General features: G+C 38.6%; 1 protein-coding gene across 4 annotated transcripts; it reads right to left on the bottom strand.

The window, feature by feature from the left end:
- Window positions 1-9808: 9808 nt before the first annotated feature.
- Window positions 9809-33479, bottom strand: Zfp62 (ZFP62 zinc finger protein). Of its 4 annotated transcripts, XM_071612136.1 has the most exons (4): window positions 33333-33479; window positions 20640-22985; window positions 11420-11489; window positions 9809-10450 (listed from the first exon to the last, which is right to left on the bottom strand). In XM_071612136.1, coding segments are annotated over exons 1-4 (2427 nt in total). In that variant the 5' UTR covers window positions 33334-33479; the 3' UTR covers window positions 9809-10440. The 4 variants fall into 4 exon arrangements, with proteins under 4 accessions (XP_071468237.1, XP_071468236.1, XP_027810830.1 ...); XM_071612135.1 differs by lacking the exons at window positions 9809-10450; window positions 11420-11489 and adding an exon at window positions 23607-23743 and having other exon boundaries at window positions 19123-22985; window positions 33333-33476; XM_027955029.3 differs by lacking the exons at window positions 9809-10450; window positions 11420-11489 and having other exon boundaries at window positions 19123-22985; window positions 33333-33476.
- Between the last annotated feature and the right edge of the window lie 30176 nt (window positions 33480-63655).

The following is a 63655-nucleotide window of genomic DNA, read 5'->3' as shown; positions in this document are numbered from 1 at the left end:
TGATATGTACAAACTTCAGGCCTTAACCCTGTTGGACTGGCCCTGCAAGGTCCCCCTGCCTACCAGCTTGGGAAATCATGAGACAGCAGCAGTCACCTGGCACAGCTGTCCTGCTGGTCCTACATCTGAACTGTTACACGTGGCCACACTTACACTATTGGTTTCTTGCTTCATGGTTATGGTACCTTAGAACCATAGCTGGTACACCATTCATTCATTCATTCATTCAACACATATTTACTAAGTGTCTTCTTTGTACCAGGCATTGTGCCAAGCCTTGGAGAAATGACAGTGAGCAAAACCAAACTTGGCTGTTCTGTATCTGAAATGTGGTAGTGGTTATGCAAAACTACATGCAATAAAATTGTGTAGAACTAAATACACAAACACACACAGAATGCAAGTAAAAAAGAAGTATGTACAAGATCTTCAGTTTGTATAAATATCAATATTCTAGTTGTGATGCTGTACTATGGTTTCTAAGATGTTACTGAGGGAAAGTAAGTAAAGGGTACAAAGGATCTTTGTATTCTTATAACTAACTGCCTGTGAACCTATATTATCTCAAAATAAGAAATTAAAAGAAAAAAAAAGTGGATCCTTGTTCTCTTTGTGCTTGGTCTAGAACCACAATCAGAAGAATAAAAAAATCAAAAAATCATTGATGATAAGTTTGCATGGCAGCAGCCCAGCTTAACTGTCTGAATGACAACAAGGCATTGAAATGCACCAATTACTAAAAAGAATTGAGAGGAGAGGTGCCAGGAAGGGATGCTTACCTTGGACTGTGAAACAAAAGAGAAAGAAAGTTCTTTTTTCTTTCAGTAAGCACACATGTAATTTATCATCTGAGACACTTGTGAAAATAATTACACTGGAACAACTTGTACAATAATCCATTGGGCACTCTATAAGCCATTGTATAGTTGACTTTCTTCATTATAGCAAACTAGCCTCTTCTAAACAATAGAGACTAATTGCATATTTTATCAAGATAGAATAGTCAAGAGTAGGTAACCAGTAAGTCTCCATTCTCAGTGACTCTCTGCACTCAAAAATTTCTTTCGTTCTCATGCAAAGTCTAATTTGGTGCTGCTAACTCTCTTTCATCTTTTATTCAACTCATTTTTAATGTGAACCTCCCAGGTCACTGGAACTGTGGGAGAGAGAACAAAAAGATTCAGGTGATTGTAAGGGCCAACCCAGGAAGTAGCTTTCATCATTTCTACCCACCCACTTTTGGGCCAGAATTCAGTGACATGATCACCCTTAACTGCAAAGGAGATTTGGAAAAGCAGTCCTCCTAGAAACTCAGGAACAGTAACCCTTCCACAAATGTATGATTACACACTGGGAGACATAGCTCTTACTTTGGCTCATTTAAGTATTTATATAGCTGTGCTGTTCATGAAGCAACTACTAAAGTTTCAGTAAAGCAGTTCAGAGCAGCATAGAACAGTGTATTAACTAATTTCACTTTCTCTCTGGCTGTTTTAGATTGCAAAGTATCAGTGTTCACCTCTAATAACATTTTTTTATCCTATTTTATAATGCCTTCTCCTCTGTATTAGTTTGGGTTTGCCAGAGAAACAGAACCAGTAGGACATGTGTATAGATACAAAGAGATTTTTAAAAATTGAACCACACTATTATGGAGGCTAGTAAGTCCCAAATAAGGTGGACCAGCAGGCTAAAGACCAAAGAAGACTCAATGTGGTAGTTCAAGTTCCAAGACATCTACTGGCAGAACTGCTCCTTCCTTGGACAAAGTCTGTCTTTTGGGTCTATTCAGGCCTTCAACTAATTGGATGAGGTCCATCACAACAGAGAGGGTAGTCTACTTTACTCAAATCCTACCAAATTGCCAGGCATAATGGTGCACGCCAAATACTTGGGAGGCTGAGTTAGGAGGATCTAAGTTGCAGGCCAGCCTGAGTAATTTAAAGAGACCCTGTCTCAAAATTAAAAAATGGCTGTGGGTGTAACTCAGTGGGTAGGGGGCTTGCTAGGTCCTGGGTTTGCTCCCCAATACCACAAACACAAAAAAATCCCACCAATTTAAATTTTAAATAACTTCCAGAAACCTCTAGATAATGTTTGGTCAAATACCTGGGCACCGGGCTGGGGATGTGGCTCAAGCAGTAGTGCGCTTGCCTGGCATGCATGTGGCCCAGGTTGGACCCTCAGCACCACATACAAACAAAGATGTTGTGTCCGCCAAAAATTAAAAAATAAATATTAAATATAATAATATTAAAATTCTCTCTCTCTCTCTCTCTCTATCTATCCATCTTAAAAAAAATAGGCAGTCTCCTAATGTGAGGGTTTCAGAAAGTTCTTTTTAAAAAAAATACCTGGGCACTGTGGCTCTACCAACATAAAATTAATGTGTGATTCTTGGCTAGACTTTGTTTCCCTTCATGAAAAGAATATGACAGAAAGGGATGTTCTGGAATTTTTAAGGCTATGTTATACAAAGACTGGTGACTCTTGTCTGGTTTTCCTAGAATGCTCACTCAGAAAAGCAGCCTCCATGGAAGTCCCTGTAGACCGTCATGCAAGAGTTATCACGCATTGGCTTGCTGTTCCTCAGCCCAGGCCAAGCACAGCCTTCCAGCTATCTCCACCATGGTGCAAAGAGAAGTCCACATGGCCACCCCACAGTTGCCCACCCACTACTTGAATACCCCTAAGAAACATCAAATGCCACCTAAGGAATCCCCAGTCATGCCCACTCAAAATTTCTAACCCACAAACTCATGATATATAATAAAATGCTGTTGTTTAAAACTACTAAGAAAATCAAACATTATATTACATCCTTCAAGAGCATATTTTTTTTTTTTTGTTTTTTGTTTTTGTTTGTTTGATTTTGGTACTGAAAATTGAACCCAGCGGTTCTCTACTGCTGGGCTATATCCCCAGTGTTTTGTTTTGTTTTGTTTTCTGGAGACAGAGTTTAACTAAATTGCCATGATTGTCCTTGAAGTTGTAATCTTCCTGCCTTCCTCAGCCTCCTGAATCGCTGGAGTTATAGGCATGGGCCACCATGCCCAGCTAAAGTCAGTTTTTAATACTTCATTTTTCTCATCTAAAGCAGGAGTGGGGCTATTTGGGAGGGGAAAAAAAAACAGTGCTAGTTTCAAATCCCCTGAGTGACCTTGGGAAAGCCTCTTACTCCTCTGAACTCCAGTTTCCTCATTTGTAAGATGGGAATATTAACCTTGAGCAATTCTGTAAAGTTTAGAAATCACATCTGCAAGACACCTATGCCTTGTCTGACTTGTAAATTATGGCAATTATTAAGCCTTCAATCTAAAAATAAGGCTTATTGAGCACTTTACTCTATTTTTTTTATAGTTGCTTTTTATTTTCAGGCAGCCTTCAATCTTTTTTATCTTTCCTCTGAGGGTTGGCAGCATTCAACAGGAAGAAAAATCCCCTGCCAGTTGCTCTTCTGCAGTCTCACCACCTCCTGGTGCTTGGAATGCTAGCAGTCTGCTGTACTTTTACGTGCTTTGTCACTTCTCTTTCTATAAGTCATCACTGATGATCCATGGAATGCCACATGTTGGAATAATTTATTTAGGCACACAAGAAAAAAAAATGTAGGGGGCACAGGAGTGAGGAATAGTAGTTAAGAATAAAGAAACAGTTGGCAGGAAGAAGTACAAGGAGAAAAGGGAACAGAATCTGATTTTCTACAAATTTGCTCTGTGTTCCTATATCAGTTTATAAATTACTATCTGCAGGAATCCATCCATGAGTTTTGTGTGACCTGAGGGACATTCAAGCCTTTAGGCAGGGAAGCCTGGTCTTAGGAACTCCCAGACCACTGAGGGTTCAAGAATGCCCAGTTCAAGTTGGTGCCCTGTTCTAGCTTACTGCTCATATTCAAGCACAGCCCCAGAGATAGGAGTGACTTGCTAAGAACCATACAACCTGCTGCACCAAGAAGCAAGCATTGAGATAAGGCTTTTCCCACAGTGAAACCATCCCCTTTGATCTGTATGGCTATAAATGAAGCAAGCCCAGAATTCTTCTTTGTTAGAGCCAGATACTTCCCGTCAGCTCAACCATCACACCCCTATTTAAAAATATTTTTGCCTTTTATCTTTATTTCTGATATATTACTTTCATAGTTTTTATTTCACAGCCAGCCCACCCCTCTGATGGTTACCCATTCCCTGGCCCATGCGGGTTGTGAGTGAGAACTATCTACATATATGATTGATTAGAAGAAGAAACTTTTTTAGATCCTCTCATCCAAAAAAAGATGCAGATTTCTCTTCTCTTAGAGCTGAAGAAGTTTTAAAAGTGGTCCTAAGACACATTAAGGACAGGTGACATAATGAGAGAAATTGTTTTCCAAAGTCAAATGTTGGCCTAGAGTAGGTAATGTAGAAATTCTTTTGTTCAGCCTTGGTTTTCCTGTTAGACAATTGGCTAAGCTATTATACAAAAAACCCTAAATTCACTGTCTTCAATAAGACAGGCCTCCAACTTTTTCTTTTTCAGGTAATTCTTCAGAGGTGGGCAAGTGCGAGAGGAGGGGGCGGGTGTTGAAAGCACAGTTGCACTGTTTCATGAGGTCATCTGGGCACCAAGGTTGGCTTTGCCATCATAGATACATGGTATCCACCGGTGGACCCAAGATGCTGCTCCACTTGTCTCCTTTCCCAGCCAGGAGGAAGGGGCAGAGCAAGCAGAAGGCTAAGCTTTCTTTTTAAGGAAGCCATCATAAAGTAGCTCCTTTCACTTCTGCTTATATCCCACTGGACAGAAGATCAAAGGGAAATTGAGCATGCCTCTTGCCATAACTCTGGTGGAAGAGATGCAATTAATTAATGGAAGGAGGAGAGACTGGGTGCCTTGGAGTAGTTAGTAGTCTTTGCAATACCTAATGCTTTGGAAGTCATTCAAGTCACTCGGGAGAGTCTGTGCGGACCAATGGTCAATACTTCAATCCCTCACTCCACTTTCATCTATATGAAAGCTCCACTTTCATCTATGTGGGGGGGTCTATGAAAAATTTTATCTGAAAAATAAGTTCCTCTGCTTAAAAAAAAAAAGTTTGAAGACCATTTCACAGAAATTTGCTTCCCAAGGTATAAAGAGAGAGTGAGGTGACTTAGTCAAAAGCATTTGTTATGTCTCTGAGCTGTAACTGAATCTGCTGGCTAAGATAGTTCTGACTCAACAAGAGCCAGGCCACAGCTTCTCACACAGATAGCTCACTGGCTTTCCCACCCCACCCCAAGTTCCTCTTCCACATGCATACCAAACAGTTCTTGGTCTTGGAGAAAAAAAATTAAGAATCCCAAAGTTGAAAAATTCCATCTTGTTTCAAGTGCAGACATTGTCCCCATGAAATATCTTCACAATGGATGTGTTAGACCTTTACTCTCCACCAGAACCACCAAAGTTCTCCTTTACACTGGCCAAAGCCTTCTAAAGTACTAATTAGGGGGTGTGGATGCTAGATGTTCTGGTATTCAGGTTCCCCTTTAACCCAAGAATAGTGTTTGACTCTCCTTACCTGTTTCCAGGGCTTCCCTGAAGTCAGGTTGGGGCTGCTGTTATGTGATTCAAGCAAAATATGCTACTTCAGGAATCTTTTGCTGACTGGAATACAGACCAGATGACAGGATCTGGACATCTTTCTTAGACTACTAGAAGGAAGGAGAATGGGTAACAAAATGATGGGAGCCTGTGTCTCTTATGGTCGCAGAAACATCAGGTCAGCCCTGAATCTCTGGTCCAGACTTTCACCTTGTTTAAGCCACCATCATTTAGGGTATCAAAGCAGACAATCTTCATTATAATTGATGTAGAGGGAGTGGGTGGTGATGGAATGCTACCTTCTGTCAAAGATAAAGTAGACCCACTGGTTAGAGTGGCATAAACAGATTTTATTCAGTAACAGTTGCAAAGGGAACTCAATGCTGATCTATATGGAGAGGTAACTGGGCATTTTAAGGGGAGTCTTATGAAGTGGGGAGGGAGAAATGGGGGAGGTGGTGTTTAGCAAAATTAGGAAAGTGGAAATGTACAAAAAGTGAATGGGGTTGGCCAATGTGATTAGGTCATCTGGGTTTGCTAACTGGCATTTATGAACCTTGAGAGCTTGTTTGGAGGTTCTAGCAAGGGAGCACAGCTACTTTTGACCAAAGAACAGTCCTCCTCTATGGGGGAAGGTCATCTTCTTTGTCTAAGCGCATAGCTTCAGGAGGGATGCACATGGAACAGTGAGGGAGGAAGGGGACAAAATCTAGCCAGATCAGCCGAATCAACCCTGGTGATCAATGGGTGACAGATGTCATAGCCAGATTGCCCTTACCTCCGTAACTGGCATTTATGGAAGCAAGGTTTCTATTCTCCTACACAGACTGGAACACAGGGCCCCTAACTTCACCTTCTTTGGGTGCTAGCTGAGTACCTTTTTTAGGTGCTAGAACAAACTGTTCTTTCATTTGGCAGCTTTGAGTTTTCCCAGGCAGGAACTTGGGGTACTGGAGTACTCATTCTAGGAACATAGCCTTGCCCTGTTTGAAACTATGCTACTGTGGAAGTGTCTTAACCCATGATGTTCTCCTGAAGTTCTTAGAGCTCACCCCGGAGACCTTAGGTCATCAGAGAGCAAATCCAAGACAGGGCTTCTCTGACTGTAAACGTGGCATGGGAAATGAGGTGAGGGAAAAAACTCAGGCCCATGCTGTCATCTACTGTTTCATAAAGTTTGACAATGGAGGACATAGAGAAATAGAGGGCCAGTGTGATTATGAAACAGAGTGAAGGGAAGATTGCTTTCAAACTGGGCTTAAGCCCAGCATGTTTGAAATCAGAACCTAAGAAGTTAGAGGAGACCAGAAAGAGAAAATGGTGGCATAGACACTCTAGGATATTTAAAAACTCATTTCCCCCTGCTCTCTGTATGTACCTGGGCTTTGATTTTCTTGGGAGTATATCAGTTATTCCTAGAGTGCCTTAATATTTACAGAGGCTTCATGGAGGACATTCATCCTAAACCCCATCAAACACAGCTGAGTCCTAAAACTATATCATCTTCAAACTGCATTTTTTGGTGGAGAGCAGGTAATGCCCTGTATTCTTGATGACAGATGATGCCAAATAAGAATTTCAGTTCTTTAGGCAGACTGCCCTGGGTTCAAGTCTGACCCTGACATTGATATGAGGGATGGTCTTAGGGAATACTCCTCTTCCATAAAATATGGATAAGAAAGTTTCTACCCAAAGTGAGGTATAAATGAGCTACCATATATAAAGTATGGCTCAAAAAAACCTAACATTTATCATTAGTAGTTCAAAAAATAATTATTTTCAAATGTGCATTTCAGGTACAAATTTTTATTAGTTTCAGATGAGCATACAATGATTTATCAGTAATAGTTTCATTATAAAATTGATGTTCTGATCCAAATTTCAAATGCAATATAAAACCACACTTGAAACACTGAATGAAGAAAATTTAAGGTTGTTCAGCTAGTGTAAATTGAACTAGTTTCCCTGCGGGCTTCTATAACAAAGTACCACTAACTGAGTAAACTAAACCATAGAAAGTTTATCCTCTCATAGATCTGGGGATATAAGTGTGAAATCATGGTGTCAGCAGGACCAATTCCCTCTGGTGGTTCTATGGAAGGATGCTTCCTTACCTTTCCTGGCTTGCCTGGTTCCCAGCAATCCTTATCATTCTTTGCCTGTGGCAGCACAACTTGTTTCTCTACTTCAGTCTTTACATGGAGTTTTTCCTTGCATGTCTCTAAATCTCTCTCCTGATGACACAGTAATTGGTTTTGAGGCCTACTCTAAGCCAGTGTGACCTCATCTTAACTTGAATACAACTGCAAAGATGCTATTTCCAAATTAGTTCACTTAAACATATCTTTTGGGCAGACACAATTGAACTATAAATAGAGAAATAGCTGCAAAGAAATAAGTAAAGTCAGACCCATTTTTCATCTCTAAACTTGAAATAATAATTGAACCCAGCAGCCTATGTGATAAACTTTTCCCTCCCTCCCTCCCTTCCTTCCTTCCTTCCTTCCTTCCTCCCTTCCTTCCTTCCTCCCTCCCTGCCTCCCTTCCTTCCTTCCTTTCTCCTCCCTCCCTTTCTTCCTCCCTCCTTCCTTCCTTCCTTTTTCTTTCTTTCCAGGGCTTGAACCCAGGTGAACTTATCCACTGAGCCACATTGCCAGCCATTTTAAATTTTTTTTTAAATTTGAGACAGGGTCTCTTAGTTGCTGAGTCTGGCTTTGAACTAGCTCTAGCAATCCTCTTGTTTTGGCCTCCCCAGTCACTGGGATTACAGGCATGGGCCACCATGTCTGGCTACCTGTTTCTTTTTATGAACATGTAAACTGAAGTAAGGGCCACACTGCCATGATAAGATTTCCATTTTGTCATTCCAGAACCACTGGGATGGATGATGACAACAGGGATGGGTTGTGGACATGCAGGGTGCTCTTTACAGAGGCTGTGAGTAGGGGCTATTACAGCAATTGACTTCCTATAACAATAAGCATTATTCAAGCCCCTAGTAAGAGGGCTGATTAAATAAATTATGGTATAACTATATAGTGAGTTATTAGGAAACTCTTAGAAAGAATGCAAAAAGATGTATATGTACTTTCACAAAAAGGTGAACCATTATATAAATGTAAAGGTACTCGTGTTACAAATGGCAAGATTCCTTTTGTTAAAACTCAAAAGTATATGTTTAGAAGCAAAAGTGCCTATTTAGAGGCATGGTATAGAGAGCTGTTAAGAACAGTGTCATACTGCTGCTTTGACTCCCCTTACAGACTGCCCTGGTGATGCTGAAGTGGTTCTGGAACCATGAGAGCCTGCCCCTTGTACAAATTTATATTGAAATATAAATGCAAAGATTATTAATTCAATTTCTTCCAGAAAAGTTATGTAATACCTGAGTTTAAGTTGTGTTGCTGGAAGTGGTGGTGCATGCCTAATTCCAGCGACTCAGGAGGCCAAGACAGGAGGATGGCAAGTTTGAGGCCAGCCTCATCCACTTAACGAGACCCTCAGTAATTTAGTAAGATCCTGTCCCAAAATAAAAATAAAAAGGACTGGGGATGTATCTCATTGGTAAAGAGCCCCTGGGTTAGATTCCAGTATAAATAAAATAAAATGGTTGTATCCTCACAAGAAATGAATGTTACAGATCTGGTTAGATCCTACCCACTTAGGGACCCCAGCATTAAAGAACTTCAGTGTGACGTGCTGAATATGTTTGTTTTCTGCCTGCCTCAGTCACCAGCTTACTTACAGTAAGACTTTTAATTCCTGATTAAATAATGAGGAACTTTTTAATTTAATTTAATTTTGTTGTTGTATGAGAAAATCTAAATTTGCAATGGGTATATGGTTCCTTTCCACCAACCCACCTGAAATACTACAGTTGTGGGTTTGACTAGAAGAAAGGTGTCAGGAAATCAAGAAAAGTGAGCTGAGACTCCCCAAGGTACCATGGTAAGTCGCATGGAGAAACTGAGTCATCAAGGCCATATTCTGTGAAGAAGTTCTAGACATAGCCTTTGTCCATTGTCCCCTACACTAACTGGTTAGGCACAGTGGAGAGAGGTCTTAGCCAAGGGAGTAGTGAGCTCAAGGGCTTAAATGCATTGATATGAGGCAGTCAACTTCAGAGAGAGTTGAAGAGCTGGGGGATGAGTAAGTTCCTGAAGATGCCCTTCAAAGCTCTACTAATTGTCAGTCAGTCCATGTATTAGTCTCTTTCCTATTGCTATAACAAAATGCTTGAGGCTGATACCTTATAAAACAAAGAGATTTATTTGGTTTATAATTTTGGTGACTAGAAGGTCCAAATAGCATTGAGCCAATGTCCTGGTGACAGGCCTCTACTGCATCAAAACATAGCAGAGAAATGGAAAGTCATGTGTAGAAGGAGCCAAGCACATGGGGGTGAGGTGGGGGTTGCTCACCTTATTACAACCTTCTCTCTTGAGAACTAAATCACTTCAGGAGACCAGCATTAACTCCTCCCAAGAGTAATCTAATTGCCTTGCACTAGTCTCTACCTCTTAAAGATTCCACCATCTCAACACCATCACTGAACTTCTAGGACATGGAATCTTTGGGGGGCACACTCAAACCATGCCCCAATCATAACAGCTTCCAGATGTGGGTAGAGGTGAGAGTGGAACTGGGTAATAGTGTCACTTTTTCCACATTAATAGTCAAAAAACTTTTTTTGTGGTGGGGAGCGGAGGGAAGATGGAGTAATAAGACCACACGAAGAAAGAAAAGTCTTCATCATAGTATTGCTGTTGTAGCATTTCTGTTGTAATATGCTTGAGTCACTGTTTTTAGAGGAAGAAGTCTCCTGATAAAGATGCTAGAAACTAGGAGCTCCATGATTTGTGCTGATCAATAGTAATTTTAATCTAATCTGAAAAAAGAAAGTAGGTAAAAAGGAATTAATAAGACTTAAACCCAAAGCCATCATTAATTATATATTAAAATATAAATCCTCTTATTAAAATAAGTTATTAGATTAAATTAAAACAACAACAACTATATGCTATTTCTAAGAGGCACATCTAAAACATAAGGGTACACAAAGGTTGAAAGTAAAAGAATGGAAAGAGATAAGCCATGTAAGAGTAATCAAAAAGAAGCCAGTGTTATTAATACTAGGAGAAAAGAGACTAAGTAAGAAAAGGCATTATACTAGAGATAGAGCTTTGCTTCATAAAGATAAAATTGAAATTGACTAAGAAGATATAACAATTCTATTATCTGTGTGGTCTCAATAAATCTAAATTCACAGAATTCTAAGAAGAAAGTACCTCAACAATTATCTCATTAATTGATAAATAAGCAGACAAAAATTCATCAAGAGCAGAGAAGATATGACTAATCCATTACAAACTCAATCTAATGCCTTTATATAGATAACTGCACCTAGCATTTGCCAAACACATGTACTTTTCAAGTACCCAGGAACCTTTTCACTAAGGTCAAACATGCTAGGCCATAAAGCAAATCTTGACAAATTTTGATTGCAGTCACATGGAGTTTTTTTTTTTTTAAATATTTATCCTTTAGTTTTAGGTTATTTTACATTTATGTAGTGCTGAGGATGGAACCCAGTGCCTCATGCATGCTAGGCAAGCACTCTACCACTGAGCCACAACCCCAGCCCCACATGGAGTATGTTTTCCAAATACAATGAAATAACTAAAATATAACTTAGGAAGTCCCCATATGTTTGGAACAGTAAAAATATACTTCTAAATAACTCATAGGATATCAGCTGTGCTTTCCCAGTTTTCATTTTTCTCTTTAATTATTTGTGGTTTCCTGGTTTTTCTTGTTCACTCATACCAAAGGTTTTCCCTCTTTCCAAAATACCAACCTGACTTTGCTGATCTTCTCTACTATGTTGTTTCCTGTTTTCATGCTCTTGTCTTCAATATCTCCTTTAACTTAAAAAAAAAAAAAAGACAAATCATTAAGTCAATTTAACAATAATGTTTGTACAAAGTTTTTAAAATTAAAATACAGGGTTCTTTTTCATTAACCTTTAAATAACTTTATGTAAAATATGAGAGATTTATACAATCTGAAGAGAAACCAGATTATTAAAGTAACTTATGAGTCAGTCATTTTCTAATTTTACATATAGAAAAATTATAGACAGGACAGGAAACCAATTCATAATTATTTCATTGACTGGAATATTTCCCTTAAGGTTTACATTCAAGACCAAAGAAACTTTGCCTACAACCCCAGGGCCTCTTCCTTTTAGATCCTAAAGAACACTCAAAAAAAAAAAAAAATATCCATGGTTAAGATGATCCATGGATAAGCCTGGCTCTTGCCAACACTTCTGAGTAAGCTCCAGAATATTTGGGGATTTCCAAGAAAACACGGGGGAGAAGTGAAATGTGTTCAGCATAAGTGGGCAAGGCTGCCTACGCCAGAGAAGCAAGCATGTATGTAGCAGCTTTCACCTCACCCAGCACTCTTCATTCCTGGACTCAAGTGGGAGACTCTTTTCCCTAACCCCTGACAGAAACAAAGCATGTTTGCTTAAAAACAACAGATTGCTTGCTTAGAAGCAAAATACCACTGAGAAACTATATTTAAAATTTTTTTTCTCACATCTCTTCTCAAAGTGTATGCGCATAGTGATTTTTTGGAAGGGTTTTCTTAACTTTCAGATAGGAATTGTCTTCTATTGTCTGAATGTCTAAATGTCCTTGGACAGGAGCCATTATACAGCCAGACTTACTGATTCATCCTTATAACAAATAATTCTCACTGCAGGCATTCTTCTTAGGGTTCTAATAATACTAACTTTTCTAACCTCATTACAACAGTTTGTTTCCATTATCTTGACAAAAGATGGTTGAGGACACACAAGCATAGAAAGAAAAGTTTGTGTGCATGTATGAATATGTAACAACAAATCCTACCATTCTTTACAACTAAAACGCACCAATTACACAGATAGATATAGAAATACACAGATAGATATAGGAGCTGGGTGCAGTGGTGCTCACCTGTAATGCTAACAACTCAGGAGACTGAGGCAGGAAGATCATAAGTTCAAAGCCAGCCTCAGCAATTTAGTGAGGCTTTAAACAAACTTGTCTCAAAAGAAAAATTAAAAAGGGCTGGGATGTGGCTCAGTGGTTAAGTGCTGACTATACTTGGTTGACTTTCTTCATGGATTTAATACTAACTGCTACCTGGGCAAAACCAATACTATTCGTGGCCTGAGAACTGTGAGGTATAAACGGGAACAGTGTCTCAGTGGGAAGATAAATTGAATTAAAAATGTTCTATTTTCTTCAACATGTCTCTGGACCAAGTCCCTGAGCTGAGGCAAGTAGAGCCATGGAGAGTCCTCCCAGGAACTTCCCTGGGGGCAGCTGTTTCCAAATTCTTAATGTCCTTATGCAGACTTCAGGTCTCCATTTTCTAGCCTCAGCTAACTCATCCTCAGGTGTTCCCCAGATGTTTTTTAATCCCATGAGGAAAAGTTCCCTTGCATCATATAGCTAGTATTTAGTACCATTTTACCACTATGGTAAAAGCCCCACATATGAACTACATAAAATTACATTTTAGGTTTTCATCTTAGACAAATTCACTAATAGCAATTGAGATGAGTGGAGGCTGGGGTTGTGGCTCAGCAGTACAGCGCTCGCCTAGCTCGTGCAAAGCCCTGGGTTTGATCCTCAGCACCACATAAAAATAAAAAAAATAAAAGTATTGTGACCAACTACAACAAAAAAAAACTTAAAAAAAAAAAAGAAATCAAGATGAGTGCTTCTGTGCAAGGCTCTTCAATATTCACTGTTTATTCAGGTTTTGCCTTCATGATTTCTTTTCCCTTCTTCCCTCATCCTCTTCTTAACTCTCCTGTAAGAGGACTAAACACATTCCATACTCCTTCTCATACTCCCCATATCCACAAGATGTAAGCCCTTTAGTATATTTTGGTAAGTTATGTTTTTCTAGGTATTTTCTCATTTTATCTAAAATTTCTAATTTATTGGCATAACATTGCAATATAATACCTTCTTATGGTTTTAATGTGATAGCATTTTGTAACATCAAACTTAAGACATTCTCCTAGATTTATATGCCCAAAAAAATGCTATCTTGAAACTTTTGTAACAGGATAAGCTCTCAAAGGGAATGTTTTTGCAATTATGCAGAATGAGAGTTTTTTGTTTTAAATATTTTTAGTTGTTAATGGACCTTTCTTTTATTTATTTGTATGTGGTGCTGAGAATCGAACCCAGTGCCTCATGCATGCTAGACAAGCACTTTACCACTGAGCCACAAACCCAGCCCCAGAATGAGTTTTTAAGAAACACAAGCAATAGTGCACACTATGGTTTTGGTGAGCATTGGTGAGGTATAGGCATTGTAATTTTACAAAAATGAGCTGTTTCTTTGTGATTTGGCTCATCTTAGACGGTTACATCCTGTTCTCAGAATTGTTGACTCAAGGAATTTAGAGGAAGTGAGGTATTCTCTTAGTTTCAGGGAGCAAGGGAGTCAGTGTATGTTCAGAGAAGGAAATTTTACCCTGCTGTATATTTCCCCCCACTTTTTATTCCTGACTTTGGTTATTTGTGCTTTCTCTTTTTTTCTTGATTAGTCTCATGAGAGTTATGTCAATTTTGTAGTCTTCCTAAAGAAACATACATATGGATTTGTTAATCCTATTTTTTCTATTTTGTTAATTTCTGCTTTTTATTACTTTTTAACATTTTTGGGGGGATTTGTTTTAACCTTTTGAGTGGTGCTTAGGTGATTACCAAGTTTTTGATATTCTAAAAATATTTTTAAGCTATAAATTTCTAAGCACTGCTTAAGCATCTTCCCACTGTTTGGGTATGTGGCATTTTTATTATCATTCAGTTAAAACATTTTTTATCTATGAACCATGATTTATTCATGTATTTGTCCATTTCTGAATATAATGGGAATGTCCTAGTTATCTTTATTATTAATTTCTCATTTAAATGCATGACAGAATTACCCTGATTTCCATCCTTTTAAATTGTTGAGATTTACCTTATGGCTCAGCACATAGTCAATTTCTGAAAAATGTTTCATGTGTGTTTGAAAGAGCATATGTATTCTTGATATAATAGTACATGTATATCCATTAGATTGCTTGTGAATCATATTTTTAAATGATTTTAAACCATATCTTTACTCATTTTTAGTCTGCTTGCACTGTTAATTACTGAGAGAGGTGTCAAAAATCTTTCAACTGCTTTGAGTTTTGTGAATGTTTCCCCACTTTTGAGCCATATCGTTAGATAAATACTAACTTAAAAACTGTTATATCTTCCTAATATTTCCCCTGAATTTTTTTCTTGAAGCAATGGCTCTCTTTATCTCTAGGAATGGTTTGTGCCATAGTTTATATTTCAGCTAATGTTAGTCGAGATATGGCAGTTTTCTATTGACTACTATTTTCTTTATATATTTTCTTTCTATTCTCTTACTTTCAAACAGTCCTTATATTTGAGTCTCCTCTAAACAGCACAGAGTGGGGTCTTGTATTTTTGTCCTGATGAAGTACATTGGATATAAATACTGATATTTTTGGCTTAAATATTTACCATCTGTTTTTTTTTCTTTGACCTATAAATTGTTACTTTTCTTTCATTTGCGATTTTCATTAAAAAAACTCTTATTCTATCCACTAGTATCAAAATTAGACTTTCTACTTTATGATTCCCTAGATTTTATAATTACAAGATTACTCAAAAACTTTATATTCATAGACCACCTCAATCCTTTATTTTTCTTGATTTGTTATTGTCTGGTGTTTTAAGTCTACTTTAACAACTCTAGATTATAATTATTTTATGTAAAACTTTCATTTACATTTGCCCACATTTCCTACTTTTTGCTCTTCCTTATCCTTAGTTTTTACATCTCATAACTCGTTGTGGTATTGCCTTTCTTCTGTAAGTTCTTTAGAATTTCCTTTAGTGACGGCCTGGAAGGGATCAATAAAATAAATATTTTCTCAAATGAAAATTTTTTTTAAAAAATGTGCTTATTTTGTCCTCATTCTTGATTTTTTTCATTGGCTATTAACATTCTAGGTTGAGTTATTTTCTATCTTTATACTACAATTAATTCCACTCTTGGCTTTTATTGCTGAGGAAACCAACAGTTGTTTCTTTGATAGTAATTTTTGTTTTGTCTTTTGCCAAGACCTTTTCCTCTTTAACCCATTAAGTCCCAAGCTTTCAATGCTACATAGAATGATGGGACATATGAAATAATTTTCTATAGTAACACTATGATATCTGTAGGTGTGGTTTTCATAAATTTACCTTGCTTTGTGTTCTTTGGGGTTTGAAATCAGTAGGCATATTTTTCATCGACTTTAAAAAATTCTCAGCCCAATGTCTTTCCCTTTTCTTGTGTCAAGACTATGACTAAATACAAAAACTTCTCAATGAAGCCTCCCCATCTCCTGTATTGTCCTATTTCCATGCTGCATCCTGGACATTTTTACATATCTTTCAATTAATTCTCTTTTCTGTATGTCCCACTCTGTTGCCAAATACATCTTTAATTATTTTAAGCACAGATGTTCTCATAAATATACCTGATAATTCAGTATGGGAAGTCTATGTGGGTCTGTTCCTTTCTTGGTTTTCATTTATGTTGCCATTTTTCTATGTGCTTATCTTTTGACTGTTTGGTGAAATAAATAAAAATGATTTATAAGCCCTGAGGTTAGAATTGAAGAAATCCTTTTTTGTGTGTGTGTTTACCAGGTGTCAGGTTGTTTTACCTAGATCTGAGTAAAGGTCTAGATCTGTGATCACAACTCATCAGGAATGCTTCCCCTTTCTCTTCTACTGGTTTGCTCAGTAACAAGGCAATTGTCTTTACACTTGGGGGAGTGGGGTCATATCTGATTCATCTTATCTTGAGAGGGTGGCATTTTGGGAACCCAGATCAACTGCAGAAAGATCTCCTAGTAAGATTCATCATTTTGGGTGGGCCTGGCCTTGAACTTCTGATTTAGCATCCACTGAACAGCATTAGCAGTCTAGAACAAAAGCTGTATTGGTGTTCACCTCTTTAATTATAGGACCCCATTTTTAAAACCAGTATTTTTAGCCTCCATGCTTTGAGAGGGAGGGGCAGTGCTATGGTCTAAATGTGTCAATTTGTTTCAAATTCGTTTGTTGAAACCTAATTGCCAACTCAGTGATAGTGTTAGGAACTGGCACCTTTGGGAGGTGATTAAGTCATAAGGGTACACCATTTATGAACTGAATTAGTGCCCTTTATTAAAGGAGGCCTCATGAAAAAGGAAAAGAAAAGCAAGGGGGATCTCATGAATAACAAAGAGAAATCAGAAAATAGGGATCAGGGGGTGAAGGGAGAGGAATGCTGAGGAGTAATATTGGCCAAATTGCATTGTTATATTTTGTGCATGTACATATATGTATGTAACAAATTCTATCTTGTTACATGTAAGGATGCAGGAAGAAGTTCCCATCTACAAACCAGGAAATGGACTCTCACCAGGCACATAATCCAGACTTGCTAGCCTTCAGAGCTGAAAAATATATTTGACTCAGTTTGTGGCTTTTGCTACGGCAGCCTAAATGGACCAAGAGGGCAAATTACCTACCTTTTAAAGACACCCAAACTGATCCAAATAAAAGCCTACCTTTAAAAGAAAGTAATGTCCCACCTTTTTTCCCTTTACAAAGTTTTTCATTCATTTTTATAGTGTATTTTTGTCGTTTTAATGCTCATCTACGACATTTTCCCATGTACATTTATTTGACTCTGAAATCTAGAGTTAAACAACATCTTGATCTCCCCCTTCTATATAATATAATCACTTTAGGCTTTTATGAATATCTTAATTACCCACTAAAAAAAGTGTTTGATTTAATTATAAGTTGGCAAATTTTGCTCCCCATGCCCTTGCATATTGTTCTCTGTTCTTAAGTGGGTAGGGGTGGTTCCTCACAACCATAAATTACTGCACTGGCCTGAGTAGGTTCAGCCTAACTAATTGGATCTGCTCTTTGATGTCCACCTGGGGCAGCTGAAGACCAAGAGACCCCAGATATACTCAGTATCTGTATAAGCTCAATTTATCTGGCCCTAGAACTATTTAAGGCCTGGGTCAAGAGGCCAGGGGCCCATTTTCCAAGCATCTAAATAGATGGGGACTGAAGTAGGTGCGTGCCTCATGTTCAGTGCACTGGAGTGCTTAGGATTCACATCTGAAAGGTGGCCAACCTCTACTTTGTTACTTAACCTGCCTTCCTGAAATTAGGCAGTGTACTAGGTCTGGTTGGAATCCAATGAATTGGAACTGTGCAGGAGGTGGTCAAATAACAGGCATCCTGACTGCCCTGGCCATGGGGCACATGGAAACTTCAGGTAACAGAATTGTCTTAAGAAGTCAGAGCTGGTTTCATCTTCAACAAATAAAAGGCCAATCTGTATCACAGCAACTACTGGGAATGGATACTCTTAAGGCCTCCTTTTCTCCACTCACCAAACACCAACCCTGCCAGATACCTAAACACATGTGCTGCTGGCTCTATTTAGGGTTTTCTCCTCCTCCCCATAAAAAGAAAGAAAAATCAACTCAATGTCTTTCATGCCTCCCTCTTTGTTGGCTGTGCTCACTTTCCTCTGAATACCTACAAAGGTTAGCTTAGTTCAGACATTCAATAGAAAGGTATTGTGATCTTTTTCTCTTATATCTGTCTCCCAGGTACTCCTGCTTCTATCCTCTCCCTATTTGGTGCTTAGACAGTGGATTGTGCCTAGTAAATTCTTAACAAGTATTTGCTGAGCAAATTAATTCAAATCTATATTGGATAGAGTCAGGTTTGCTAGTGTCATATGTAGAAAAGGACATACATCAACGGTGGTCATGGCATTTCAAAGTGGAACTGAGTGGTAGAAATACTTCATCTCCTCCTTTCTTTATATCATCCATCAAAACCTACAGGTATTAGAAGACAGTACTCTCTAGTGCTCCTAGAAAGCAGCATGGAAACTATCTGGCTGCAGTGACAGGAATCCTAATGAGATAGGAAACAATCTGGCTGGAGATTGTTTTCTTATAAACACAGATTCTGAAGCCACAGACCAGACTTAGAATTTAGCCTCTATTGATAAGCCCCACCCACAGTCTTTTTGGGTAAGTTAGTTAACTCAGAAGAGTTTACTTTTACCATGAGTTACCTAGCTAACACTTCTACATAGCTAACAATATTTTATATTAAATTCTACCTGTTCCTAACAAACTGTTTCTGTGGGGTGATTTCTCACATGGCCTGCCTACTCCCACAAGTTTTGATCTGGCCCCAAGATAAGAATCACATTGCTTACCTGTGGTCCCCTCAAAATCTATCTGTGCTTCTTCTAGTGGAGGCACCATCAGGTAAAATCTAAGTTACCAGGCTGTAGTATGAGTGTCCTGATGTTCTCTCTGGTTTAGATTTGGTATAACTTATTCCACAAAAATATAACACACAAATGGCTCTGTATATTTTTCTATCTAAAGTAAGTCACAGCCTGTTTACATTTGAGGAATTTCTTTATTGGAGTTCAATCTTACCTCACCACAATTACCTGGTCTTTATGGCAGAGCAGAATGAGCCCTGAACAAAGTATTCATAACATTTTACGACAGACAATATACACATGTAGTGCATGAAATCTTTACAACACATTCCAAAACAAACATTTGACAAGATTTAGAAACATGAATTTCCTCTCTCGATTACTAGTAGCTACTTAGTTTTTTAGCTACCACAATAAAATGCTCTCCTTCCCAACATTTCTATTCACAGGAATCCCTGAATTGATTCTTTCTGAAGGTGCAAATTCATGTTGAAGATTCATGTTCCATTAGTTATTGAAGATGGCAAAATACTCTCCATTGTAGGACCTTTTATGGTAGAATATGTGAATACCAGGTTTTCACTCATCACACAGTCATCATTTATTGAGGGGGTTCATTTGAAACTTTAATTTTCACCCATTCAACTCTTGAATTACAATAGTACATTTCACTCAATTTGCATTTTTATAATACTCTCCTACTCCTGTTAGATTTATAAGTTTATGCTTTTTACTTTACTACAAGGAAATCCAAATTTTTCTCATCCTATCCCCCAAACCATTCAATTACATTGTTAATAATCCATGATTACTAATAAATAAATTTATATTCCCTGAAGCCTATCTCTCCCTGAATTTGCCCTTTGGAGGCTCTTCTTGGATTTTTTTTTTCCCCACTGACCAATACAATCTTATTGGGATGCAAAGCTATGTCTGAATTTCCTACATTTCTATTCACAAAATTTACCCAAATATGAACTCTCTAATGGTGACTTTGTGATTTCTAATTGAAGTTCTTTCTTCATATACATTTTTATGTCCAGAAATGTCTGCTCACTTTGAGGATTTAAAAATATCCCATTGTTTTTGATAGGTTTTATTCCCATAATGGACTATTTTACACTCCAAAAGGGCTCAATTACTTTAACACTGGAGCCTTCTTTGCTGATTATGATTGAAAATCACATAGTAAAGATTACTCTTGATCATCTAAAATGGTTTCACTTATACTATGAAATTTGTAAGCCATGAATAAGGGCCTCAGAAATTCTTACATTCATAAGGTTTTTCTTCTATTTGAGTTCTTTGAGACTTAGTAAGCTCTGCCTCCCACAGAGGCATCCTCATCCTGGTCCCATCCAGAACATTCCCTCCCTCGTAGATTATCTTCTGGGATGTGCTACTATAACTTTCCACATTTATCACATTTAGAGATTCCTCTCCAGTATGAATTCTTTTATGCTTGGTGAGATTTGATCTGATATTAAATGCCTTCCCACACTCATTACAGCGGTATGGCTTCTTTCCAGTATGAATCCTTTTGTGTTGGTCAAGGACTGATCTATAATTAAAGGATTTCCCACATTCACAATTATAGGGCTGCTTCCCCTGGTGGACACTTTTATGGTTGATTAGACTCGAGTGTGAGATATATGCCTTTCCACATTGATCACATTCATAGGGTTTCTCACCTGTGTGGATCCTTCTATGCACTGTGAGGCCTGAGCTGTTCCTGAATGCCTTCCCACACCTATCACATACATAGGGTTTTTCCCCTGTGTGGATCCTCTTGTGTTGAGAAAGGAGTGAGCTGTAACTGAAAGATTTCCCACACTCAACACATTTGAAGGGTTTCTCTCCAAGATGGACTCTTTTATGGCTTATAAGTGTTCTGCTAGAGAAAAAAGCTTTTCCACATTCATCACATGTATAGGGGGTCTTACCAGGATGGGTACTTTTATGGTTAATAAGGCTTGAGTGTGAGATGTAGGCTTTTCCACACACATCACATTCATAGGGTTTCTCCCCAGTATGTATTCTTTTATGAACTTTAAGGCTTGAGTTGTTTCTGAAGACCTTTTCACACCTGTCACATTCATAGGGTTTCTCTCTAGTGTGGACTCTTTTGTGTTGAGAAAGGAGTGAGGTGTAGTTAAAAGATTTCTCACATACATCACATTTATAGGGCTTCTCCCCAAGATGAATTTTTTTGTGGTTTATGAGGGTTCGGTATGTGATGAAGGCTTTCTCACACTCATCACACTTAAAGGGCTTTTCCCCAGGGTGTACACTTTTATGATTTATAAGGCTTGAGAGTGAGATGTAGGCTTTCCCACATTCTTCACATTTGTAAGGTCTCTCCCCAGTGTGGATTCGTTTATGTACTTTAAGGCCTGAATTGTTTCTGAAGGCTTTGCCACACTCATCACACCCAAAGGGCTTCTCCCTTGTATGAATCCTTTTATGCTGTTCAAGTGCAGAGCTATAGTTGAAGGATTTCTCACAATAGGTACATTTATAAGGTTTCTCCCCTAGATGAATTCCTTTGTGATTTTTAAGGCTAGAGCGTGAGATATAAGCTTTCCCACACACATCACACTTATATGGTTTTTCTCCAGTATGAAGTCGCCTGTGAACCTTGAGGCCTGAATTGTTTCTGAAAGTTTTCCCACACACATCACATACATAAGGTCTCTCTCCAGTATGAATAGTCTTATGTTGAAGAAGAAGTGAGTTATAACTAAAGGACTTGCCACACTCCTTACATTCATGAGCTTTTTTTCCTGGGTGAATGCTTTTATGAACTGCAAGGCCAGAGCTATAGCTGAATGCTTTGCCACAGACATCACACTTGTAAGGTTTCTCTCCTGTGTGGATCCTTTTATGAACTATAAGGCCTGAGCTGTTCCTGAAGGCCTTTCCACATTCATCACATTCATAAGGTTTCTCTCCAGTGTGGATGACTTTATGTTGAATAAGGAGAGAGCTATAATTAAAAGATTTCTCACACTCATCACATTTGTAGGGTTTATCTCCAAAGTGAATACTTTTATGATTTAGGAGTGTTCTGCAAGTAATGAAGGCCTTCCCACACTCATCACATTCATAAGGTTTCTCACCTGTATGGATTCTTTTGTGGACCCTCAGGCCAGAGCTATTACTGAAGGTCTTCCCACAGATGTCACATTCATAGGGCTTCTCCCCTGTGTGGATCCTTTTGTGGACTCTGAGACCAGAACTATTCCTGAAGGCCTTCCCACACTCACCACATTCATAGGGCTTCTCCCCAGTATGAATCCTTTTATGCTGGTCCAAAACAGAGCTATAATTGAAGGACTTTCCACATTCATCACACTTACAGTTCTTCTCCCCAGAATGGGTACTTTTGTGGTTTATAAGGCTGGAATAGGACATGTAGGCTTTCCCACATTCATCACACTTGTACGGTTTCTCCCCAGTATGGATCCGTTTATGGACTCGAAGGCTGGAGCTGCTCCGGAAAGTTCCTCCACAGTCATCACACTCATAGCGTTTTTCCCCTGTGTGCATAATTTTATGTTGAACAAGGCGGGAATTATATTTGAAGGACTTCCCACACTCATCACATTTATGTGATTTCTTAAGAGCAATGGTATTCTGCTGTAGGCTGGCATGAGAGTTTCCATTAATGCTCTCAACACATTTACCTTGTTCACTGCTTTTCTGTTCCATAGGGACAGTCTGATGTGTAATATGCTTTGAGCTCAGATGTAAGCTTTTCTCAGATGCCTCATCTCGTTCTGTTTTTATATTTGTCGTGTTCTTGGTTTTGTCAATCTTCTCCCTGATGCCACTTTTGTCTTCCTTCATTCTTTTCCACTCAGGCTTTTCCAATTGATTCCCTATCTTGCTATCCCAATCATGAGTTTTATCAATAGATTCCTGCATATGATCCTTGTGAAGACCTTCCATTTTTGGCCACTTAGATTCTGCATTTCCAACATTTTCATATTTTTCAGTTGATTCCTCATCCTCAGTGCCCGTCTTCAAATGTGACACTAAACCAAGAAAATGAAAATGATACCTGTTCACTTTGTTTAGAAAAAACTGGAAGAATAACATTAAAATTCATTCATTCACTTGATAAATATTTATTGACTGCATGCACCATAGATACCATTTTAAATACTGGAGATGTAACAGTAGACATGACAAAATTTCTGTTAAAACCAGAGCCCTGAATTTCAGATCAAAGAGCTTTCCAATTCTTGCATAACAGTTTAGCATGACAGCAAGTTGAAATGATGCACAGAATAACAGATAACACTGATCAATTTTTGAACAATTAACCTAGTCATGGAACAATGAACAGAAGGTAGGAAAAAAATCTCTGAAGAACAGGAGACAGAAAGATTATTAAGATAAAAGTTAGGGAGTTGGGAGGGTGGTACTGGGTACTTTACCACTAAGCTATATCTCCAGTCCTTTTTAAAAAAATTTTTTTAAATTGTATTTTATTTTAAAACAAGGTCTTGCCTCAAATTTGCAATCCTCCTGTCTCAGTCTCCTAAGTCATTGCAATTACAGGCATGTGACACTGTGCCTTGCATAACTTTTATTTTTAATTATGAAAGTTACACATAATCAGCAGAGGACAGGCAAACTAAAGAAATCAGTACCTGTGTAGAGGTATCAGGGAGGTGGTTGTAGTTATGAAATCATGAGGATGATCACTGCAGAGATTAGAAAGAAAACAACCTGCAGCTGCCTTAAGTTGGTTTCCTTCCGGACTTTCCCTCCAAGGAAAACACTGGCCCTGGAAAGTGATTAGGGAAGAACTCTACATGAAAGAACATGTTCCGGCCATAAAGCTTTTATTCCTACTTATAAACAGGCTAACTATTGGGCAAATCAAAGATTAGATGCAAAACCATGAACCAATGAGCAAAGAAAATACAGTTGGCTCACCATATCTGCAGATTCTGCATCTGCAAATTCAGCCAATAATGAATTAAAACTACACAGAAAAACAAAATTTCATCCACATGGAATGTGTACAGACTTTTTTCTTGCCATTATTCCCTAAAAAATACAGAATGAGAAAGATTTATATAACATTTACAGTGCTGTAGGTATAATAAATAATCAAAGGATGACTTAAAGTACACAGGAGGATGTGTGTTGGTTATATGCAAACACTATACCATTTTATATAAAGACTTGAACATCTACAGCAGATTTTGGTGTCTGTGTGTATGTGGGGGTTTCCTGGAACCAATTCCTTTTGGTAACCAAAGAATTAATGGAATACTTCCTAAGTTCAAATACCCAGCTGTATGCCCCTGAGAAAGTTATTTAATCTCCTTATACAGCAGTTTGCTCCTGTGTAAAATGAAGGCAATAGAGTTGTTGTAATATTAAATGATAATATGTGTAAAAGCACAGAGAACTGTGCCTGTTCTTTGGTGAGTGCTATATGTTATAATTATTTGTTGGACTATTAAAATGAAGTCGAGTTATTTCAAGTCGAGTTATTGGATTGAGGTTTAAACCTGAGTGATTAAAGCACATGACTCAGAAAAGGTAAAATTCCAAAAACAGATTCTAAGATCTTTGTTCCCTTGAAGTCATACTACATATCATTTGTTTTCCATTCGTACCTACCTACTAAAATACTAAGTCCTGAGAAGAAAAGATACTATTCTAATTATTCTAAGCTAGTTACTCCTAAACCTTAGACAATGAGACATTTGCGATTAGATTTAATTAATTTTGTATTTTCTCCTCTTATCCTGAATGCATATCAGATTCTTGGATAATTACTTTGAAATCTGGATAATCGTACTTTGAAAACTCTATAAGTAAATGTTAGGAGGAAACAGGAGCAATAAAAGGAAGGTAAAATATATATTTTAGAGTACATATGAATAAATAATCACAGTCAAGCTGGGCAGTGGCATGTCTGTAATCCCTACTCAGGAGGATGAGGAGAGAGGATTGCAAATTTGAGGCCAGCCTCAGTAACACAGCAAAACCCCGTTTAAAAGAAAGAAAAAGTAAAAAACAGTCATGATCTAACTTATGGATAGAAAAGACTCCAAATTAAAATTTACAAAATAGGGAGGCTAGGGTTGTGGCTCAGTGGTACAGCACTTGCCTAGCATGTGTGAGGCATTGGGCTCAATTCTCAGTACTACATATAAAATAAACGAATAAAATAAAGGTCCATCAACATCTAAAAAATTTTTTAAAAATTTTACAAAACAGGAGAAGCAGTTAGGAACTCAGGAGATCACTAGGAAGACAATCATTCAGTAGACATTAAATCAAAAGGTGTTTCAGCTGAGAGAATATCACAAAATGACTATTATGTAATTAAATATTATATATTAAATACTAAGTAAGAATCAACTGAGGTCACTGAAGAATGGTGGCATGGCTTACTTCCCTGCTTCCTTTTATTACTTTGGATAAAGTGGTCCATGTCACTTAAAGTGTGAGGGCTACTATTTGGGCATAATTCCAGAACCATTAGCAGCAATACATCTGTGCTCGGAATGCTGTTCCCATACATATCAGGTCCTGGTCCACTCATTTCCTTTTCAACTTTGTCCCTTCCACTTATACTCTCCAGGACAGAAAAATGTTTATGCTTCTATAGTAATAAAGCCAAATTTCTCCTTTAAAAAAATACAAAAGAAAAAACCCACAAAAAATGTTAAGGGAAAAAAAGAAAAAAAAGGCTAAGGGGGTACAAGTCATACTAGATATTAAAATATACTATAAAGCTTCTATAATTAAAATAGTGTGGTACTGGTACATAAATAGAAGAAAGTTCAGAAACTTCCCCAACTACACATAGAAATCAATGGTAAAGATGGTATCTCAAATTACTAGGTAAAATCCATCTTTTATGTTTTAACAACTACAAAGCCATCTGGATAAAGATATTAGATCCATTCTTCATAACATACATAGGAATAAACTCCAAATGGAACATAGCTCTAAATAAAAAAGCTATACAAAACATGGGTGAATGCCTCTATAACCTGGGTATAGAGAAAGCTTTCTATAAAGATGCAAAATAAAGACTGAATTTAACCACATAAAAATAAGATTTTATGGTAATAATACTATAAGCAAAATTGAGAAATAAAAGACAAAATAGAAGAAAATATTTGCAACATAACATATATAAGGGCCAATATCCTATTATACGAAGAATTTTCAAAAAGTGAAAGAAAATAAGACTAAAATTCCTACTGAAAAACAGGCAAAAGATATGAAGAGATTATTCACAAAAAGAAATACTAAACATGAAAAGATATTCAACTTCACTAATGAAAGAAACATAAGAACTATAGTAAGATACCATTTTGCACCTGTTACATTGGCAAATATTCAAAATGCGATAAAATATTCTATTGAGGTTGTGAAGAAAAAGTATTCTCATACATTGCTAGGAATACAAATAGGTACAACTCCTGTGGGTAGAAAATCTGCCGATATCCAACAAAACTGCATACACATTTCCCCTTTAATTCCAAAACTCCAGTTCTAGGAATTTATACTAAAAGAACACTTCCAATAAAACAAAAGTATAGCACAAAGTTTTTCATTATAATATTTTTTGTTGTTTTTGCTTTTAGTTTTTGGTTTATTTTGTCATTTTTTTCTTTTTCATTATAACATTTTTATGACTGCAAAATCTGGAAAACTACGTAAATGTTCGAGTATAGATGATTATGCTATGGCACATATGCAATATGCAGTACTAAAAAATGATGAGGAACATCCTATTGACATGCAGCAATTTCCAGGATACACAGTATTATAAAGTAAAAGTGAAATAGAGTATATATGCTAAAGTTTGTGTAAGAAATAAAGGAAAGTAAAGAAAAAAAAGTAGCTATCTACTTATCTTTACAGAAATACCAGAAAATTGTCATTACTTAAAAGGGTGGAGTGGGAGAAGACAGCAGAAGGGACAGGGGAGAAATATACTCTATAGCATCTATATAGCATCTATATAGTATAATAATGTTCTGCATATTCAAAGAATAATATTAAATCCCTAATGATGAGAAAGGGGGAAATTGCAAAAACAAAAAGCAAACAGAAACAAATGAACTCATTTGTGTTTCACATGAATATCAAAACCACAGGGAGGAAACAAATACAAAGAACTAGTTCATGTAACTTAGGAACATAATATTTGACTATATACATTCAGGAAGATAGGATAGGAGTGGTTTGGTGCACAGAAGGATATCTATAAATTACCCTTAAATTATTGAAAAAAATATTGTATCTATGAAAGAGCAAGACAATAAAATGAAGTAAATGTTAACTATGGGTGAATTTTAAAGGGTACCTTTTTTTGTAAATTTATAAAAAAATTCTCCTCTTTGTACTACTTTCACCACTCTGTTTCCTACTAGTATCTTGATAAAGTGGTCTTCGTGTCCCATCTCCCCTCTAGCCCCATGGAATTAACCTGATTTCTTCTATTCAGACAATGCTGAATTAGCTTTTTCTAGGTCAGGTGCTTGCTCCCCAGACTGCTTGTCCCTTGGATGCTGCTGGCCTCCTTGTTCCATCTTGAATCTTCTCAATTTACTCTATATACTTAGATACTAACCCCTAGACAAAACTCCTACCACTCCTATAAGCTGTCTCTTAGATATTCATCTCTGTCCCAGATCCTTCTCTTCAATTACAGACCTGATTACAATTATCTTTAATTACAGACCAAATTATCCACCCCCGCTCCTCCCTTTGCCTAAACCAGAAGGGGGACTCTTATTTTCCTAATCTACTCCAAAACAGCCCATAAAACCAGCTGATTCCATTGCTTAAATAGTTCTCAAGCTCCCACCTCTGCCTCCATCTCCATTTTTGCTGCTAAGACCTTAGTTTAAACCCTTCTAAATTATCTTCTGAGCTGCTACTATATAGTCTATCTGCCTTCATTCTTATGCCTGTCCACTTCTTCTTCCAATAGCTTTTAAGAATTTTATACAATGCATACCTGATCACTCCCTGCTATGGTTTGCATGTCCCCGCCAAAACTCATGTTGAAATTAAATTGCCACCATTGCAACAGCATTAAGAAATGGGTCTTCCCTACCCCTCCCCTCCTTTCATTTTCTTCATCCTTCTTTACCTCCCTCTGTCTTTCTTGGTTCTGGAGGTTGAACCCAAGGGCACTTTACCACTGAGTTATATCCCCAGACTTTTTATTTTGAGACAGGGTCTCCCTAAATTGCTTAGGGCCTCATGAAATCAACAAGGCTGGTCTTAAACTTGCAATCCTCTGCCTCAGGCCTCCTGAATCCCTGGGATTATAAGCATGTGCCACCACTCCTGGTGCATCTTTTTCTTTCTTATTTTGAAAAATTATTTATTTATAGTACCGGGAATGAACACAGGGTACTCTAACACTGAGTTACACCACTGGCTTTTAAATTTTGAGATGGGTGTTGCTAAACTGCTCAGGCTGACTTGGGACTTGTGAGCCTCCTGTGTCAGCCTGGACCCCTTCCCAGTAGCTGGAATGATAAATGTGTGTCAAACAGTCTGGCTCTCATTTGTTGTTGTTATTTGTTTGTTCTTTGAGATGGTGTCTTGCTATGTTGCCCAGGCTAGCCTTCAACTCCTGGGCTCAAGGGATTCTCCTGCCTCAGTTTCCTGAGTAGCTGGGATTATAAAAGCACACCACAGAAGCCTGACCGAAGTGGGACTTTTAAGAGGTGATAAAGTCATGATGGCTCTGCATCTGTTATGAATGGATTAATGCTATTATCTTGGGATTGTGTTATTTATAAAAAGGCAAGCTTAAGCCTGGCACAGTGGTGAATGCTGCTCAGGAGGCTGAAGCAGGAGGATAACAAGTTGCCAGCCTGGGCAACTCTGTAAGTCCCTGACTCAAAATAAAAACAAAAAGGGGGCCAGGTATATAGTTCAGTGGTAGAGTGCCCTGGGTTCAATATTCATTAAAAAAAAAAAAGTGAAAGGGCAAGTTCAGCTCCATTCTGCCCCTCTCTCTTTGCTGTTCTGCCATGTTATGACTTCCACCATGAGGTTACAGCATAAAGACCTTCACCAGATGCCAGTGCCTTGATCTTATCTTGATCTTGGATGTCTTAGCCTCCAGAACTGTGAGAAATAAATTTCTCTTCATTATAAATTACCCAATCTGTGATATTTTGTTAGAGCAACAAAAAACAAAGTAACACATTTCCCAGGCCAGTCTTCTGCATCCAACCACTTAAAACTGATTCTTTGAACATAAAATAGACCACGCCACTCTCATCACCTCATTGCCACTACATGCACTGATTCTGAGTCTGCCCTTTCTCTGAACTTTTTAACAGATTCTTAGCTCCTTTCATGTCCTTCGGGATTATCTGATTGGCTGCTGACTGGCCTAGTCTGCATGTAATCACAAATACTTAACTATATACCTCTCTACGCTAGTCATAAGCCAGGGATCTCCTGGTTCTGGTTCTGTTCAATCATCTCAGTTTGGATAGGTGCATAATGTCTATCACTTAGTGTAGTTCACTCCTCTTATTGAGTAAAATGAAAATAGATCAACATATTCACTGAAAACAGCTCAAAATTCAAATTAATCAGTATCACAACTAAGAAAATGTGAAACAAAAATGCAGAACACCAAGATAGCACTGGAGTAAGTGCTGCTAAAAACTAAAGGCCTTAAAGAGAATGTAACAAAATATTAATTTATGCTCATAAGCAATACTGAAAATGCATTCTAGTTATCTCTGAGGCTGAATGCTGCACAAGAAACTTAGATTATGATCCATACCTTGCTTTCTTTACCCTGGTCTTGAGCTATTCCTAGAAATAAAGAGAGATAAGACAAGGTCTAGCCATCAAGGTCCCTGCAGAGGAGAAGGAATGCCTCACTGGAAAACAATCAATGAGATAAAAATGACAGAGACAAAGAGTCCAGATAGAGGAAATGGGTGGGGGTGGGGGGTACAGGAAGGAAAGACTGCCTAGAAGAACTAGGAAGAGGGTGGGAAGAAAAGAGTAAGAGGGAAGAGCAAGTGTAAAACAACTGATGTTCACCACCCACTAGACATCTGGAACACAGGACAGTTGGCAAAGCTGGACAGGTGGGCAAAAATAAGGGCTGTACTAGGGTCGGACTCATACTAAGGAGTACAGACTTGTCTCAGGAGTTTTAGACAAAGGAAAAGCAAATGTATGTAAGGATTTTGAAAGATCATTTATTTTACTAAATCAGAGGTTAGTGATCATTTTCAGTAAAGGACCAAAGAGCAAATATTTTAAGCTTTGTGGGCCATATAGGATGGTGCTTATTGTTTTGTTTTTTTTAAAATATCCTTTAAAATGTAAAAATCAGTCAGGTACAATAGTTTATGTCTATAATTCCAACAACTCAGGAGGCTGAGGCAAGATAATAAATTTGAGACCAGCCTGAGCAACTTTAGCTAGACTCTTAACAACTTAGTGAGACCTTATCTCAAAATAAATAAAGGGAACTGAGGATGTAGCTCAGTGGAATAGCAAAGCACCCTTGGGTTTAGTCTCCAGTACCCTCCCCAAAGGGAAAACTCATTCTTAACTTATAGTCCATACCCACAGATTACAGGCCCAGTAGTTTCCCAACCTACTGCCTATTCAATAATATAAAGGAACCAGAGTTACTTTGGGATGGTGTGATAATGGTATTGTAGCTGTTAGAGGTCCCCATTTAAAAAAAAATATGCCAACTGAAATATGCATGGCGTCTAGAATTTACTTTTAAAATACTTCAACAAATTAAAAAAAAAAAAAAAGCAAAAATGAGACAAATGTAGCAGAATCCTGAAAAGAAAGATCACTCATACTAATTCCAGTGGGAGCATGGATTAAGAGGGAAGAGAATCAAGACCTGGAGTTCTAGCAGGTTATTAAAATCAGGAAGACTAATGTGGGGCTGTCATATGTCCCCTATGACACAAGAAAGGAATTACTCCAAAATCACAACTCTTCCACAGAGAGGGCCAGAAAGGTCCGAATTTCTTAGAAGTTCTCAAAGCTGGATGGGAAACCCCTCTCTAACCAGTTTTCAACAGGGATCATGACCCTGAATATCTGGTTAAATTAGTCAAAGTCAGTCACAATGCTCTTCATTCTTTACAAAACTATGTATCACTTACACCTGTGGGCATTTCTGCCAGTACCAACAAATAGTTTGTGATCTACTACCATTACCAACAAAAGTACATGCTGATAGTAAGAACGTGAACTCAATTTTTGTCTCTGCACCAGAGTCAGGAGCCACTTCTTAAGAGCCTAGACAACTCACATGAGCATAACTGTGACTCACTCTGGGGGCTGAAAATTCTTTCCTATAATAACAGACTGCAACAAGAAACAGGTACAACATATCAATCACTACTCTGAATTTCCAAGGGGCAACAATATTTCACAAAGCAATCTACTATCTCAAGTGTCACACTGGGATTCTGTCCCTTAAGTTCTTGGATTATATTTGACTTGGAGATAACTGGAGAAAGAAAATGAGAGAGAATGTACCACAAAATGGTTACTAACAAAGAAGAAAGAGAACCTAGAACGAGGAAACAGGCAAATGAAAGCTGGGACTAAGGAGTAAGCAAAGAAGGAAAGAAAAGTGATATGCAAAGGATAAAAGAGAAAATGGTTTGTGTTGTCTAGTTATTTTTGCATTTAGTTTGTGAATATCTGAATTGTAAATGGTTAACATGACTTGTTTCTATTGCTTAAAAGCAACAGTAAGGATTAAAGGTGATTTTTTTCTAAAGGTTGGAAAAAAAAAAAAAACAAGAAGAAGAAGAAGGAACAGACTCATACCTGGTAATGGAGAATAGATTTCCAATTGGCCCAGAAAACAAGGTAAAGGAGATTTTGAAAAGCAAGTTGAGAGATTCCCTGAAGCTAAAGGGGCAGGGACTGGCTTGAAGAAAGTCATGGATAGAATTAGTGTCTATTAGGTCAGTGAAAAACACGTCTCCAGAGGGAAAAACTACTTCATTTTTATATAGTTTTATTTGTTCTCTAAACACTCTACACAGTAATTACAATACTGATTTGACATTTTAACAGTCTGCCAATAACTGGCTGAGTTAATGTAAAACAAACATTCCTTAAAAACCTTAATCTAATATAATGGCATTCAGTACTATTGTTAGGGGTAACAAAAAATTAGAAATAATCCAAATTTCCCTGAATGGAACTAAAGCAAATTATGAACGTTCAAAACATCTAAACAATGACCAATCCAAAACCACGGCTCTGTAAAACAAAAACTGTTTTCTAATATGCAGGGATCTATAAAGCAGATTAAGTGGAAGAAGCAAAGGGCATCAGGATGTACTGTATCATCTTTGAAAAAAGGGAGAACTAACTACATTTATATCTGCCAGTTTTTAAATAAATTTTGGGACATACACTCAAACTAAAAGTGGTCACCAAGGAAGTAAGGGTTAATAAAAAGCTAAGCAGATTGGGGGAAATCTTTTCACCAACTTTTTAAGTTTTTATTATTGAAACCATATGAATATATTATATATTCAAAAATTCATTAAAAAAAAAAAAAAAGTTGGGCTGGTGACCTAGTCTAAACGTCTTAGAACAACACAACCAGCCCTGGACTACCCCCAACCCACGTTTGTCTTTTATATTCCCTCAACCTGGCTTCCTCCAGGCTTTCCCGCAGCCTAGAGGCCTCTTCCACCTTCTTTCTCCCTACACTAGTCACTCCTCAGATTTGAAGGCCCATGGCAAGTCGCCTTCCCCAAGCATACCCCTGCCGGGGGCCACAAAGCGCTTTCTGGGGGCTCCATCCACTCCTGCAGCAGGAGTCTCTCAACACCACTCACTCACTCACCAAAAAGAAGGAGTAGGCAGGTCGAATCAGAACACCCCTAAGGATCCTTCTGGCGCTAGAATTTCCTCCTAAGTCCCAGGGCCAAACTTAACTGTAACCGCGGCACCACAGGGTAGTTATTTTAAAGCGCTTATTTTCAGGATTGTCTACCCTCCCTGTCCAAGACAGCAATGAACAGTTAAGGAACACGGGGGGCGGGACACGGTCCTTCCTTGGAAGTCGGGGCAGCCCTAACACGACCCTGGCCTGCTCAGATGACAGGAGTTGGAGTCCTGTCAGTTTCAGAGGCGGGCCCTACACCCTTTGGCAGGCCTGAGATTTTCTTTCCTTCCCCTTTTCTCCCCTGGAACCCGCCTCTTGAGACGTGTGTGGGGAGGGCATGCTTTCTCCCAGGTCCCGCCCGAGACCCAGGGGGCAGCCTGGACCGGGCCAAGAAGGGAAGGGCGTGGCAGGCAAGGGCCAGGGGGGCGGGAGCGCAGGCGGCCCGGGACTCACGTACTGGCTGTGGCGGCGCCGCGGGAGCCCGGCCGCCAGCGGGACAAAAGCTCAGACGGCCCGACCGGAAAGACCTGCGCCAACCCCAGGGCACTTCCTATGACTCTCTGGGAAGCTGGAGGACTGACTCGATGGTATGCCCTCTTTTGGACACGTGACCGAGGATCCTCTTGGCCCGCTTAGGCTTGGAGAGTGGGAAGATCCTCCAACTCCTATTTATTTAGTACCGGTGCTGTGGTCCGCACTTGGGGCGCGGCCTAGAAATTACAGGCGGAGTTTCCTGTTTTCGTGGACTTGACATTCAGGGATAGAATGGGGCGCGCGGTAGGAGGGGGAGCACAAGTGATAGCATGTGGATTGGTAGGATAAATACCTAACTTCCTACCGATGTACTGGAACACATAGTTACCGAATGAAGCCGAGAGAACGACCTGGGGAGTGGGGGGATCCAGATGGGGTCGGAGGAGAACCCTGGGCTGGGGTTCTCCTAAGCTGTTTCCAGAACCTAGTGGGGCACGGACATAGTGGACGAGAGTGTAAATCCACTGCTTGGGTTGAGAACCCCCACCGAACCCCCCTCTGGGCCTGCTGGAGTGAGGAAAGGAGCTAACCCCGGGGTTCTAGACCAGACCCCTTACTATGCTGGCTTGCTGGATTCGCACTGACCGGGCCTTTCCACACCCTGTCTTGGTGCGGGCTCCAAAACCCAAAGCCTAAAATAACTGCAAAGAATGTGTTCTTCCCATGCTGTTAGTGTTGACATTTAACTTCTTTTTTTTTTTTTTTTTTCCATTTAAATGGATTCAGTGAGATCTAAAAGCCCATGAGGATTTGATACTATCATCCACTTTTAACAGACATTTTTGTAATTGGGAATTTTTTTTTTAACCTTGAACTTGTGTTTTTATTTTATGCTTCTCAGGGGGACTTTTATCCTAATCTAAAATGTTTTTATTCCACATGCTTCACTGAATTTTATCCTGTTAAATATTTTATGCTTTGGGTTTTATTGTTCATCTGATAAAAGAAAAAACTTGAGATGACCTAAAATGTAGTTCCAGGAAAGAGGATGGAGAAAAGAAATCAGAGAAGCTATTTAGCTAACAGCTTCAGACCAAAAACAAAAGACGCACAAAAACCCACTAAACTGCTTCACATTCTTGAGTGAATAATTGATACCACCCATTATGTGAGGAGTTCTCACATGTTGAAGTTTGAACATTGGAGAAGCATGCGGAGGCAAGCATATAAAGCAGGGTTTATTTAAAAAGGGTAATAAAAAAAAGAGGGGGGGGGGGTAATATAGACGTTTCCCAGGAGGGACAAGGGGGCCATAGCTGGTATCCTGATATCCCAAGAAGAGAGGTGGTTTGCCCTTTTTATATGTCCTAGGCTGCCTTTGTTCTGCCTGCTTCCTCTTATCTTTCTCCTTCCTGCATATGTGACTAGGTGGGATGGCCAAAAGGTGGGAAACAGGTGGGCTGAAGGGGTAAGGGCAGGATGGTGCAGCCCAGGACTTATTAATTAACAACCTTGTAGTTCCCTGTAGGGAGGGGCAATTCCTGGGACAGTTTACCTCAGCGACAGGTTGGAGCAGGGACAGTTTCTTGATAAGGGTGGAGAAAGGGCTCCAACTCTTGGGCTCACTCAAAATTAGCTTCCTTGATCCAACCTGACTCGATTTACCTGTCTATACTGATTGCCTGTATAATTCTGGCTTCATAATTAAACCCTTAACTCAAAACTTCAGGAAGCAACAAGTATTTTTCCTTGCTGGCTATCCTTCTGTCCCCAAAATGCCTGGCTTGGCCTTGTCCCTACCAGTCTTTCTATAGCTAATGTGGGGTAGAGTCCTTTCTTTCCCCAAAGTTAAAAATGCTCTTGGCTCTGTGCTGGTGGAAATTTTTCCAATTACATAGCCCTGCTATAGGTAGTTAGGGGAAATTATCCCAGTATCTGGTTGGACCTTTTTCTGGTTAGCATCTGTAGTGGCTCAATAAACCCTCTTATTTCCATAGATCCCTTGGTTCTTTAGGATTTTGGTTTAACACACCCTAGCAGACATCTCCATAATGAAATGATTACTTCACAATTTTTTTCTTATTTTAAAGTGTTAATTATTATTAACAAAGCTGTGTAAGTATGTTGTAAAGCCTTATGTTCAGTTCTTACACCAAAACTTAAATGCTTTGGAAGTATAACTTTTTTTAAGTTCAAATTATACTAGGGTGAATTGTACTGATGGCTGGAATAAGCTGGGGCTCAGCATCAATTTTATGCTTAGTTTTCTTTTGTATCTATGGAAGGTCTGAGTCAAAACAGAGTAACTCAGTGGAGTAATGTTGACATTTAAATAGCAATATAGGAATTTTGTTTGTAGCAATAATCCTTTGGTTGTATTTGGACTGCATGCCAGAATTCCACATACTCAAAAGGAAGTCTGGGCCAGTGGGAGCTTTGCTTTGTCTTTGAGCAGCAGGCAGCGGTGAACTCTAGTAGGAAGCAGATCCTTAAATACTGTTCAGGCCAGGAAGTTTTGAATAGGAGCACAAGCAAGTTGAAGATTGGGAGGAGATTCTCCTAGAGCTGCCCTAACCAGTAATCTAGACATATGTAGCTGTTGAGCACTTGAAATGTGGCTAGTGCAACTGAGGATCTGAATTTTTAATTATATTTAATTTAAATAGTCTCATGTGACCATGTTATTGGACAGCATTGTCCTAGAAGGAGCTTTGGGCAGTTCTAAGCTTTCAGAAAAATTCAGACTGAAGGCTGCTGCCTTAAGCTGGCCTGCCAACCAAGACAGCAGCAAAGTTTAAAATATTTATGTCCAGGTTGGAGGGCTTTGCTCAATAAAAGGTAGTTTGAGAGAGAGAGAGAGAGAGAGGTAGATATCATTGAGAAACCTAAGAAATTGCTTCAGATGATTTTTAGATAATGTTTTTTCTCTTCACGAGTCTTGTAATACTGCAGCACTTTTTGTTTGTCCTTATGCTTACACACACACACACACACACACGCACGCACACACTTTTCCAACACTGTCTCTTTGGAATATTTACAGATCATTGCAGTGTTTAGAGTTGTCCAATATGGTACTACTGTTCACATCTGACTATTGAGCACATGGTGGCTAGTCTGAACTGAGATATGTTGTGAATATAAAATTCACTCTGGATTTTCAAGCTAAGTAGGAAGAAAATGTAAAATATTAATATTTTTATGTCTGTAATATTATATTGAACTATACTCTCCTTTTCTCCTGTTGTTAATCAGTGAGATTCTTTAAAATTGTCTTAAAAAATAAGTCTGTGTTGTAATAAATAATTCTGTGCAAAGTTCTTCCCATATTTTCCTTGGAATAGTTGACAAAAATAGAAATTCTTGGATCAAAAGAAAATAACATCAGTGGAGAATTAAAAGCACTAGTAAGCTTAGTAGGGGAAACATTGAAAACAGAGTAAAGAAACAGTAAGAGATGTTACCCACCAACACCCCCTGCAACTGGATAAGAAAAAAATGTAGAATGTAAATATTGGAAAACAAGGGTATCACTATCCTATTTTCAGGTAATAAGCATATTAATAATTAAGCTGGTGTAATTCTGAGGCTTATCAGTGAAACCTAAAAATAGACCTATGTGGTTATGGGTATATCTGATAAAGGTGACAAATTTGGGCAGAAAGATATAACAACTGGGAAGTTTATTTATTAAAAAAAATAAAGTTAGATTGAAATTTTAGCCCTTATGTTGGGATAAACTACATATATATATAAGAGTGAAATGTAAAATGCCATACACAAGCCAGAAGTATGTGCCTGTAGTCCCAGCTACTCAGAAGGTTGAGACAGGAGGATTGCTTGTTGCCCAGGAGAGTGAGAGCAGCCTGGGCAACATGGTAAAACCTCCTCTCAAGTAAATAAGTGATAAATAAAAATGTATACACGTTGACCATCACCAGTGTACAGGTGAATTCTTTGATCATATTGGAATAGAGAAGGTTGTTTTTCTTTTTTTACTCTAACAAATCCAGAAACTGTAAAAGTAAAGAATTGCCAATTCACATAAATAAAAATGAAATACTCTGTGGCAAAATCACCATAAGCAAAGTTAAAAAAACAAAAAAATCAAATGACTACCTAGGAAAAATATTTGCCTTTTATAGGCAAATTTCCCTGATAGACAAAGTTCATCTCCAAAACTGATAAGATGAAAAACCCACTAGAAAAATAGGTTCACAGAAAAGTATATACAAATGACTCAATAAAAATTTAAATCCAAAGTACACAGAAATACCCTATTTCTATCAGAATGACAAGCATTCAAAAATTTGATAACACAGTGTGGTAGTCATATCACAAGGGAAAGCACTCTTCTGCCCTGCTGTAGGGAGCATAGACTGACCCAGGGGACTGGACAATACAGACTAACATGCACGTATCCTTGGCATTTCTGCTCTAGAAATTCCCCATGCTGGTGTAGTAACACTGCTACAGTTTGGATTTGAAATGTCCCTGAGAGTCCCATAGTTAAAGACAGCCTGCAGCACTACTGGGAGCTGATAGAGAACCCTTAGGAAGTGGGGCCTAGGAAGTTGGATCACTGGGCATATGCCCTTGAAAAGGACATTGGGACCTCGACTACTTCCTCTCTATTCTTCCTTACTTTCTGGCCACGTGAGGCAAGCAGTTTTCCTTCATCACATGCTCCCATTATGGTGTACTCTGCTGCCATAGGCCCAAAACAGTAGAGTCAAGTGACTATGGACTGAGATCTCTGAAACTGTTACATAAACCTTTAAGTTGAATTATCTCAGGGATTTGTCACAGTGACAGAAAGCCAACTTACACACATGTAAATGTGAAATGGTGCATGGAAAGCTTATTCACTGTAGCATTTTTAAAGTAAAGGATTGGGGAAAACCTAAAAGTCCAAAATAGGGAAATGATTAAATGATTTATTGTACATCCACTTGTATTACTTTGCCAGGGCTGCTGTAACATGTAGCACAAACTAGGTGGCTTAAAGAGAAATTTATTATCTCACAGTCCATGAGGCTTGGAGTATGAAATCAGGAGTCAGACGGGTTGGTTCCTTCTGAGGGCTGTGAGAGAGAATCTTGCCTAGCTTCTGGTGGTTTGGTGTTCCTTGTGGACATATCACCACTGTGTTTGTGTTTATGTGCATATTTCTAGCTTTTATAAAGAAAACAGTCATGTTGGATTAGGGTCACAAACTACTCCAGGATGACCTCTACTTACTGATTATGTCTGAAATGACCCTATTTACAAATAAGTTCCTGTTGTTGGGTATTTGGGGTTAGAACTTAAATATATGAATTTGACGAAGAGCACAACAACCCTATACTATGTTTAGCAATAAAAAATAAAGAGGAGGCTCTTTATTAAATGGTAATATGGGGAGGTTCCTGGGTTGCTGAAAGGGAAGGCTGGGAAGGAGAATTTTGAATGCACGTCCTTTTTATATTCCTTGCAGTTCCAATCATGAGAATGAACTAGTTATTCAAAAATTAATTTAAACATAATAAAACCTAAATTGAATCAGAATGTTAAACTGTTCTTGAGAATTATTATATTTATGAGATCCTCCAACCATAAGTAAAAAGCCTCCTGGGGATTAAGTTTGGCAGGTTTATTTTTTCTCTAAATGAGTAGGCCAAGCATGTAGTTTCATTTGCTGTTTGTTAATCCTCAGTGATCTCCTCTAGGGACTGCCTGTCCTGATCTGAGATCAAGTATTTTCTTGACGTCTTTTATGGAGTTTTTCATCACTGTGAGAGTATATTGTATAATTAAAGAAGTTCACCTTTTGAATTTGCCGTGAATGTTGCTGTCCTTTTTATTGCATGCTCTTTAGTGTGGACAGTGGATTTCTTTCACATAAAAATCTGTGTGGCAGGTGGCGCTGTTGAGCTTTGAGCTGGAAAGGAGAGAGGATGAACCTGGAGAAACTTGAGTCATCCACACTGTTAAGGGATAAATCACAATCCCTGGAAAAAAAATCTAGAAGGAATAAGCAGCCCTTCTGCCAACCTCATTTCTGAGCTCTATGCAAAGGAGATTTCTTTTTTCCCAGAATTCTTGATTGGAACTTTCATCTAAAATGATAATTAGCAATGGCAAGACCTTTTGGGGGACTTATTTTGTGCCAAGTACTGTTATTAAGTGCTTTATATATTTTGATATATTGAATCTTCTGCACAACTTTATGATGAAAGCACCATATATATCCCCATTCTTACAGATGGAGAAACAGAAAGTAAGTAAATTATCCAAGGACACACAATTGGGCAGTTTTGAAGCTGGGATATTTGACATCTTTGTGTGTGTGTGTTTGTGTGGTGTGTGTGCGCGTGCGCGCTATGTATGTATGTATTTCTTTTTTTTTATCTTTGGTATCTTTGAGATGCTCTGTTTTTAGCACCTGCATATCAAACCTCAGCTGCTCGTTCTCTTCCTGGAGATAATATAAGTTATAACTTGGAGACCACAGAGCACCAAGCAGATGGTTGTTGTGTTGCCACACAAACAGTAAGAAATTTTTTAAAATTTAAATTTATGTAACTGATACATAAAAACATAAAAATTGCACATATTTATGGGATACTATGTGATGTTTTGATTCATGGACACATTATATAATGTTCAAATCAGCATAAATATATTTATGTCCTAAAACATTTCATCATTTCTTTTATGGTAAAAACATTCAGCACACTTTCTTCTAGCTTTTTGAAGTATACTTTTTGTTATCTGTAGTTGCCCTGTAGTGTAATAGTACACCATAACTTCTTGATTCTACCTAATTATAACTTAGTACCTACTGATCAACCTCTCCCCATCTCTCCTCCCTCCTATTCTTCCTAGTCTCTGGTAACCACCATTTCTACTCTCAAATTTTCTGAGATCAACTTTTTTAGATCCACCAATGAGGAAGATTATACAGTACTTTCCTTTGTGTGCCTGCCTTATTTCACTCAATGATGATTTCTGGTTCTGTCCATGTTGCCAGAAATGACAGGATTTTATCCTATTTATGGCTGAAAAACATTCCATTGTGTACACACACACACACACACATACACATACACACACATACACACACATACACAACACCACATTTTCTTTATCCATTTATTAGTTTTTGGACACTTAGGGATTCAATGTCTCTTGCAAATACAGCTGCAATAAACAAAGGAGTACAGATGGCTCATCAACATACTGATTTCATTTCCTTTGCATATGGACCCCATAGTGAGATTGCTGGATCATATAATAATACTATCTTTAATTTTTTAGGAACTTCCATACTGTTATCCATAATGGCTATGTGTAAGGGCTTCCTTTTATCCACATCCTTGCCACTACTTCTTGTCATTTGTCCTTGTACTTATTATCATTTTACTTTTTGGTAAAGTATAAATAAAAAGAAAATTGAATTTCCCATTATGCAAGTGGACTAATTCAGTTATATATGGCTGTGGGGAAATAAATGGCAACCTGGTACAAGATATTTCTCTTGAATCAGTATTGGGCCTTGTGTCTCTTAAAGGACTGGTAAGTTATGTAACTTTGGGCTGATACTTAACTTTCCTGGGTCTCAAATTTCCTCATCTGTAAAATAGATAATAATAGTACTTATTTCATTGGATTGCTATGAAAATTAAATTAGTATTTGTAAATATTATATAAACATTAACTGTTTTCACTGTGGTTACACTCCTGTAGGTTTTGGGTTTCTTGAAAAGAGTGGAAGAGAAATCCAGGACCCAAGGACTTGAAATTGCAGCTTTAGGCTGAGTCAAGTGTTCTCTCAAAGCCCAGAGAAGCACTTCAAGGGAGGAGGTTAAGTGATAGTCGGGGTGGGGATGGAGTGCCCTGCAGGGGCCTCATGAAACCACCCAAGGCCTGTGAGTGTCAAAAGTAGCAAGTGCTAGGGTTATTCCCCTAATAATAAAGTCTTAAGAAACATGATGACTTGCTTTTGTCTAGACTAGGGGAAGTTACAGGAAAGACTTAAGTGTTCATCTGAGTCTACAAGGTGTGTCCCAGGTTTCCTACAACTCTGGAAGTAATCTATCTGTACAAAGTACTCTAACTGGCTGGGTTATAGCTCAGTAGTAGAGTGCTTGCCTAGCATTAGCTTATGGTTAAATCCCTAGCACTGAAAAACAAACAAACAAACAAACAAAAATCCACTCTAAACTGGAGGGAAAGGGACAGACATGTAGCAATGTAGACACACACACATCCTGGAGTAGCCCTGGAGAATACCCCAAAAGACTTAGTTAAGAATAGACTTCAGGAACAACTAAACCTTCCATTCTGGTGGCCCAATATTTATTGGTTGTTTACATAATCCTCAATAAAAGTCAGTCTTCATTCTTCTATCTGGTAGCCATAACCTGAAATGTGTGGCATACAGAGTTACCACGGTAGGGGAAGAAAAGGCTGGAAGATTTCATAGAATATTTTTAAGGGCTAGGTCTGAAAGTACCTTATGATACATCCATATGTCTTTGACCAGACCAAGTCATATTGCTAACTAACTGCAAAGGAGGCTAGAAAAAAGAGGAGCTTGTGGATATTTGGTGGACAATGATAGTCTTTCAATAGCAAGGGAAACTCAAATATGGGAAAAGAAGCCCTATGGGGCACAGTAAACTGACACCACAAGCTGGCCTCTTCCAGCAATATGCTCAGTGTGGCCCCATTTGTTGCACTGGCTGGTGAAACCTAAATTGAAGTGAGATAGAAATCTTTCATTAAAGTTTAGAGATCCTTTCTCCTCTCAAGCCCATTTCTGTTTCATATATATATATATATATATATATATATATATATATATATATATATATATATATATTTAAATTTTATAATATTTTTTAGTTGTAACTGGACACAATATCTTTATTTTTATTTATTTATTTTTATGTGATGCTGAGGATCAAAACCAGGCCTTGCACGTGCTAGGCGAGCACTCAACCGCTGAGCCACAATCCCTGTCCCTCTAATTTATAATTTAAACTTTTGCTTTTTTATCTTTGAATTAGTTACCTCTTGCTATGTAACAAATTACCCCCAAAACTTAGTGACATAAAACATTTATTATCTCACAGTTTCTTTGAGTCAGAAATTTGTTTTAACTAAGTGATTCTGACTCAAGCTCTTTCATGAGAGTCTAGTCAAAATGTAGACTGGAACTGCATTTCATTTGAAGCAATGCCCTTGTAGAGTCAGGAAGATTTGCTTCCCAAATTGTTCACTCACAATGTGGGCCTCTTCGCAGGCTTGGTTGAACGTCCTCAGGGGATGACAACAAGATCCAAGAGAAAGGACAAAACAGAAGACATTTTTTATGTCTTTGTCACTGAAATTATACACCATCACTTTTGCCATAAGCTAGTTATTAGAAATCAATCACTAAATCCAGCCCACATTGGAGGAGAGGGGACTTACCTCTATGTCTTCAAAATGGAATATAAAACAATTTGTGGACATTTTAAAGCCACAACAATCTTCATAGAATTTATCTTAGTATAGGAATTTCTCTCCCCTCCAAAGAACAGATTCCCTTATTGCCATTTACTCATTTACCTTTCTCATTGATTTGAAATACTTTAACACATTAGATTAATATAGAAAATGACATGTACGGGCCACATATTTAGTTGTATTGACCTGGTTGCTGTTGTCATGTTCAAGTAGCTCTAAATATTGCAGTGGTCACAAAACATTAGGTCATACCATAAATTCCCTAGTAATATAACCTTTAGACAAGTTAGTGGTTATAATATGGTATAACTCGGGGCTGGGATCGTGGCTCAGAGGTAGAGTGCTTGCCTAGCACACATGAGTCACTGGGTTCGATCCTCAGCACCACATAAAAATAAGGATGTGTTCACCTATAACTAAAAAATAACTATTTAAAAAATAATAACAATAATGATATGGTATAACTTATGCAATAGTAAACTGGTAACTTGGTGGTGGGTAGTAAAGTCGCCCTGAGAAAAGGGGTTAACACCATCTGACCTTAAGGACTATAGCAACCAGAGTTAGGGAGGCTGTGCTTCAGGAAAGGCAGTGGTCATGCTGAGGGTGAGCTTAACTAGGGGTTTGTGTTAGAGGGGGGTAAGGAAGAATTCAACACACAGGACTTGGTGACAGATCAGATGGGGGAAGGGGTACCAAGAATTGCAGCTGGCCCTTTTGATAGATCTCAGGCTGTGAGACTTTATCTCACAAGTATGAAATAAAGATGTCTATGATGAAAAATCTGAATCATAAAAGCAGCAACATCTCATTTGCATCCTATAAAGGTAACTCCTGGCACAGTCCAAGACAGGACACCACGTAGGATACTTGACCTCTCAGACAGAAGATGGGTTTTTGGAGGCAGGGAAGTGGCATAGGCATCACAAGTAAGCACACTGGGGACGTGTGTTAGAACCAGCAGTATGGCAAGGAAGGGACCTGCTGAATGGTCTGTTCCTGCACCTCAACAGAGCCATGGAGCTGCCAAGGCTGATGCTGTCTCAGGACCTCCCTCTTCCACCTCAAGAAGTTCAAATCCAGCCATACAGACACCCTTCTTCCACAGGAGGACAAAGGCTACCATCTGGGAATTAAAGTATTAAACTTCAGATATAATAAAAGGATCAGCTTTGGAAAAAATAGGAAGTCTCTATTAATGTGATTTAGTTTATAAAAATCATAAACTCCAAAGAAACCAAGAGTGCAAAGCTGGATCTGGATTTCAGTTTGTGAACTATGACTGATATTATTATTTTCCTTCCCAATAGCCATTTTCATCTTTCTTCTTCTGGGCTAACAGAACCCCAAAATTATAAGGGGTAGCCCCATACCCAGATTAATCACAATTGGTATAAGATCTTCGTGCATGACTCTTGTTCTCCTTTTTCAGATTTAGAGCTTCCCCTGGTGGGACCAGTTTGGGCCATTGAGTTGTGTGGGGAACTCTGCTGTGGGGTTTTGGAAACATTTTGTTTTAAATCAAACAAGAAAAAACAGCCCAGAAGAGAGCTGGCTGGTACTTTTCTTCCTGCTTAAAAATCTAGTTTTATAACCATGACACAAAACACAGGAGGATCCAAAGGCATCCTTTGGATGTGGTGTAATGGTTAGGTTTATATAGCAATCTGACTGTGACACAGGGTGCCTAGATATTTGGTCAAATGTTATTCTGAGTGGGAGATATTTTGATGAGATTAACATTTAAATTGGTGTACTGAATTAAGCACCTTGACTTCAGACTGCTGTCTCTCTCTCTCTACCCTATTAGTTTGGTTTCTCTGGAGGATTCTGACTTGTACATGCAGGTAAGCCTGAATTTCCACTGATGCTTCTGTTTTGCGGTACCAGCCTTGATGTGCCAATTTCCATACTCTTGACACAGGACAAAATGGAGTGATTTTATTGTTCAGGCTGTTAGCCAGTCTTTCTGATACTTGCAGCCAAAAGTATTCCTAACTGGCCTTGGGTGATGGGCCTAAAACTCTTTTCAGGTTTTCAACTTGCTGTATTAAACAGTCACCTTAGGGAGATCCTCTCCAGAAACTGTTTTACTAGCTCTGAGTGGTAACTAAGAATAAATCTGTTAAGTGTTCTCAAGAACTTGTTAGCCTATGGGAATCACTGAGCTTTTAGAAAACAGGCATGATAGGAAGAAAATACTCATTGAAAGGAAAAGCAGAATAAAAAGTTTAGTATACTTTAAATTATATAACTACTTAGACAAAAAATGTTCTGAATCATTGGGCAAAAATGCTAGAAAGAAAATTAAGCATTGAACAATTGCTTCTAGGTGTTATAATTTGATATTTTTGTTTGCTTTTCATAGCTTTTATTAACAAAGTCCTTATTTCTTTGTGTTGTTGTAGGATGAGAACCTGCATGTACTTAAAGGGCCACCCTCTTGTTATTCCTCCCTTCCCCATTCCCATGACCATCTTACCACTAATTCAGCTTCCTAGTGTTACATAATAATTACAGATTGTCACTGTTTTGGATTAGATTACTGCCTTGGGCTCCAACAGATCAGTCTTGAAAATCAAAATGGAATCATCCAAGCTAAAGTTCCATATCACAAGTTGAGACTATTTTTATCTGGCCTTCCAAAAAAAAAAACAATGAGGAGCCAAATTTCCCACCAATTTCCCAATTGGTGCAATAAAGAAGTTTCCCCTGCCTTTTATCTTTAGATTTTTTAATCCTTACAAGAAGTAACTTGAAGTAACCTATGGTAACTATTTATTTATTTATGGCACTAGGGATTGAATGTAGGTCCCCCACACACACTAGGCAAGCACCCTATCACTGAACTATATCTCCAGCCCAACCAGTTATTTTTCTATTTTCAGTTCTGGCTTTATAAGGAAGGTAACTTTGAATGATCAATATGGTTTTTGCTCTTTTACTTTGATTTTTTCAAACCTCTTCTGCTTAGCCCATAGGGACACTAATTCCTTTTTTTATGGAATGAATTGTTCCTGGGTTCTAGAATTGAAAATAAAGCCAGTTAAGATCTTTATTTTGTTGTGATTTTGTCATTTTAGATCAATGACCATGGAAAGAGATGTCTGAAAATTTTAGTCATGGACAAATAAAGTTCCTATTATATAGAAAAGCTATGGAACAAATCTAGGTGCCCTTCAATAGATAAATGGATTAAGAAAGTGTGGTACAAATACACAATGGAATATTACTCAGCCATAAAGAAGAATGAAATTATGGCATTTGCCAGTGAATGTATGGAACTGGAGACTATCATGTTAAGTGAAAATAAGCCAATTCCCCAAAAACCAAAAGGCTGAATGCTGTCTTTAATAGGTGGATACTAACACAAAATAAGTGTGGGGGGAGGGAATAATACAAGTTCATTGGATTAGACAAAAATGAATGAAGGAAAGAGGAGATGGGAATAGGAAAGATGGTAGAATAAATTTGACATAACTTTCCTATGTTCATATATGAATACACAACTAGCATAACTCCACATCATATACAACCACAAGACTGGGAAGTTATATTGCATGCATGTATAATATGTCAAAAATACTCACGTATATCTAAAAAAGAACAAATAAAAAATAAAGTTTCCCTTGTAAATTAGTAATTAGCATTGTGTTGATGTATCTACTGTGAATATGGATAATGTGAGTTCAATAAGAAAGACTAACAGGAGTTCACTTCATGCTCTGAACATAACACTTGCTGTTCTGCTATTGTGGCTTTTTAAAAAACGGACTTTTTTTTTTCTTCTCCCTCTCCACCTCCCTAAAGTTGGGGGGTTGGGGAAAGATTGCCCTTGTTCCCATCTTAGGCTGAGTTATCTGTCCTGGAGCAAACACACACCATAGGAATGAAATAATTCTGACTTCAGGAATGGTGCAGAAGACCTAAGAAACAGTTGTCTTCCAAGTCTTCACCACCCTTGACAAGGCACACCTGGAATGTAGCCTTTGAATCACCTCTTTAAAAGCCCTCTGTTCCCCCTGGTGAGCAGAATCATAGCCTCTGGGATAGAAGCCCCTGTATTTCTTCTTTGCTAGCAAACCAATAAAACTTCTTTTGCCTTTTTCTTAAAACAGTGTCCTCATTATTGGATTGATATCTGGGGCAAGGACTGGGCTTTCCAGAACAACATAAGATTGAGTCTCTGCCCTCTGGACCCTGGCTTATGGCAGAGTCCCTTGGCAGGGATGACAAGGACCCAGAAATAGTGAACATGACAAACTAGCAGCCCCACGAACTACAACCAACGTCTGTCTGTCAAGCACCCTTTGTGTGTCAGGCATGGGGCTTAACACTTAACAGGCCATCTCATTTAATCCCCAGGCCAACCCTGTGAGGCAAATGCTTTGGGCAGAAAAAGTTTTCAGGGGTAGACTTGGCCATCCAGGTGTGACTGTAACTACTAGGAATTCCAACACCAATCTCAAAGATGAAAAGACAAAATATCCCCGAAAACGCTGAAGCTACAGGAGTAAAGTATTTGAGAATGAAGGTTTTAGGTCCCGGGATGCTTCCAAGCAGGACCGGATTTGCCTGTGTGTTAGAGTCTGTAAACAAGTCAAAATAACACCTGGCATTTAGTCAGGGGAATGTTAGAGTTGGTAAACAAGTCTGGATGGTGCCTGGCAAAATGCCAGAGGGAGTGGTTTGAGAAGTAACAAAAGCAAGCCATTAAGTGTGGAGATTCCTGATTGGTTGACTGATGTATCTAGTTTATGCTAATTAGATAAGCTCTGTGGAATGTATAAATACTGCTCCTGTCCTGCAATAAACGGCTTCCACTCCTGCTGTATCAACGTACACAAGTTATTCCTCACCCCGGGGTTATTTTGCTGCAGCCGGACTGCAGCACCTGTGAGCTTAAAAGGCTTTATGCCTCACAGTGGATTGCCATTTCCAGACCCACCAAGGGCCTGACAAATCCATTCTGTTTTAGCCCTACTTAGAGGATTCTCTAACTTTTCAGGAAACATGAATTTCCCACCGCCTCATGGAAATTTGTCTTCTCTGAAAAGGACATAGTATAGCTCCCAATGCAGGCGTGACTGCCCAGGGGACGAAGCAGAGAGGGACCTGAAGTTCTCACTACCTGGACGCCAAGATTTGGGATTTGGCTCCTGGCCTTCGTCGTGTCCCGCGCCGATCCGCAGGCAGCGCACCAGGCCGCCTTGCGTCAGAGGACCAGGCAAGCATCCTTCTCTGGAAGGTCACTGGCAATCCCCGCGGCTCCTCCGCTCCTCTCCCCGCAGCTGGAGGGCGGGGGCGTGCATTCTCGCCTTGCGGTTCCTTCCATACTTCGGCCAATAGATCCCGAAGTCCACACTCGCGTGGCCGCTAGACGAAGCCCCAGACGACCGCGGCCGCAGTTACTCGGCGCGGCACACGCAGAACCAAGGCTGGCGAACCACAGCAGCGCAGCGCCGGTTCCGCTCCAGGAGCCTGGGCCGACGCGGTGTCACTGGTTCTGGCCCCCTTGCCACCCTCCTGGCAGTGGCTTTCATTTAGGATACATCGAAGTCAAACATCGAGCCCGTGTGACTGTGACCCATTAGAAACATTGAAATTTCTGAAGAATGAGGACTAGTATTTTCTTAGGTCCTGAAATCTTGTCCTGAAAAAAAAAAAAAAAATCTCATTTTTTTTTTTTTTTACGTAGACCAGCAAAGAGGAAAAATATAAAGCACTTAGCCTGTACCTGAGTATTGCCAAATGCTTGACACAATTTTTCCTTTATGAAAGCTTTCCTGATAATCAGTGGAATAAGGGATGAGGTAAGGATGTCATTGTCATTCCCTAAACAAAACCAGAACCAAAACCAAAACCCAAATCCAGCCAACCAAATAAAGAAGCCCCTGAATCTGATCAAACCTCTAGACCAAAGGAAATAGAGGGATAGAGGAATATGTTAAAAGAGATTCAGCCAGCAACATGGAAAATTGTGAGAAACTACCAGAAAATTAACTCTATTTCTCCAACAATAATAACAACAACAGCAACAAAAAATTGCAAGAAAAAGGAGAGAGAACAATAGATTAAAAATCACTTCAGAGTTATCAATTAATTAATAATGTTTGGGATTTATCCAAATGCTGATTAAACATACAAACTAAACATATATTGTCTGTGTAAGACAGTTATAGAAATGAGAATAATTACTGGATGTTTGATGATACAACATAAGTATTATTCATATTTAAAGAAATTATAACAGTATTGTGGTTATTTTTCAAAGTATCCTCTATTTTATATATATATATATATATATATATATATATATATATATATATATATATATGAAACATATATAGGTGAAACAATAGAATGACTGATATTTGCTTCAAAATCATGTGGAGGGCTGTGGAGAAGTAGGTAGGGAGAAGTAGGTAGGAACTTGGATAGCATGAAGTGGCAGGAGTTGAAGCTAGTGATGGATGCATCTGGGTTCATTACATTTTATTTTGTCTTTGAACATTTCTAAACTGAAAGTTAAAAAGGATCTGAGGAGAGTTGGGGTTTGCAGGAGGAGCTCATCCTTGGACTTTTTACAGCATCATTCCTCCATCGGTTAATGGCAGGTGCACCGTTTTATAATGCTAAGTCTGATAATGATGAGGGCACATAGAACTTTCTTAAGTTCAAGGGGCCTCAGAGAGGGCCTGTGGGGTGCTGGATCATTGCTGAAGGGTGGAGATGAAAGTCAAGGTTTCTCCCTTGATACCCAAGAGGGGATGGGCTTTTCATTAGAATTGGGTGGTGATAAGAGTTGCAGATCCCCACTAGGTGTCCACCTAGGCCATACAGGCTCTCTTACTGTTTTCCATTGTAGTCTCCACTGAAAGCACAGATAGTGGCCTCATATTTCTGGGATATGCTGACTTTCTGGGAAAGTCCTGACTTTCCAGCAGCCTCTTGTAATACCCTCATTCCCTAGGGAGGGTGAGGAGTGCCTCATTACTGCTGAATGTGGGTGAAAGTCCTGGATCTACTTGGGGTGTGTTAAAGGGCAAGGATTCATTACCAGCCTTTCCTGATAGCCCTTACCACAAAGAGGTTGAGGGGACTCATTAGAGCTTATGAGAATGTCTAGAAAAATCCTCATTCAGACTTTGCTGCTGTGGGAGGGGTCATGGACTTTTCTCTGGAGTATACAGCTTATTGTCTCAAGGTTTTCTCTTGCTAGACTTCCTCTTTTCCTGGTACTTGGCTCAAGAGAAGGCTTTGTTGTGTGTGTGTATTTTTTCTGTGGGTATCTATACAACTTTTTTTTTCTTTTAAATTACTGACTTATTTAACTCTAAGAGCCTGTGATCCTTGGTGTCAGGACCTGTCCAAGGGTTGCACATGGGTCACCGTGCATGGAAGCCTCATGGATAGAGACATTTTGTGTCTGGGAATGACCATGGACATTTTCTCTGGTCAAGTGCCCAGGGACAATGTGAATCTCTTTCCCGCTCTGTGGTGTGACCTGCCAAGATGTCAATCAAGGCCTACACAACACCTGATATGGGTGTTACTTGCCAAGATGTCAATCAATCTGCCAGATGTCTATCAACTGCAAGAAATCATGAAACAAGACTCCACCCTTGAAACCTTATCCCTGCCTTTGATGTACCCCGTTAAATAAACCACCGGGGCCATTTTCCCTTTGTCTAGTTCCAAAACCCATGTGGACTAGATCTATCAGGGGCTTCATCTTGTGTAAATATATTTCTGAGTGTTTGTGCTTTGTTGTTCACTAATTTATTTGAGATTGTAAGTTTTAGGGTGGCTTGGATTATCCTGAGCAGGAAGAAATACCCCTTAATGAGATGCTGACTGTCGTCCCCTAGATACCTTGGTGTGTCTGTGTTTTCTTGACTTGAAGATTTTTTTTTTCCTCATATATCTCGACCACAACCCGCTTAGACAAGATAAACTGAATTTAAACAAGCTGGCTGCAACATTAAGCTAAGAAGAAGGTGGCAAGAAATTATGCAACACATACATAATTTTCATATGGGGGCAGGACGGCTCTTTGAGCTTGGGAGTCAGTTTCCACGCTAGAAAGAAAGAGCACTGGAAAGAGAGAGCACCAGAAACTGAGATCTGTTTATTCATAGGGGGGTTAACAAAGGATTTTTGATAGAATGTTCTTTACCAAATAAGGCAGGAATAAGGTTTCAAGGGTAGAGTCTTGCTTCTGGATGTCTTGTGGTCAGCAGATTGATTGACATCTTGGCAAGTCACACCCACTTCAGGTGCTATGTGGGATCTTAGGCAGGGCTAGAGGAGGACGCGCACCTGCATCAAGCCATAAATCCCTGACAGGGATTTCCAGTGCCAGGCCTATCCCCTCATATGGCTACTATGCGCAATAGTTCACACACACAGCCCATGGATGGCTTGTAACACACACAAAATTTAGTGGGAAAAATAGAGGAAAGTATGTCTGCTCCATCTTCCTGGAATTGAAAATGAACACTTTGTGTTTCTAAGAAAGAAAATCTATCACTTAGTATGATGCTTCTTGGTTTCTGTTAGAATTCAACAATAGGGGAACACTAGGTATATATAGAGAGAGCTCCCTGAAAAGTTTCCTAGGACTTAACAGAACCAAAATCAGATCTTGGGAACCACAATCAGATCTTGGGTTGTAGAGAAAATTCAGGTTCACCTGAGTATCCGCTCTTGGGATCTGACACTTATGCTCACTCTCTGAAGCCTTCTGAGAGGAAGGGGTACCCAAAGCACTGGTGAGAAGCCTGAAGCTGAGGAAAAGAAAAAGCACTAAAACTTTGATCCCCTCGGTATCACCTTACTGATGGGGAAACCATTGGTCCATAGGGGGAATAGGTTGAAGAGCTTTATTCTAAGTGGGGAGAGACTAGTGATGTGGCAGATAACAGCAGCTGAATGGAGGATGAACATAGGCCCCATTTGCTTCCCTTCCTATAATACTTAGCACTGAAGATCCCTCCCTTCTTTGGAAGCCGTCACATATGCTTTGCTGATCTGCTGATGTGATCACCTTGGAGGTAACTTCTCTGACTTCTGTCATCCCTCTTGGATCTCTGAAGGCTGTTGTTCTATAGGGTTCAGTTCTTCATTCTCAACTCTTCCTGATCCAAACCCTTTGGGTAAGTTCATCCACTTCTGTGGGTTTAATCACCATGGTTCCCAAATCTACATTCCCAACTGTTTCCTGGAAATTTGTTCCTGAATGTTTAGTGATTACTTAAAGCATGCCTGCCTGAAGCAAGGATGCATTAGTTTTCTTTCTGCTGTAACAAATCACTATAACTACAGTGGCTTAAACAACACAAAGAAATTATACTACAGTGCTGTAGGTCAGAAATCTGTCCAGAGATCTCATTGACTTAAAGTCAAGGTGTTGGCAAGGCTGTGTTTCCTTTTGTAGGGGAAGACATAATTTCCTGTTTGTTTAAGTTTTAGAATAGAAATCCCTTTTTCCACGGTGGCTGCCAGCTCAGGGCCATCTCCAGCTTCTAAGGTTGCCCACATTTCATGACTGGCTACAATCCTTTCTGCATCTTCAAAGCTGAAAATTGTGGGTTGAGTGCTTCTCAAGCTTTGAACCTCTCTCCTCCTTCAGTCTAACCTCTTTAATGTACTTTTAAGCTTTGTATTATTATGTTAGGCACACCTACATCATGAAAGAATTTTCCCATCTCAAGATATATATCCTTAATTACATCACCAAAGTCTCCTCTTCATGTAAGATACATCTTCACGGGTTCTGGGGTTTAGGATGTGGATATCTTTAGGGCCAGATTGTTTTACCTACCACAAGGGATCATTTCTGCTTGTGGAAAAAACTGCTTCTGTTGTCTTTCTTACTTCTGGTATATGCTGGACCACATTTCTCATCTTCTCTCACAAATGAGTGTGGCCATGTGACAGCTCTGGCCAGTGGTTTGTGAGTGATATTGGTGTGTGTCATGACCAAATCATGGCATACATGACCCTCCCATTGACATTCTTCCATATTCTTTCCCCTTCTGGATGCTGGGAAGGAGAGAACTTTTCCTCCACTAAAACATGTTTTAAAGATACTTGTACAAAAGATGATTCTAAAAATCCTTGTTGCTTAAGTGATTGAGAACAGTGTTATTTCAATGAATAGATAAGTTGTTCACCACACTGTTACATGTATAAAAACCTTGATTTTTCATCTCTATTTCTCCATCTTATCACCACATATTATGAATTTGGTCTCTAAACCTGGCATCAAAGTGCTTGACTCTCGTTCTCACTGCCAATGCCTCATCTCTTTTCATAGGTTACAGGGGCAGTCTTTTAACTTTTTATAACTAGGCTTTTGCTAACTCCCAATTCTTAAGACCCTCCTGTGCTCAACCTTTTGATACCATATATAAGGCTCTCAATAATCTGATTCCAGTCACTGATTTTATTTCCTGGTCCCTCTTTCAACACACACTGGGTTTTCTTTTGATCTTCCAAATGCTTCTGACCTGTCTTCTGAGCCCTACAGCCAGCAGTTCCCATTCCCTCTTTGCCTGGTCAGTTCTCATTTCATTAATACCTCTTGTTATTACTTCTTCCTTTGTGGTCCTATGTGCCTCTGCAGAATCTGCCACATGCTTTGTATTTGAGTTTGTATGTGAGCCTTTTCCATTAGAGAGGTGAGTTAGTAATCTCTGAAGTCTTATCATAGGCCTATTTGTTGAATGATTAAGTGGAGTGAAAGGATCAGAATGTGAACATCAAGCAAAGGGCAAACATTCACATTGAAGCTGCACCCAGAACCTAACCTCACTCTGCTCTAACACTTCTTTGGCGTTTCTCTTGGAATAGAAAGTAGGTCTGAATCTAAGGGTGAGCTGCTGAAACTGTAATGTGGAGACCGAAGTCCTGATTCATTTGCCTGTACCATGTGACCTCTCCTCCCTACCTCTGCCCCTCAAGCTATCATCATCTCCTGCCATTTCTATTCTTCCCTAACCTTCTCTTTCACTTTTGCTCATTGTAAACCATTGATAAAAACATTCTGATCTTTGAATGTAATGGAAACATTTCCTTCTCTCTCTTAAACCTCTTTTAGTTTCATTTCTCCCCAGGAGATCCCTGTGACTCCACTCCTCCCACTCATGGATGGACTTTCTTTCTTGTTTTTTAAACCTACCTGCTGCAGACCTTCAACTCCTCCTCACTTCATGCCTAACCTCACTCTGCTCTAACATTTCTTTGGTGTTTCTCCTGGAATACAGATCATACAGCACACCAAACAGGAACATCTATGGTTCCTTCTTTTTCTTATGTCTGGGGCAGAGATCATCTCTCATGGGCAAAGATATAAATGCCAATTTCCTAGCGTCCTCTCAGGAATATATGACCTGGGTCCTTTTATCATTGTAAGCCACTTTGTAATAGATGGTGTAGAAATGGGGCAAGTGTTGCAGTAACCATGTTGTTTGTGTGAACTTCACGGATTCATGACCATCAATGGCAACCATGGGTTGTCTCCAGATCATGTGGGGTAAGTTCCTCAGAGTGCAGCCTCTAGGTTCTCTTGGCACCTGGAGATGCTATGATCTACCCAATAGCCTTTAAGGAATTTCTCTTCTTGCTTCTACTTAAATCAGTTTCCACTCTTTGCAATAAGTGAAAGAATACATCAGGAATTAGGTGAGGAAGAGAGACTCTTTTCAACTGCAGGGCTCAGCTGGTTATTTGATTAGAAAAAGAATTATCCTAAAAAAAATACTCAGAAACCACCTATATGCATACTCTCTGTGTAGCCAAGTTCTTCTCTGGATGCCCAAAGTATTTATCTGACCCACACTATTGTTCTGAACTAAGTTCAGCCCAAGCTAAGTTTCTCCTAGCTTCATCTCATACCCTTCCTGGGGAAGATTAGTTATTTCTTAACAATCCCAGTCAGCACCCCTCTGTTCCATACCGTGCTTTACCTGTTCCTGTCTTGTCTTTATTACTTCCTGCTGAACTAAAGGGACCCCGTCAAGTACCTTGTTCTCCAAATCCCGAGAGTGTTACTGAACCCAAGTTTGAAAGCTCATCCATGAAAAATCAATGCCTGAGAGACAAATTTTGGTGAAACAGAAAAGCTTTATTCAGTGCCCCCAAAATGGAGAAGAGGGAGCTTTGCTTATTGTTTTAGTCAGTGTTTTGTTTTGTTTTAGCTACCTGACAAGAACAATTTTAGGAGGAAAAGTTTATTTCATTTCTCATGGTTTCAGAGGTCTCAGTTCATAGGTGGCTCTATTCCTCTGGACTGAATGTGAGGCAGAATATCATGGCGGAAAAGTGTGGCTGAGGGAAGTGGCTCAAGACATCACACCAGGAAGCAGAGACAGACTCTACTTGCCAGATACAAAATATATATCCCAAAGGCACAACTCCAATGCCCCCCTTCTATCTTCAGTTACTATTCTGTTAATCCCTATTAGGGGATTAATTTTCTGATTGGGTTAAGGCTCCCATAATCCAGTCATTTAACCTTTAAGCCTTCTTGTATTGTCTCACACATGAGCTTTTGGGGGATACCTCACATCCAAACCACAACACTAATAAATCATCCTCTTCACTCCTGGGAGTGAACCGTTATACCAGTAGGATAGGAATAATGAAGGAGAGGGAAAGGCTAATGGAGAGGAGAAATATTCATGTCTTTTCTGAGAATAGGCAGAAATCCCTTCCAGGAACTTGTGCACCACCTCTTTTTGCTCAGACCATGGTCTGATGTATTGGTCATAACAGTTGGTAGATGTCTTTATCCTTGAAGTTGGGTAAGAGAGAGAGACTAGGCAAGTCTAGGTCAAGTTAACCATATATTATAGTTTGGGACAAATCTTTTCTCAAATGATCAACATGTCTACATACAAAGCTGAGTAGAATCTGACCCAAACATTAAGGCAACAAAAAAGATATAATATGAAGGCAGAGATGCTAAACATATTCATCTCATTCTAGTCACCCATCAGACATCTGTAGGCCCAGGTGAAGTCAGTGTTTTTAATAAAAGTGAACTTGGGGTCCCTGAAAATTAACCTAGGCAACCATTATCATTATAATCCATACATTAGATGTATTATCTACAGCAAAGATAGTGGGAAACTAATATAATATATTGCACAGATATTTGACCTCCAAAATTTGTGAGTTAGAGCAAGTGAAGCTAGAGGATTTATTTAGGACCCCCCATCTCATAACAAGATTATGTTTACCACTTGTTACTAACTTCCTGCACATTCTGCTCAGCTTCTTCTCCCTGTCTCCACAGGGGCTGTGTTCCTTGTGCCTCAGGACAGTGTATGGGTCTAATTCTGAATCCAAGGAATGCAGCATCTACTCTCTTCCTCTTGCCTAAGGAGGACAAACCCAGAGAGATGAATCCACAGGCCTCCAATAGCCCTGTCTGCAGTTACTGGAAAGCTCCAGGGAATCTGGCATCATGCTGAGTGTCACATCTTACAAGTGCTCTCAGATCATCAGCAGATAGCACTGACTCCTAGACCTTTCCACGGCTGCTTTAAACACTCTTAAGAACACAGAAGGCTATAGTTTTTGAAAGCCCTACAGGCTGTGACTCCTACCCCTATGGGGTCCTCATTATAATCCATACTAGATGTATTATCTACATGGGGTCCTCTGGAGATGCTGCATTATGGAGCCAGTCCTTTGACTCTTTGGATAGCATATACATTCGAGTACTTAATTGATCAACATTTGGACAAAATAATCTAAATATTTTAGACAGGATACACTATAAACTGTGGTAAAAGTCATGAAAGTAGCAGTCAAAAGATGAGTGTTAGAACATCCTATTCTAGTGCCCACTAGATCCTCTCATCTTTAAGTCTATTCTCATGTTTTGCCAATTTTCAGTGTGTAGTATACAATTTGTCCTCCATGGGGTCCTGAGAGGAGAGAATGGAATCATCTGATATTCTCAGGGTTAGACCTATGAGGACTCTTCATGAGGCTGGACACTGTTGTTCAAACCATATCTCCAGTGCTTGAGTAAGGCCTAAGAGATACCTGGTACTTAATTAATATTCACTGGTGATTTGAAGTATGGAAGAATGAATCTTCTCATCATCAAGCCTTCACTACTGGCTATTGCTGGGCTCTGGGGATGACAGAGAAACCTAAGTATCCCAAAGAAGCATATGAAGTACAATTCCCTCTGGCATTATTTCTGAAGAGGAAAGGCACCTTTGGGGAGGGCTCTCCGATATCTGTGTCTGATGGATGGGGATGCTTTGAGGAGGAGCTTTTCTTTTTGCTCCTCAGGACACTGGACAGATCACTATGGGAGTCACATTTTCCTCATCATATGCCTGAGGATGGATATGTGGCTTCTATAAGTCTTCAAACTGACTTGTCAGGGAATAAATGAGGGACTGATCATTTACATTGAAGAAAATGATCTCATCATCATAGTCTAGGAAGACCTCCCTACTGTAAGGGGTGTTTTTTTGTGGGGGAGAGGTTGATTCTAAGGGAATTTCTATTGTGAAAATGTGAAATACCCATCCTCTGTTCTTAGTGTCAAGACCCAGTACCCATTGATGTAAGACAATGCCACATACTCTGTCCTCCTGTCCACATCACCTTGCACACTCGTGAGCACCACTTTTCACTATGTCCCTCATCAATCTCCTAGCATTTTTTCTCCTTGTGGTATCACAAAGAATAATTTACTGGCCCAAACATCCCCTGTGCTCCAGCTGTTCCTCTGCTACTTCATCCCTGGACTCCTTGCAACCACTGATCCTTTCACTCTCTGTACAGTTTTTCTTTCCCAGAACATCATATAGTTGAAATCATACAGGTTGTCTTATTTCATTTAGCAATAAGCACTTAAGTTTCTTTCATGTATTTTGTAGCATAAATAATGTACCATTGTATGGGTATAATATATTTTATCCATTCACCTATTGAAAATTTTGGTTGCTCTAGTTTTGGCAATTTACATTAAAGCTACTATATATATCCATATGCAGGTTTTCATGTGGAATTGAGTTTTCATCTAATTCAAATAAATACCAAGGGGCAGGATGCCTGATTGTATGGTAAGATTATTTTAGCTTTCCTAGAAACTGCCAAAATCTCTTCCAGAATGGCTGTACCATTTTGCATTTCCATTAACAGTGAATAGAAGTTTCACATCCTCTCATGAATTTGATATTGTCCCTGTCTTGGGGGTTTAGCCTAGAAGTAATATCCCTTTTTGTTCTCCTCTAAATGCTATCTAGCTTTTATTATAACTTTTTTTTACCTGTGATTTATTTAAAATTCTGTCATTAATGACTTCTAATTGTATAGAATTTCCTGTTGCTCTTTATCTGAATTTGATTAGAGAATATCCTTTAAAAGGTATCTCTGAAAAATTGCTTTTTAAAAATTTATTTATTCATTTTTTGTTCTAATTTGTTACAGCAGAATGCATTTCAATTCATAGTACACATAGGGAGCACAATTTTTCACTTCTCTAGTTGTGTCTTCATACATGTACTTAGAGTAATGATGTCCATTTCTTTCCACCGTTTTTCCTACTCCCGTGCACCCTCCCTTCACTTCCCTTCCCTTTTCCCTATCCAAAGTTCCTCATTTTCTCCCATGCTCCCTCCAACATTCATTATTAATCAGTATCCACTTATGAGAGAAAACCTTTGGCCTTTGGAGTTTTGGTTTGGCTTACTTCACTTAGCATAATATTCTCCAACTTCATCCACTCATCTGAAAATGCCATGATAGTATTCTCTTTTAATGCTGAATAATATTCCATTGTGTATATATAGCACAGTTTCTTTATCCATTCGTCAATTGGTTGCACATTTAGCTATTGTGAATTGTGAATTGTGCTGTGTCACTGTGGTATGCTGTTTTAAGTCTTTTGAGTATAGACTGAGGAGTGGGATAACTGGGTCAAATGGTGGTTTTATTCTCAGCTTTCCAACGAATCTTCGTACTGCTTTCCAGATTGGTTGCACCAGCAATGTATGAGTGTGCCTTTTTCCCTACATCCTCACCAACACTTATTTTCTTAATAACTGCCATTCTGACTGCAGAGAAATAAAATCTTAAGAGTAGTTTTGATTTGCATTTCTGTAATTGCTAGAGATGTTGAATATTTTTTCATATATTTGTTGATTGAGTATATATCTTCTTCTGAGAACTGCATGTTCATTTCCTTAGCCTATTATTGATTGGGTTATTTGTTTTTTGGGTTTTTCTTGTGTTAAGATTTTTGAGTTCTTTATATATCCTGTAGATTAGTGTGCTATCTGATGTGCATGTGGTAAAAATTTTCTCCCATTCTGTAGACTCTCTAGAAGTTTTTTAGTTTGAATACATCACACTTATTGATTCTTGATTTTAATTCTTGTGCTATAAGATTCTTGTTAAGGAAGTTGGAGGCCTAATTTGACATGATGGAGTTTTGAGCCTACTTTTTCTTCTATTAGGCACAGTGCCTCTAGTTTTATTCCTAGGTCCTTGATCCACTTTGAGATGACTTTTGCACATGGTGAGAGATAGGGGCTTAATTTCATTTTGCTGCATATGGGTTTCCAGTCTTCCCAGCACCATTGTTGAAGAGGTTATCTTTTTACCAATGTATGTTTTTGGTGCCTCTGTCTAATATAAGATAACTGTATTTATGTAGGTTTGTCTCTGTGTCCTCTATTTTGTACCTTTGGTCTACATGTCTATTTTGTTGCAAATACCATGCTGTTTTTATTACTATTGCTCTGTAGTATAGTTTAAGGTCTGGTATAGTGATGCTACTTGCTTCACTCTTCTTGCTAAGGATTGCTTTAGCTATTCTGAGTCTCTTATTTTTCCAGATGAATTTCATGATTGCTTTTTCTATTTCTATGAGGAATGTCATTGGGATTTTGATTGGAATCGCATTAAATCTGTATGGTGCTTTTGGTAGTATGGTCATTTTGACAATATTAATTCTGCCTATCCAAGAACAAGATATATCTTTCCATCTTCTAATGTCCTCTTTAATTTCTTTAGCATTCTGTAGTTTTCATTGTAGAGGTCTTTCACTTTTTCATTAAGTTGATTCCCAAGTATTTTTTAGGTTATTATAAATGGGGTACTTTTCCTTGTTTGCCTTTCAGAGGATTTGTCACTGATATACAGAAATGCATTTGATTTATGGGTATTGATTTTATATCCTTTGCTGAATTAATTTATTAGTGTTAGAAGTGTCTGGTGGAATTTTTTGGATCCTCTAAGTATACAATCATGCCATGGGCAAATAGTGATAGTTTTAGTTCTTCTTTTCCTATTTGTATCCCTTTAATTTCTTTCATCTGTCTAATTGCTCTTGCTAGAGTCTTAAGGACTTTATTGAAGAGAAGTGGTGAAAAAGGGGACCCCTGTCCTGTTCCAGGTTTTAGAGCGAATGCTTTCAATTTTTTCTCCATTTAGAATGATGTTGGCCTTGGGCTTAGCATAGATAGCTTTGACAATGTTGAGATATGTTCCTATTATCCCTAGTTTTTCTAGAGTTTTAAACATGAAGGGGTGCTGTATTTTGTCAAATGCTTTTTCTGCATCTATTGAGATGATCATATGATTCTTATCTTTAAGCCTATTGATGAATTGCATTTATTGATTTCCATATGTTGAACAAATTTTGCATCCCTGGGATAAACCCCACTTGATTGTGATACTCTATATTTTTAATATGTTTTTCTATTTGATTTGCCAGAATTTTATTGAGAATTTTTGCATCTATGTTCATGAGAGATATTGGTCTGAATTTTTGTTTTCTTGATATGTCTTTATCTAGTTTTGGAATCAGGGTGATATTGGCTTCATAAAATGAGTTTGGAAGTGTTCCCTCTTTTTCTATTTCATTGAATAATTTGAGGAGTATTGGTGTTAGTTCTTCTTTGAAGGTCTTGTAGAACTCAGCTGTGAATCCATCTGGTCCTGGGCTTTTCTTGGTTGGTAGGCTTTTGATGACATCTTCTTTTCATTGCTTGAAATTGATCTGTTTAATCTGTGTATATTGTCCTGATTCAGTTTGGGTAAATCTAGAAATTTGTTGAAGTCTTTGATATTTTCTATTTTATTGAAGTACAAATTTTCAAAATAGTTTCTAATTATCTTCTGTCTTTTTGTAGTGTCTGTCTTAATATTACCTTTTTATCGTGGATTTTAGTAATTTGAATTCTCTCTCTACTCTTTGTTAGTGTGGCTAAGGGTTTATTAATTTTGTTTATTTTTTTCAAAGAACTAACTTTTCCTTTTGTCAATTTTTTTCAATTGCTTCTTTATTTCAATTTCATTGATTTCAGCTCTGATTTTAATTATTCAGCTCTGATTTAACTAGTAGTGTTCTTTTTTATCCCTTTTGAAAACTTTGGCTTGAAATCTGCTTTATTTGATATGAGGATGAAAACCCCTGCTTATTTACATAGTGGCATGTTTGTTTTTTTTTCCCAACCTTTCACCTTCAGTCTGTGGATGCCTTCTCCCATGAGATGAGTATCTTGAAGGCAGCATATTGTTGGGTCTTTTTTTAAAAAAATCCAATCATCCCATCTATGTCTTTTGATTAATGAGTTTGGCCATTAACATTCAGGGCTATTATTGAGACATGGTTTGTATTCTCTATAATTTTTGTTTATTTTTTGGTTTTTAACTAGACTTGGTTTCTCCTTTGATTGGGTTTTCCTTTAGTGTGATACCTCCTTTTTCTGTGTTCCATTGTTGATTTTTATTTACTCCTCATTGAATATTTTGCTAAGGATATTCTGTCATTCAGGCTTTCTAGTTGCAAATTCTTCTAACTTGTTTATCATGGAAGGTTTTATTTTGTCATCAAATTTAAATTTAATTTTGCTGGATATAAGATTCTTGATTGGCATCCATTTTCTTTTAGAGCTTGGTATATGTTATTTCAGGATCTTTTAGCTTTCAGGGTCTGGGTTGAGAAATCTGCAGAGATCTTAGTTGGTTTCCCACTGTGTGTAACCTGATTCCTTTCTCTTGTGGCTTTTAAAATTCTTTCTTATTCTGTATGCTAAGCATTTTCATTATAATATGCCTGGTGTTGATCTGTTGTGATTTTTTACATTTGGTGTCCTAAGCCTCTTATAATCAATTTTCCAATTCATTCTTCAGGTTTTGAAATTTTTCTGATATTATTTCATTGAATAGATTTTTATTCCTTTGGTTTTTTATTCCTATGACTTCCTCTATCCCAATAATTCTTAAATTTTGTATTTTCATGTTATCCCCAAATTCTTGGATTTTCTGCTCACGGTTTCTTACTGTCTTCACTGTGTGGTCAACTTTATTTTCAAGATTATATATTTTGTCTTCATTGTCTGAGGTTCTGTCTTCTAAGTAGTCTAATCAGTCTGTGATGCTTTCTATTGAGTTTTAAATTTGGTTTATTATTTCCTTCATTTCAAGAATTTCTGAGGGATTTTTTTGTTCAGAATCTCTACCTCCTTATTAATCTTTTGCTTCCTGTATTTGCTTATGTAGCTCTTTATCAAAACGATCTTTTGCTGCCTGTATTTGCTCTCTTATATCATCCTTTAATTCACAGAACATTTAAATTATATACCTCCTGAATTCCTTATCTGATATTTCTTTTGCTGTGCTGGACATGCTTTCTAATTATGTAGTATTCTAGTTTGTTTGGGGCACTTTAATCCCTTGTTTTTTTTTCATGTTGTTCATGTTTCTTTCTTTCTAGCAGTGCAGATCTGAGGTGTTACAGTTTTTGCCCTATAGACTTATAGTGTCCCTGCAGCATTCCAATACCTCTCCTTTAAGGGGGAGATCAATATTAACAGATCTCAACACAATCTACATACAGCCTTAAACCTAATTTTGTCACCTTATACAGAAATATGAGTTCAATTATTATCTACAATATAAACAGTAGGTTTGCAAAAGAGTCTACAATTTTTAATGGTAGACAAAGAGAGAACTGCGGTGGGGGTATAGGATGAGATGATAAGGAGGTAGGAGGATAAAGAGTTATTGGATCTTAGGAAGCATGAAAGAGGAATCCAAAGAAGCTAGCTAGTAGCAAGAGAAAAGAGAGGAAGAGATTTTGGGGAGACAAGTAAGTGGAAAGACAATAGAGAGAGTTCAAGAAACAAACAATAAAAATTAAGAAAAGAAAAATGTAAAAATAGAAGATAAAAGAATATACAACACAACTGTAATATGCAGTTCAGACATCCCAGTCCTCAGTAGCCTAATGCATGTAAATTTTACAAATGTTGGGGATGTGAGGGCGAGAAAAGAGAGAAAAAAAAAGAAAAAGAAAAAGAAATCTTGAAGGAAAATTAAACAATTGTTTTTATTGGAGTTCAGCATCTTTACTGCTTCCCTTCTCATACAATCGGTGAAGTTATCTATTGTTTGCTGGTATCTCCACCCTCAGGCTGGTGAAGGTAATTTGAGTGGGAGTGTTGGTATTGGGGGTGGAGGTGGGGTATAGCACTTGCCCAGTCCCTGATGAGAGACTGCACCCCAAGAATCTCCTTTGGGACCTGATCATGTGATGGGGGCACCTGGTCTCCTTATATCACCTATAGACCTCACAATTCCTGGTCTCTAATTTAGTCTCACTGTATCTCACTCAACTCCTCCCTTTCTACTTCCCAATCCAGAGATCTTATGGGCTGCGTGCCCTGGGGTCTGTACACCTGTGGAGGAAAGCTGTTTTGTATCTGGCAGGTGAGGGCCAGACTTTTCAAGCTACAGACTGGCCATGTAGATGCAAGCACTGTGCCT

Source organism: Marmota flaviventris, chromosome 5 (assembly GCF_047511675.1).
Source record: "Marmota flaviventris isolate mMarFla1 chromosome 5, mMarFla1.hap1, whole genome shotgun sequence".
Classification (NCBI taxonomy): domain Eukaryota; kingdom Metazoa; phylum Chordata; class Mammalia; order Rodentia; family Sciuridae; genus Marmota; species Marmota flaviventris.
This window is presented reverse-complemented; position numbering and strand designations above follow the sequence as displayed.